The sequence below is a fragment of the Parasteatoda tepidariorum genome, chromosome 8 (genome assembly GCF_043381705.1).
Source record: "Parasteatoda tepidariorum isolate YZ-2023 chromosome 8, CAS_Ptep_4.0, whole genome shotgun sequence".
Lineage (NCBI taxonomy): Eukaryota > Metazoa > Arthropoda > Arachnida > Araneae > Theridiidae > Parasteatoda > Parasteatoda tepidariorum.
The window spans coordinates 48339859-48407947 of NC_092211.1; the positions used below are offsets into that span (position 1 = coordinate 48339859).

Here is a 68089-nt window from a genome sequence, read left to right on the forward strand (position 1 = left end):
TAGTAGCCTATAAAGTTCAGAGATATCAGCAATTCAACTTGCCGAAAAATTATATATATGGACAGATAAAAACCAGGTGGTGTATCAATTTAAAAATAAAGTCGAATCACAGAATTACTTATATGATGTTAAAAATAATTACTGTAAAGTGAGAGCAAGTATAGAAAATGTAAAAGGATTTGATAAAAGATTAGAGTGAATAACAGAGAAGAACTGTTTTGTGAAAAACAAGTTTAAACCATCAAATATACGAAGAAAGTCTGTAAAAAGTAAATAAATAAATAAGCGGGAAATTACTGCAGAGTGCGTGACCGTTAAAAACAAAAAAAATCTGTATTTATCTTTAAGTAATTTGCTTCTGTGAAAAATATGTTCTTTTCTTGTTGAATTTACAGTTATTTTTACAGTGTGAGTAATTTTGAAAATTATGATGAACATACCGACAAAAATAACGGTTAAAAAGGAATTTGCGACATCCGTCCTTTGTGAGATGGTCTTATTTTCGGTTCTTCTTTTAGAACACTTAGAATAATGACGAAGACTTATTTATTTTATTTCATTATTTATTATTTTATAATTTTAATTTATATTAATTATTTATTTTATTTCATTATTTATTATTTTATACTTTTAATTTATATTATTTACTTATTTTATTTACTTATTTATTTTAGATTCTAGATCATTGATGCTAAAAATTAGTCACAAAATTTACGTATGGTAAATAAATAAAAAACCAAGTCCAGCTTTTATTTCTATGGTCCTATTGCTCCCTTCTTCATCTATACTCTATCCGCATCCAGTCTGCTATAAATCCTTTCTCACGAAAGAGTCCTTCGCATCTCACTATTTCTTTCCCCACTGCAGGGGAACGGCACTTCCCGCGGCCCTCTCTCTCTCTCTCTGACCCTCAGGTTAGGGGTCATTCAGATACGTGGGAGTGGAATCAGAATTCCTTTTCTTTTGAAAAACATTCTCATGCGCCTCTTGAACATGTAAGAATAGATAGTTCGCTGGCTTTAATCATTTTGAACAAATCAGGAAAGAGCTTCGAAATAAAGAATTTTGTATTACGTAGCAAATACGTAATGGCTGCATAACTATTTCTATCCTATGTCTCTATATATGGTGGTGTCACATGTAATTCTGACTGCGCAAGAATTCGTGGGATCCATCCCGCCGGCCGAAGACTCCCCGAGCAATAAATGGTGACTGATGCATGTTAAATCTGTCAAGTCGCAAAGGGATCCATGTTCCCATAAGAAATCAAAACCTCTGGGGGTACTGATCCAGGAGTTTCCTCGTCTTCTGGATTGGTTCAAAATTACAAGGCTACGGAGTTGAACATTAGTATCCGTAAGCCCAAAATTGGGTCTGCGGCTCAACGACGGATATAAAATAAAATTTATTCACATCAGATTTTTAAATAAAGTAATATGAACATTCCTCCTTAAAAATAACATTTATTACATTAAAATATACATAATATTTCGAACAAAGTTTTCAATCGAAAAGTTACAAGCGAATTGTTTTCTTAAATGTAACTACTAATTTTCCCACAATAGCAAATCTGAAAGACCTATGCCCAACTATCCAAAACATATCTTTGAGTACGCAATCATTTTGGAGTTACACATTAGTGAGTTTTTCCCAATATATATAACCTAAAACCAAAAATTCCGCTTTGTACAGTGACATGGACAAATGGACTCCACAAGTTCGAAACCACTGAGTCATTTCTCTTAAGTCTTTTAACATGAAAAATAAAGTATGAGTGATGAAATATACTTTATCCCTTTTCAACAAAATGACCGTTTTCCGGATTTGGAACTAAAAAAGAACATTACTATTTTAATTGTTGTTGGTTATACTATTGTCATTTCAAATCAAAAATTCTAATAACGTAAAGGGAATATTACATGACGCAACACCTTCTTAAAGGTAGCATTAATTAGATAGAACATGCACAAATATTTAAAACAAATTTTTCAAAAGAAAAGTTACAAAGAATAGTTTTGCTGCAAACAATTTCCAATTTTCTCCCAACAGCAATTCTGAAAGATCTATGTCCAACTATCCAAAACATATCTTTGAGTGAGCAATCATTTATGAGTTACACATTGGTGAGCTTTTCCCAATACTATATGTAGCCTAAAGATAAAAATTCCGTTTTGGACAGTGACATTGACAAATGGACTCTAAATTCTCAAAGTCTATCTGGAAATCACTGAGTCATTTCTCTTAAGCCTCTTAACAAGAAAAATAAAGCATGAGCGATGAAATATACTATTTCACTTTTCTCAAAAAAGACCGTTTTCCGGATTTGAAATAAGGGAGAATTTTACTATTTTCTTCTAGAAAAATATTCTTTTCCTGACATATTATGATTGATTCTTCTATCCTCACTTCAGAAGTTAAGTACAATTCAAAGAATGACAATAAATCAAAAATGTTTGTGATTAATTGATGTCTAAAATCGTTAACATATTTTCAAACCTTTGAAACCTAAGAATATTTTCTCCTATAGTAAATAGAAATATATTGAATGAAAACTTTCCTAAGCTTAATACAATGTATTATATAAATATTTTTTAAATAACATCATTATTATTGAAATATTTCATTGAAAAGCTCTTTAGGGTAATTTTGCAGTGAATCACTACTGTCACTGTATATTCCACACAAAAAATTTGAACAGAAAATATTATTACATCTATTCATGTAGAAGCTTTATCTTATTGTTAAAAGTTATTCTCTTTAAGATATTTTAAGTTACGACAGTGGGTAACAAACCACGAGTTACCGCAGTACTAACAAATAGGGGTATCTTTCCATTTTGGAGGTTTTGGAAGCCCCCTCCAATAATTTAAACTCAATTTTCAATCGTGCGTTTATTAAGTCAATAATCCAAAATTATTGCTGCTTAATAATTTCAGAAATCGAAGATTTTGTAAACAATTTCTGACTAAATGAGTTTAACACACAATAATTCAAAACAACAATTCATTGGTGAATGTATCCCGGTTGATAATTTGGCAGCTTTTAACAACTCGCTCTCTCTTTTGGAGACTTTCTTCTTGGCTGTAGTTTCCTCTACTCGCAATTATAATGCATGCTTTTATTTATTTTAGAATTTGCTACCTGAATTAAAAGAAAAAGTCAAGAATCTTTTTTTTTTCTCAGCGGATAGTGCGCTTGCCTCCCAATGAGGTGACCCGGTTTCGAGTCCCACCAATAGCTGGTCGATACGAAATCTGCACCCGGCTAGCACAGATCATACTTCTGAAGAAAAATATCCTCAGTGGCAGACGAATGAGTAGCATGCTATTTTCCTTTCATGATCTAGTACAGTTGCAAGCTATTCTTCTTCTAGATCATGTGACAAAGCCCCCTTGCCGTCCGTCTGGCTAACCGTGGGAGGTTTTCGTAGTTTACTTCTCCGTGTAACACAAATGCAGGTTAGTTCCATCAAAAGGTCCTCCACAAAGGCAAACTTCACCCAATATTTGGTCCAAGAGTTCTTCTGAATCGGGTTCAAAATTGCATGATTACGGAGTTGAATATTAGCTGTCGTAAGCTCAAAATTGGGTCGGCTGTTCAACAATAACAGTTTAAAAAGAAAAGGAGAGCAGGTTACTAAAGGCCGCTTGGATTTGAAAATTGCATTCTGTCAAAGAATATTACTGAAGAATATTTTTATTTAAATGAAATATATGAGTGTGCTAAAAAATATTTAACATGAATTACCACGCAAAACATCTTTCGTTAAATTACAATTTAATTCTTATGTAATCATATCATCATAACCTAAACTCACGGTTATAAACCAATTAAAAATTATACTGTAACCTGAAATATCATCTCTCTATCTACATATCTCCAATTGTTTTAATGAAGATGGTTGTTAAAGTAAATATTTGCGCAACTCATTCCGTAATTATTTATGTGGTCTTATAATTCTATAATTATTTCTATGATTATTTACAATTATAAAATTTAAATGAATGAATTCTGGCCTAACCAAGCCAAGAATAAAATAAACACAATATCTTTAGGAGATAATCGAAATTTCCTTTTTTGTTCCATCTTGAAAAATCATTTGAAGAAATAATTAGGGTAAAAGGTCATAGAAGCATGTTACATAAACTGGTTTCGAATAAAGGTAACATTAATAATAAAATGTAATCAGATAATAGTAAATAAATTTATACTAGAAGAAAAATGGCATTCTTCGAAGCTTACAATAAACACAAAATTCTAAAATTATTGCATCAAAGCAATCACAATTAGAACAGAAAAAACAACAATAAATTCAGCATTAAAACTCACTCCCAAAATAAAATTAATTGCTAATACACATGTTAATTGCATGTTGTAGTTTTAAAAAATTTAAATAGTTGCGTTTTACTTTAGTAAAACCAGGAGTGTGGTGTGAGTATGGAGACGAAGTACCTCCCAGAGTTTCTTAGGAAATCCTGCTTTTTTAGACAATTTTACAGCTTTTTTATTAATTGAGCATTTTGTTTGTTTATAGTACAAATTCTTTAGTTCTGTAATTTTTTATCGCATTATAAAATTATTTTGCTCTTTTCTTATTGGCTGAAATGTTAAAAGTTCAAGGAGCAGGAAATTTCGTGTTTTCATGTTCTCATGTTTATGATGTTTTTTTACTTGTTTAGCATTGACTCAGATTTTTAATTTAAAGGAAAATGGAAAAAAACCTAACTTTGGACAACATAATTTAGAGAATTTTAAACTAAATTCAGTTGAAAAAATAATTGCGTGTTATTTTGAAATAAAAGTACTGCAGAAAATATTCCAGCGTCGCCTTACTATAAAATTTGTCTCTACAGCGTTGAGGAAAATAATATTTTATTCCTGCCACAGCAATTTTATGCTCTCTTTAAAATTTTGGAATTTAATAACAGATTTTTTTTCCTTACCTAATGCTTGAAAAACTCTCTCTTCACGTTCAATCACTTCCCTTCAATCTCTAATTTATTCCCAAAAAAAAGTACCAGTGAAGTTTCTCCGCTATCTTAAGTAAAGAAAATCGAAGCAAATAATCATTTGTTTGTTTTCCCGAATAGTTCTTTGGATTTCTCTTTAAAAGAAAACAATTTATACAATCACCTTGAAAAATATGTGCTTTGGCTTAAATTCTATGTGATTTAAACTCCAGTGATTTAACCTTATTTTCTTCAATTTCAAAAAATTATCATTTTTTATTGCATCATGATTTTTTTTATAACTTCAGAAATTTATTGCAAAAAAATTGTTTTTATAAAAATATTTATTACCTTGTTTCGTCCTGAATTTTGTTTTACATAAATATATTGTCAATTATTTTTAAACAAGTACTTCAGTGGAATGAAAAGTCATGTTGTATTTAATATATATGTTACCGGCAAAGTATGAAATCTGGCATTATATATAATGCCTAGACAATATATAATGCCTAAAACTAGCCGGCAAAGTATGAAATGGTTTATATTTCACACATTGCCTAGGCATTCTATATAATGCCGGATATTATTTAGGCAAAGTATGAAATAAACGTCCTGATGAGGTTATTATGTAAATGATGTGCATGTTACTGTGAATGACCGAAGTCGGTAGTTGTTGACTTTCACCGGTGAATGCTGACAATCACATAGTCGCTTTGGTGAATGTCCGAAGTATTTATTACATCCGATTTGATATTAATTTATTCGTGGATATAATTACATTTATTCGATATTTTAATACTTACTGACGATAGATTAGAAGAAACATCAATGTTTAGAGTATCGGGAAAATGTTACACCGGTCAGTGGCACTGAACCTTAAAAAGACACCAGTGTAGGGTATACCGGGTAAATGTATACCGAGCAGTGGCACTGAACCTTAAAGAAACATCAGTGTAGGATATACTGGGCAAATATATACTGGGAAATGGCACTTGATCTTAAAAAAAACATCAGTGTAGGGTATACCGGGCAAATGTATACCGGGCAGTGGCACTGAACCTTAAAAAAACATCAGTATAGGATATACCGGGCAAATATATACCGGGCAATGGCACTTAACTAGACCTAGTATATACTTCGGATATTTACCAAAGGTCTAGTCATGCCATTGCCCGATATATATATGCCCGGTATATCCTACACTGATGATTTTTTATGTTCAAGTGCCACTACCCGGTATACATTTCTCCGGCATACCCTACACTGATGTTCTAAAGTCAAGTGCCACTGCCCGGTATACATTTGCCTGATACTCCAAACACTAATGTTTATTCTAATCTATCGTCAGTAAGTATTAAAATATCGAATAAATGTAATTATATCCACGAATAAATTAATATCAAAGCGGATGCAATAAATATTTCGGACATTCATCAAAGCGACTATGTGATTGTCAACATTCACCGGTGAAAGTCAACAACCTCCGATTTCGGTCATTCGCAGTAACATGCACATCATTTACATAATAACCTCATCAGGTCATTTATTTCATACTTTACCTAAATAGCATCCGTTAATATATAGAATGTCTAGGCATTATATGAAATGCCTAGGGAAAGTATGTAATACTTCTCATGTTTCATACTTTGTCTAAAAATGCAGGTATTATATATAATGAAGGCGTTTCATATTTTGCCGGTAATATATGCAATGGAGAAGAGAAAAATATTTTGATATGGGTTCCTCTTCCTAGGATGTAAGAGTTAGAATATTATATGTGTTATACATAATTTATGTTTACGAAATTGTAAAATGAGTTTGTTGAAAATAAGTTGTAAAATTTTATTAATTCACAAATATTTTACAACTTAGTTTTCTTTCACAAACATTTTAATTATATCAATGCTGGGCACCATTTGTTCGACACCATGAAATTTAGTCAGACAGATACTTTTATTAAATTTGCAATCATGATTAATAATTTATTAAAAATATTGACTAAGCATTTAGGAAATCTATGTGTTTTTTTTCGTTAATTTAATTTCATATATATTTAGAAATTTTAAATTTTTAAATGTGACATACAAAACTACTAAAATTCTAATAAATGTCTGCGTGGCTGCATTGTATTTTGAAAAATGAAATATCTTTAATTATTATTTTATCCCTGACTGTTAATAAATTAATTTTTAATCGCTTTTAGATCAAAAATAAATTATCTTATAGAAATAAAATAGTCTTATACAGTATTTTTAACACTTCAGACTTTCTTTTTTAAGAAATACTTATATTTATATATATATTTAATTTAAATTTATAATCTCCAAGTTTTTCAGTTTTTACTTTGTAATAATTACTATTTGCTATTTAATACAAGCTCCAAACTGTAGTAACTCATGTTTTAAAAATGAAGATACAATGCTCTATTTTTAAGACGGTCAATCGATACATCTTCTATTTGACTTTCCTCCATACTTATCAAGAAAAGGCCAAACATAATTAAGTTAAGGCACTACAGAAAATAAGATAATGATAAATTCTGTAATAAATTCACTATACCGCGTTTTTTACGAGTACTTGTAACAAAACCTTTCAATAAATCTCATTTTATGGACATTTATTTGAGAACTACTTTAAAACTTCTTTTAGTGGAATAGATTATACTTTAAAATAGAATATAAATCTAAAAAACCTTGTTTTTTTCCGCATTTTGCCTCACAATAAAATTTCAATGTATTTTATTTTTACTTATTTGAAAAGTCGCATAATATCTGAGACGAAATTCTTTAATTACGTTCTTTACTGTTTTTCGTGCAATTTTGATTACTTATTACACTTTCAAAAAATACAATACAGCTTTGAATCATGATATCACTGGTACTTTGAACACACTAACCCCAATGCTGACACAAAATATCCCCAGAGAGTAATAAATCGTGGGTCAAAATCCCTCTGACATCGAACTAAATGAGGGAAGCTCTTGTTGTTTTACAAAGAATGCTTTCCAAATAAATGACTAACATGGGAAACTACTCAGTACAGAATACAATACAAGAAAAACAACATAAAAATAGAAAAATATGCTCAAATTAGCTTTATTTCCAATTTCAAGAAAGACAATTCAACTTAGAAGCATTATTTCACTGATAGTTTGAGCACACCAACCATAGGACTGTCGTAAAATATATCCAGTTGTAAGAGAATCATAGAAAAAAAATCCCTCTGACGTCGATCTACTTATCGTAGTTTTACCGAAGAATGCTTTCCAAATAAGTAACTAAGGCTGAGAACAACTCAGTACATGCTGCTATATCAGAAGTACAACTTAAAATGAGATCTATATGCTCAGATTAACTTTATTTACATTTAAAAAAAAAGACAATTCAACTCTGTACATCGTTGGTATTTTGAATACACCAATCCCAAGGCAGACATAAAATATCCCCAGTGTGAAAGGATCATGGGTCCAAATCCCCCTGACGTTGAGTTAGCAGTGGGGGAGGCTCTCGTAGTCATACCAAATAATACTTTTTAAATACGTAACTTCCAAATAAGTAACAGGGAACTAGTCAGGACAGGATACTGTATCAGAAATACAACTTAAACGGAAAACGATATTCTCAGATTTAGCAGAACATACATCTGTACTAAGATTAAACTTAGAACCGAAGTCAGGAGCTATAACATCTGAACCGTTAATTGGTTGGATGACCAGCATCCTGCCTACCGCTATTTTATTCTTTAATTCTATCTCAAAGAGCAAAATAGCAGATATAACCAATATGGATGATATAAATGAATTCTCAAAGAATATCATAATAAATAGTACAGTACTGTTAATAAATAGTGCGAAAATGCAGCAGCAAACCAACCAAGTCTTAAAAAAAAGAAATCATCCTTTGTCCTCCCCTACCCCAGCACTGGTTGGGAGAAAAGGTAGGGGCAACAAGTTCCTCTGCTGCTGTGCCCCTAAATGTCATTTTTTCATGTATATAAACGGTGATTATACGAGCCCTTAGAGAACCGGTTTACATTATGTCTATAGAAGCTAGCCTTCTTCTACTATGATATCAACGTTACACAGATTCACAATAAAAGTTTTCTTAAGTGCTTAATCCAAGAGTTATCTGGTTTTCTTGATTGAATTCAAAATCACTAATTTAGGGAGATGAACATTGATAACAGCTAACACAAAATGGCTCGACACTTCAAAGCTGGTTACAAAAAATTTAGAAATAAAAATTACTAAACGTCTAGAGAATTTGCTTATTTAATTTAGATGACAAAACAGTTGATTCGACATAAAATAAAAAATACTATATTCCTTAATTTTGTAAACGTAATATTTTCAGAATTGCATGTTTAAAAAAGAATTCTTTTTTTTTCAAATTTTTTCATTAATTTAAATTTTCTAAGATTCTTATATAATTAAAAAGTTTTTTTCTCCTTCTGGATAAATCAGAAAAGAAGAATTTTATTCCCACTATACACATTTTCTTACAATGAAAACTCTTTTTATTCGTTATCGTTATTGATTGCAATAAAAATTCAAATATGAAAGAAAATACTTGAGCTGGTATCTTAATGGCAGTTTTATTTTAACTTAATTTAGCTATTTTAAGATGAAGGATAAATACTTCTAAGGGGAATTTTATGTTTGTTTTTTTTTTCTTTTAAAAACTAGAATAAACATATTAAGTTTACAAATAATATTGCAGCTACATGTATTAAGCTTAAACGAATTACAATGATCACCATAAAAGAAAAAAAATTTCCTTTCAAGATAGAACGTTTCTAATATCTTATACTTAAAAACAATAAAATTAAATCAAGCTATTTTTTTCTTCAAAATTCTCAAATGCATTGTTTTCATTGTTGTAGCTAAATATTGTTTGAAATAAATTTTAAATGCGATTAGCATTTTTTATCTTCAGCATCAGTGTTTCTTTATTGGATAACTTCAACAACAGCTAAACCAAGGTTTTTATATGTGTTTATTTTTAGAACAAAAGCATTTTATTGTTTCGTTTTACCATTAAAAAATCCTATTCTTTTAACAAGTTTTTAACATTTCCTTTTATATATAAGATTAGAGAAAAAGATATTTGTCGTTTTTTAATAAATTTCTATTAAAAAATAATTCCTTATTTTAAGTCAATTATTACTGTATTATTCAACAGAATCCTTTTGCCGGTTTCGAATTTGTTTTTTATTGTTTATTATTATTTCTGTTTGCTTATTGTCGAATAAAACATACAATCTAATCTTACTCCAAGGAATAAGAAAGTTTAATACTACAATAGGCCTGCGTCTTCTGTCTTATTGCACTTGCCAGTCTTTCCCAGGTTCTTTCATATAGCATCTCTTTCTCTCTCATTTGATTATTTCAGTCTAACTATAGATCTAACTATATTTAACTATTCACTCTGATTATATTTAAAATAATATTCTAAAAAGCAATTTTAACATCCTTCGAAATATTTGAATTAAACATGTTTCAGGCAAAATCATACTTCGTTTTTAACAAAATTAATTAATTACGTGTATAGTAAGCCAGAAAAACGACCACCCTCAATAACTTTTGATCTAATGATCGATCTTCACTTTCTAAATCTTCAATCCTTGTGGCTTGAGGGGATGACGTAAAATATGCTAATTAAATTGAGCAGACGATATTTTAAGTTAAGAAATCAGACAAAGAAATGTCTAACAATTGTCGAAAAAAAAATTGTATTATAAAGTATACAACTTTTGACATCAGTTTAAAGAATGCAATTTTACATGGCTAAATATAAAATTTAAGCGAAATCGGTCGAATATCGGTCGAATCAAAGCGAAATCGAAATTTAAAAATACAACTTTTTTACAGTTTGCTTTAAAATTAATTAATAATTAAAGATTTATTCGATCGATTTTGCTCAAACTTAGTATTTATCCATGTTAAGTTGCATAATTACATAAACCATTAGAGTGAGTTCTAAAATGGGAAGATCCAACTATTAGATCAAAAGTCATTCTGCGTGGCCAGGCTTGGTGGCTTATATACACAATTCTTAGTTACAATGTTAATGCGCTCAACAGTTTTAATTTTTCCATTCCATTAAGAACGATTAAAATGTGTAAAAACAAAAGAAAAAGGTAAAAAGCAGAGTAACGAAGCACCTAAAAAAATAAAGGCAATATTCCTGGAACAATACAAAACTTTAGGTAGCATCAACAAGCAACGTAGTTTCGCATAAAACTGGACAATGTGTGAAATGTATGAAGTTCCCTATTTATATAGTTAGAAGGCTCTCCAGAATGATAGAATTAAAAAACCTACTCCCCTTCCAGAAAAACTACATATAACTGACATTGAACCACAGTGACTGAGAAAATAGAGTGTTCGAGTCCATATGATGACCCTTGCTCAAATCCCAACTATAGCAAACCAACACGAATTCTGCTCCTGGCTCATACCAACTACAGTGTTAATGTTAAATATTCTCAGTGATAGACGGATTATGATTCAATGTCCAGTTGCCATTGGGTTAACCAATGGAAGGTTTTCGTGGTTTTCCTTTTCGGGTAACGTAATTCTATTTATTCTATAGAAAAATTCATTCTATAGAAAAATTCACTAGTAAGGATAGTTTGTGCTTCTTCACTGTACTTTATTTGTGGTCATTGAAAAGACTCTTTTATGAGGAAATTGTTTAGGCTTATATTTGCTGTTTACGCAGATGTTTTTCCTTGCTTAGGAGTGTAAATTCGCTTTAATATGCAAATAATTTTAATGTTTAAAAAAAAATTTCTCTCAACTGTCACATGACGCCTTTTTTTTTCTCCCTAAAATCGCCAAAAGAAAGAGGGAGCAATTGATAGGAGGGAGTCTGCTGTTTGGGACGAAGAACGATGAGAAATATGTAACAACGTGTTTGCCGAATACCTCCTAGAAGAGAGAAGGCCTCCCCACAATAAACCGTAACAAAACCATAACAACAATAAACAAAAAACGTTGATCCTTGGGTAGACCGAACGTAGTAGCATCTTTTGTATTTTCTCCCACTGAGACACTTGGTAGCCCGAATGAATCTTACTTGTTTTCCGCCACTGCGTAGTGTATATTTGCTACGTCGGTCTACTGAATTGATCCGTGCTGAGGCCTTCTCTCTTCTAGAAAGTGTTGTCTTGCTCTACTTCTATTCCAATAAAATGATAATTTTGAAAACCAAAATGTCCGGTAAACTTTTACGATAATGAACGAAAAGAATCAAAGCTCAATATTTTAACAATTTTCAAACAACATAAAGAAACAATTTTTTACCTAAATTTTAGGTATATAATGAGATTTTACGAATAAAAATACATTTTTCCAGACACATAAAATTCCAGTTCTATTTGAGATTTTTTTTTCTTTCTTAAAAAAAATTTAAACAAAATAATGTTTATTTTGCATATAAAAAAATTTTCTCCACACATTTCAAGATAAAAATTACATTTTCTGTTCTATACAACAGTTTAATTATGACAGTTTATTTCTTGAATATATTTTCAGACCGTAAAAGAATTAGCCGTAAAATGCTATAAACAAAGCACTTTTATCCAAATTAGAATAAAACTAAATAGAGTAACACTTTATTTTCACTTCAAAAGAAAATAGTTAAAAATTTTAAGAATTTGTAAATAATAACGCTTTTTTAACTCGTCTTTAACCTCTTAAGGAATGTTTATAATCTTACGAAATTCAAGCTTAATAACTAAAAAAACATTCTTTAACAAATAATTATAGTTACATTTCTAAACCCCTGACATGAAAAGAAAATAACAATTAAACATTTATCAACAATCATACTTCAAATTACTTTATGATTATTATTCAAGTTAATCTTGCACTTAGCAAATAACTTAAGATAAATCTTGAACTTTAATCATGGAAATTTATTCGAGCCTAATTACCATTCCAAAAATATTAAGCACGCTCAAAAACATTGGAATCTAGTATTTCTCATTTAGCTTTTAATGAGAATATATGTATCAATTGATTTTTATTTTATTATTCCGATTCTACAAAAGACATTTCTACTTCAAACATTTCGCTTAATTAGCCGGCCGATTAATTATTCTGAAAGACAAAACCAAAAAAAAAAAGTTGTATTTATGAGGAGTGTTTTATTCGAACAAGTACCTTCAATTATTAACTCAGTTAATGGTCTCGAAAATCTAAAAGACTATCTTAAGAAATTTGGGCAGTTAATTTTAATGACCGATATTTGTGGAAGAAAATATTCCATTTTGTTTTTATAGAAGCTACCGAGGATTTTTTTTTAATTCCATTTTAAAAGGAAAGAAATTAAGAATGTATTAAGCTTACGTTTCATAATACTTTACATGGCGTAATGATTCACATTGCGCAATATAACAAGTAGCTTGTTCAATGTAGCGTACATTGTATATAATGCATTATAATGTAGAGTAATACGCTATATATGTTGCATAAAGTTGAGCAAGACGCTACATTAAAAGTCATAATGGGAAATGCATGTAAAGGATTATAAATTACTTTATGTAAATCACTATAAGTTACGTTACGAAGCACGCCATATAACAGATTACGTTACGCTTCACGGTAATTTATATCTTATGTAACTAAATACTAAATACCTTAAGTTAAAAGTAAATTTACGTTATATACTATATTACAAGTGTCGTTTTGATTGCATCATAACTGTAATGATAATTTTAAAAATTACTAACTATTAACATCTGGTGAAAATTTATTTTCAAATTAAATCTATGTGGAAAAAAATAGCTTTGAATCATGTTAAATATTTTCTCTCTGTATTAAAAAATCGTCAGGGCCACCGACGCCACCACCATTGTTTTGAATATTCAATTTAACATTTTGTTTCAAACGCAAAAACTGTAAGACTTAGATATATTTGAAATTATGAGAGTACGTGGAAAAATTTACAGGAGTGTAGTGAAATAAACAAACTATCATTCGATGCTTAGTACAAAAAATTATTAGCTCTTAAACTTGTAGGAACAAATGTCATTAGGGCTGTTCTACTGGCCGCAAGAATGAACAGAGTTGAATTGGAGTTCCTAAACAAGACAAAATTGATTATAAGCTTAACACAAATGTCGCATTTACACTTTGCAAAATGTAACAATTTACACCATTATTTAAATCTTTACTAAATCTTAATTACTTTATTTCCCTTCTTTAAAACATTTTATACAAAATAAATTTAAACCTTGGTAGGAAATAACTATTTAAAAAAAATTAAAAGATTAGATTTAGATAAAGGAGTAAATAGTTACATTACGCAAAATGTAAATGAGACAACAGATTATATATTATTTTCGAAATTTCAGTTTGTTTGAAAATTATATCAATTTTAAATGAACAAGCTAATAAGCCAAAAATTAAAATGATGAGAAAAAATTAATATTTTGAAAATATTAATTTTTCATCTATGTTTGTCATTACAATAAGCAGGTTACCTTTTTCTTCAGCTCAGCATTGTTTTCAAATATACAACGAAAAATAACCAAAACAATTACGTGACAATTTTTTTAAATTGTTTAGTTTTGAAAAAGTGGTATTTCTGTTTTAAGGAAACTTATTAAACATTTTATTAAAAAAAGCTTTGCCTTATTAAATTTCCTTCATGGTCTAAATTTTTTTCAAAAAAAAAACCTTTTGGTAGATTAAAATTAAACATCTTCAAAATAATTTAACTTAGAGAAAGTTTTAAAGAGAAAAAAATAATCTTAAACTTACTGAAAACATCTTGTAAACATCTGGAATTTTAAAAAGCTTTAGAAATGCAATAGCTTTAGTTCTTGAAAGTAATTTGATTTAATTTTAAAAAAATTTCTAAATTAATTATATTCAAGTACAGTATGGTGCGTAAACTGAAAATTAAATTAAATTCATGTTCACGTTTTCAAATCTGATTTTTAAAAAACACTCGCTTTTTATTCTGTAAAACTTTTCATCTTTATTTCCAGTCTCAAAAACTTTTAATTTTTTAAGAGAAAAGTATTTTTTAAGTCTCGCAAGTTTTTTTTTTGTTATTTGAAAAAATTAATTTACATAGCTTTCAAGCATATAAAATTAGGTTAAAAAATTAAATAGAATTAGAAATTTTAAAAGAAAATTAACAATGCGCACTTTTCAAATAATTTATATTCATAATATAACATCTAAAATAATTTCTCTTACACTACATGAAACTCATTGCTTTTTTTAAAAAAAAAACAATTTATGACTTCAATGTAGAAAAAATTAGCTAGGACCAATACGGTTCACCCTCGGTCCCTTCGCTTCGCAGGCTGATCAAAGTGGTCACCTATAAGCTCACTAACCGCAGCCAGTGATGCTTGACTTTGATTAACTACTGGTAACCGTGCCTTACGGTCATTCTACTATGGGACCATAAATATTTGAGAAAAGAGAATTGCTTGCAGTTTTACTTCAATAAAGTAAAACTGCAAGCATCAACGACTACAGTTTTACATCAATGACTAGTTCTAGTTTATTTACTACTGAAAAAATTCCAGTTTTCAAAAGTCTCTCCTGCACAGTATAATTTAAATTTTTGAACAATTTTTAAGATTGTAGGGGGAAATTGTATCTTGCAGTCGATGTCCAAATTTCACGTTGATAGAACAAAAGTTCTCAGAAGACACACATACCCTTGCACAAACTTTTCATTTTATTTTTATAGATAATCACAAACCAAATTTTTAAATATTTGAAAACATCTCGTAATATAAAAATTTGGTATACATTCGGTATTCAACTAACACTAAAATGTGTCACATTTTCAAACATTCGGTATTTTAATCGTTTAACTTGGTTATCCTTCTGGTTTCTTATTAAATCTTATTTACTTTTGGAAACTGTGACCTTTGTCTATCACTCAGGAGATAGAATGTCCTTCCTGTTGGATTCAAAAATTATGCTTAGATTCTTTGTGCTTTTGCATTTAAGCTGCACCTGACTTGATTTTTTTTTCTTATTTTTTCATTAAGGGGTATTTGTGCTCTTAGATTTATTTTTGAACTGACTGCAAGGGAAAAGTAACAGCAATTATACAGACAGCCATCATCGAAAAAGTTCTCATTCTTAGACACTAAAAATATTTTTTCCATTTATGAAAAACATTTGGGAAATTTGTAAAAATTAAAAAAAATCCTGTCGAAGTAAATAATTTTTGTTAATGCTCCAAAATTGCAATATTTACAGACATTGGTGATGACCGGCAAATTATACAAATCCATCCGTTTATTACATTTACCTCAGCGTATATTTATAATGTTATTTTATAATCGATATTTATTTGTCCAGAAACGTTACAAACAGAATTATGAGTCTCAAAGTGTAAAACATTTTCAATTTTTTTTCTGCTCAAAATCACGTTGAATGGAATTCAATGCCTTTATTTTCATTGCTGTTTTTCATATTAAAACTGTCCAAACAACAACCAATGTTTTAGCAGGCCTATGGTGTTAAGCAACTTGTGTTCCAATGGAACAAGTGCCTTAAACTTAATAAGTCACTAATGATATATCCAGAATGAAAATTACAATGAGAAACTGTAAACTATAAAACTTCATTTTTCAATGTATACAAAACTATTCAAAGATGAATTGTGTAAATCACTTATTCACTTGTTTTTATCCCAAAGTTAACTAGAAATCTGTTTCGCAAAATGATGCTATCGTATTAGACACTATAACATTTACGTCTGAAATAGGTCTTATGGCATCTACTTGATAGCTTAATATGTTCAGTTGACTAGACAGTTAATTTTGTGATAGTTAGCGTCTGGCTCTTGGTGGAATCATTTGTTAGAAAAGTTTATATGTCTCCTACTTTAAGCTTTCATAGTTTAAACCATTAGTCGTAATTAATTCAAAAAGAGACTTGTTTTCTACTGTTAGTTAAGCAGACTAGCTATCTTTAAGCTATGTTTTCTTCAGTGTACTATAATAATAAATAATTTTGCTAAAAAATTTATTTTTTAATATTTTAAATTATAGTTGACTGTTCGAAGGAGATAGCTTATAGAAATTTCCCCATGCATCTCATTTGAAAAACTAGCTAAACTTAAATGTAGAGATTATATATAATTTTTGTACTTTGCAATCTATTATATTTTATAATATCTAAGTATAATTGCTAATCTATTATGCTTTATTTTTACCTTTACTTGTGACTTTATTATTATCATTTAAAAGTTAAAAACTTTGCAACAAAATATTTTTTGTTCGATATAGTCTTACAAACTTTTATATATGATGTTAAAAGTTATTATTTCATGCAGATGTTAATTGCTTAACATTTTTTAGTTTTAAATGCTGAATCATATGCATTCAACGTGATATTATCTGTCATGGAAACAGAGTTTCAAGAATTAAAAAGGACTTACTTTATAAAGGGCAATAAAATAATTAAAATCATATTTTTATCCTCATTTAAAAGAATGTTTTTATGTTTAACTCTATTAATATTAATTAAAGAAAATCTGATAATATATAATCTAAAATCTGAGCTTAACTATTGATAAAAATTTAGCTTCATAAAAGAAATATTACCATTACACAAATTATTGTATAAAGTACCGGCAGTTTGGGTGCCGGTATTTACATTTTGACCATTTAATGTTTTCACGTTTTAACCATAAAATATACAGTTTTTTTAGTATTATTAATGTAATTAGAGTGATTTAGTGATTTTACAGTAACTATTACTGTAGGAAATTGTGGTTTATCAAATGTTTTGTTCCTTAACATGTTCCCGGGAGAATGAACTGAAACTGGAACTTTTTACTTGAATTTTTACTGAGTGCTTAAAGGCTTCATTAAGTCATATTATTTTGTATTACTCTTTTATATAAGTAGTTTAAAGAATTTTATTTTATGCTTAAATATTATTATCATAAATAACATAAAATATGTCACGGATTGTGAAGTAGTCTGCTTTGACCACAGTTGTAATTTTTTTTTTTTTTTACAAACTATTCACGTTTGGTGACGTCACGTTTTTTGGTCACGTTAAGAAAGTATATAGGAAGAGGTAGGCACTAAACGCTATTTTAGAAACTGAAACTAATCGATTTCCGCAGTTTGATTTAAAAGAGGAATTAGTGAATGTCCACAAGCGATGGGTTTCTGGGTTCATGAAATTGTGATAGTTTGTTATTAGAAGAAGGAGGGGGTAACAAGAATTGAGAAAACACACATTTTGGATAAAATAAAATATCAAAAATCTACAAAATAAATATTTTTACATCACTTACTTTTATATATTTCTCATCTTTTTCATCAAAATAATAAGTGCACAAGTTACTATTATTATTATTGCGCATAAATGTCCTTAAGACACAGATGTAAATATTTAAAAATAAAGCTTGAAATATTTAACACATACGTTTTGTTTTTAAAATGCTAGTATATCTTTAAATTAACGGGAAAAAAATGTTAAAGATATGCTAAAATGAGGCGTATAATGACAAAAAGGAGAAGGGGTTCAAAAAATTAAAAAAATATGTGACATAATTACTTTTTAACAACTTTAGAGTCTTAACTAGATGTGTATCAGAATATTTTGAGTGATTTGGTACTAAAACTAACCAAATTATCCTGTTATTAATTTTATTTTCCTATTTCGCATTTTTGGCTGTAAGACTTTTAATATTTTATATTAATTCATATAAATCAGAAAAAATTGTAATTTAGATTTTTGTAACAGAATTCTTTCTAAATCATTTTGCTAGTAATGCAGTAAAGTTTAAAAATATTTACATAGTCAGAAATAGCAGAATGTATATTTATTAAAATTAAAAAAACATATATTAATAATGTATTCCAGAACTACAATCAAATATTTAAACTAAATTACAAAATAATTTCTTATAAACCGAACTTTATCAAAAATTTATACAAAATGCCTGCTGCGTAGAAATAACTATAACAAAGAGATCCTCTATACATACAATGATGGATGAAAAACAATACCATTATATAATATTAAAGTAAACTTTTAACACACCAAAAAGTCTGGTAATTTAATTTGCATACTTTGTGAACAGAGAGAAAGAACTTCAAAGATTACGATAAGAACAAATTACCTACTTTTTCTTCTTCTTTTTTTTTAATATAAAAAGTACGAAAAGCTTATTAAGTTTGTAGATCACGTTATATCTTTATGCATGAATAGTTATTATAAATAAAAAGATCTACAACAGAATCTCGAACTGAGGCAAAAAAAATTTTGAAGAGCTGAAAAATAAAAGTATTTTATAAGATTTTATTCTTAAAATAATGGAAAATGCGTAAAAAGAAATTCCTATTTTTTTTCACAAAAGCTATTACAGTTGCTTTCTTTTACATTATTTCGATAGAAATAACTCTTTTATAATCAAATTTCAAAGAAGTTTGGACTTTTTTCTCAAAAATTTCGAAGTATTATCTAAGACCATTCATGTTGAATTAACATTAGAAAAAAGCTTATTTTATGCAAATAAAATAACGTATAAGTTCTTTTTATATAAACTAATATGAAAACATAAACTATATAAATCTATTATCTTTGACTAGACATCAAATCATTAAATATGTTAATCTTGACTGTCGTACGTATTTATATATTAATGGAAGTGAAACTTTAACAATCCAATTTTAAATATGATGCGCAGTGCGCAAAATAAAAAACGGAATACCCTGAATTCCAGAAAAATATTAAAAAGTCATACAAAAATTATTGATTACGAATCCTAGAACGAAAAGATCCAGTCATTAGATCAATAGTTTTTCAGGGTGGTCCTTTTTTGGCGCACTGTACATTATTTTTGTTTAGCTCTTTATTTGAATTTTTTTCGAAATTATTTCATCACACTCAATTGTTGAGAACCCTAATTAAACGAAAAACAGAAAAGGTGAAGGTCATACTTAAATTATTTATAATATAGAAAATTAAAACATTATATCCTGATCGTGCATTGCTTTGTTTTAATAATTTCGGTCAACTCGAATGCAAAGGAAAGAAATACATATATATTCAATAGATTCAACACTGTGAAAAAAAAATGGTCAAAACTACCAGAATATAAAAAACTTTCCGGCACTTTGAGAACACCAAAAACTCGGTAATTTTTACCGAAACGCTTTCGTAATGATTTTGGTAAAACTAACAATAAAATATGGTTTTATAATCTGTGAAATAAAAATTGGTAAATGTAAAAAAATTTCTAATTTTTAATGATACCTTAGAGCAGAGGTCGCCAAAGTGGTCTATATAGACCCCCAGGGGTCTATTTAACAAAAGCAGGGGTCGATCTGAGACAGGGGGGCGAATGGGGGTCGATACGAATCGGAACGGTCAATTGTGGGTCGAAAAAAGAAACAGTTCTCAATACGCAAATCACACATACCTAATTAAGTATGTAAAATTTGTGAATTTTTTTTATAATTGACTCAATATCAGTTTCTTTATAAAACATAAATTAATAAACGTATATTTATTGGGGTGAAACAAGTATGTACGTACCACCGCGCAGTGGCACGAACTCAGCGCAGTTTATAAGTCATATGCATATGTGCGCTTGTCCAAATGTCACGTGTGACGAGCATTGACGTTACAAATGCAAATATCATACGCAGTTTCAGCTATCTTTGCAAACTGTGTTGAATATTTGCAGTGTCATTATTAAAACTTTTATAGTTTTGGATAATTAGTTATTGTTTCGATAAAACCATTCGTTTGGTTTAGATATCAATTTTAATTATCAATGCACAAAAAAGAAGGTAAGCATTAATGATATGGATTAGTACAGCCCGCGACAAAACTATAGCACACTTTGTATTTTTTTACGAAAATTACAAAATTGACCAATTTTGACGAAAATTAAAATTGACCAATTTTGAACCCAATATAGCGAACCTTGCAAAAAAACACCAGGCCCACCCATCTTATTGATCAAGAAGCAGTAAATCTTTAGTTACTTTACTTATTATATCTACTTATGCATAATTACTTATTATTTAATAATAAGGTATTTAAATTTCAATATTAATATATTTTTCATAAAACTATTGTTACACAATGTACTATTACTTTAATAAATGTTTAAAATCATAAAATAAATGTACAAACACAGTATCTAATAGAGTTTTATTTTAATTAACAGAAAATTACTTTTGCGGGGGTCGATGGAGATTTCGAAAAATTATATAGGGGTCGATAATCAAAAAAGTTTGGCGACCCCTGCCTTAGAGCATGGCATAAAAACCATTTATTGGGCACAACTAACTTTTCAGTGTAGTATTTTTTCCTAAATAAGAGGCAATAATTTTTTAAAAAAAAAACAATTTTTGCCAAACGTTTCCATATACGAATGAAAAGATTATCAAATGAATGGTTTAAATACTACAAATTTTGATTTTATTAACCAAATTACGTTAGGTTCTTTTTTTTTGGCCAGAAAATAATTACTATACAGTACGGTGATTTTTCCAGAAATATTTCCTTTGATAAGTTGAATAAATTTAATGATTGCATTAATAGTTAAAATGCAAATTTCACTAAATTTGATAGAGCACTCAAAAGTTACTAATGCTAGCAGAAAAAAAATTTAGTACAAACTGTCATTGCTTTAATTTCTTATTGCTTGTTTCATAACCATTGCTTACAGATCTAAGCTTACTCAAAAAAATACAACAGGCGTAACAACGTTAATCATGAAGAAATATTTGAGATTCATTTCCTTGCAAAAATGCCTGAACTTGAACAAAAAGAAACAAAATGTTTGAATAAAAAGGAATAATCCTAAACGAAATTATTCTAAAAGATTTTATTTAATTAACCAGATTCGTGTCTGAACTCGAAGCAGAAAATATTTTCCACATAATTATTCTTGATCAAGAGAGATAAAACAGTTTTTAATTTGAATTGTTATATGATATAGTAGGAAATGCAGACTCAAAGGAGATTAATGAAACGGGATTATTAACTAAAACTGACGTTTTCTAATTTTTTAATCATCAATTTTTTAATCATAATTTTGAAACATGCATATTTTATAACACTTTTTTATTTTGTTATCTTGAGTTAATAAAATCAAACTTCTATTTGAACAAAAATAAAAACGTTTAAGAAACGTTAAAAGAAATCAATGGAACCACCATTGGTTCTGAGATTTGCTCATTCCCAGAACACTCGTGAAGCTGATCACCCCTCAGAATAGCTCGAGAATAAACCCTGAATCAGAAATAGTAATAAAAAAAAGAAATTAGTGTTAATTGAAAGAAGTTTTATGAACTTATATATGTGAACTTATATTATGAACTTATGTACAGGGTTATTCATAAATACTCCGCCTATAAGCGCCATTTTTTTACTACAACTGACTTTAGTGGTACATGTTACTGCCATCTGCCGGCAACTACTTAAATTAAAACTTGAATACTTTCGGAATAATTTCACATGTTCTTTTTTGCCATATTCGTCTTAGCTTTTTTACTATAACGCTACGAAACCCCGGAGGAAATTATGAATAACCCTGTATATATAGTGGATTTATAATATCACCAATACTCAGATTACATCTCAGCCGGCGCCTAACATTATACTCCATTCACTTATACGGATTGACTGCGCATACTGGAAAAATTGAGACTGCGAAATGAAACAGGAAAAACCAGTTCACTTACTTGATTTTTAAACAACATTGCTAACAAAAGTAGCATCTGTAATGTAATCCAAGGATCATTATGAAACTCATTTCAATTTTAATTCGTTACAGAGTGAAAGATCTCTTAAAGAAGAAAGGCACATGTTCCTTTCCCCTAAGAAATCGAACTTAATTTTAACAAATAAACAATTTTGTTTTTTGATAGAAACAATTTATGGCCCACTTTAGGCTTTCCTTGTGACGTAATTTTTTTATAAGAAAAACAATCACTGAACCTGAAATCCACAACTTTTTTTATCTGGAATAGCTTTTTTGAGCTAGCAGGCCGGATTTTATGGTGGACAAGGTCCTGTTCACATGTTAGAAAGGTCTCGAGTTCTAATCCCGCTTCGGGCATGGAAGTACTTTCTCACTCTGTCTGTTCTATACGTTCTTTTCATGTTGTTGGGATGACGTTAATCCACCTGTACGACTCTCACGAAGATGAGGTCAACAATACTGTCTGTTAAGTATCACCATGTCACACGTGCCAAATGTGACGGGCATTGGAAAAGGAAGGTTTTCTGATCCAAATAAGGTGTTAATAATCTACGAAGTTTTGCTTTATAACTACATTTATAGCTGTCAATGATAAATCATTAGTGAATACACTGTGAAATAGTGACAAAACTCATTTTTGATGTTTTCATATTATTCTTAAAATCAAAATATACATGATTTAAGGACAAAATTTCTTTGTTTCGTTCAGATCAAAAATATGTGGAATTAAATAAATAAAATTTAGTTTTGAGATTAATAATATGATTGCTTCGTCCAATCCGTCTGGATCGAAAACGTTTTATTTAAATTTTATATAAGAAATAAAAAACAATCGGTACCTCCTTCATAAAATACCTATTTGTAATTTCGTAGTATAATACTTTGGCACATGCCCCTTAAAAACTTTAAAAACTCTTATAAAGTTAAAACATTTTTTAGTGTCACTTCTAAATTTTCTGGTACGTTTTTCAAAGCATTTTTATTTTCCTCCCAGCAAAATTTTGATTTCATTTATTCAAGTTAGCAAAATTAAAAATACTTTTTTTTTACTTTTTAATTTAATTCTACTAAAAGGAAATTTATAAAAAGTTTATCTTTCAAGATTACAAAAAAAGGTTTTAGTTGATTGACATGCTTAAAGGCAGCGTTTCCAATTCCAGGCCTTTATCCATTACAATCATTCGATCAATACATCCAATCAATTAAATTAATTATAAGCATTCTTAATATACAATACCAGAAGGATCTGCCCCCATGTGGATGCTTCACATTCATCACAGTTTTTTTTCTTAAAATCAAGAGAGAGAACATCATTTTGTTAATGAAATACATAAAAAAGTTCACTTAAACTTAGGAATACAGAATGTGTGACATAATAAGAAGAAATAAATGAGATCTCGCTTTGATATTTCTCTACATTAATACATTCGAAAGCCCCGTCGCTGTTTAGGTGATTCAACATTACTTTACATTTTGTTTTGTTGAGCAAAAAACTATTAGACTTAGAATCTTTGAATTTCGAAGAACTTATTATTGAAATTGTGAAAAAAATTTAACATTCTCTAATTAATTGGAGGATTATTAGTAGTTTAACTTTTAGTAAAAAATACCATGCGGGCCTCTCTACAAGCTGAATAAATGCAACTTATTATTTGGAGGATTATTAGTAGTTTAACTTTTAGTGAAAAATACCATACGGGCCTCTCTGCAAGCAGAGTAAATGCAACTACAGAATTGAAATTTTACGTGCTGAACAAAATTAACAATTTTGTTTATAAACTTAGCGTGAGCTCTAGATTGTTTGAAAGCTATTGCAATTTTACGTGGGGTTTTTTTCTACTAATTTTTCTCACATTTTTTTGCTTTACGCTTTATTGGTTTTTGCTGTACAAAGAGTAAAAGACTTATAAACTTGAAGTTAAGAAGGTACGTAGACAAGTGTATAAGAAATACTATAGAACAAAAAATATTATATTTAATCATTAATTATTTATTAATTAATTATTTACTATGAAATTTGACACTTTTCCTTTAGAAACCTATCTTGAGTTTTTTTTTTCAAATTCTAATTTGTTTGAAAGTTATTAAGATTTTAAGTGCTTTTCTTCACGACTTTTTAGCTTTAAATAATGGCTCTTTATCCACTATTGAAGAAAAATATATTTCTCTCGTGTTGGTTATTTTATAAATTCGCAACCGAATAATGTCAAAATAACAAAATATTGTTAAATATAATAAATAAAATTAAGAAGGATTATATGGTCCTGTACATAAATCTTAATATTTATATCGAAATTTTTCAAAATGTATAACATTTAAGGAAGATAAAAGCTGTTTCCAAATAGAATTTTTAATAAATAATATAAGTCTTATGAACGAGTAAAACTACTTTTTATTTAATTCTCGTTGAGCCACACATTTCGATTTCCTTAGTTTATCTTTTTTAAGTACATTTAATTATTTATATTGTTACGATTAACATATTAACAAAATGTTATTAATAAAGAGTTACAATAAGTTACATAAGTTACAAATGAATATATATTTTATCGCGAAAATATTCTTAGTTTTTGAGGAAAATGTCAACATCTAGAGAAAAAAACAATGATTGATGAGAAGTTTTTGCGGAGGTTTTGCTAACTAGCTTTCAAAAATGTCAATATAATTAATTGTTAAGATTTATGTCTGGAAACATCTAATCACTAAATTTATTATTTCTTTTTTTTTCTTTAAACTATTCTTTTGTGTTTACTTAGTATTGTCCTTGTCTCAGAACACTTACTTTTCCGAATCTCTTGAAACTCCAGAACTGTTGGTGATGCGTCTCAGAAATTTGGACATCAACTACAAAGAGAGTTTTACACCCCGATCCTTAAAATCATTAAAAAGTTTCTATTAGTCCATGCTGGTATGACGTCACAAACTTACTGAATGGCCTAACCTCGCGAGGTACAGGGCTTTCGGAAATCACAGCCCTTAATATGCATGCTTAAAATCTATATAAAACAGAAAGCTAGTAAAATAATACAGTTTTTGACACTAATTAATGTCACTAATTAACCAATGTCAAAATCTTATGATTTGAAATGACAAAAGGTAAAAAATGAAAACCGTCTTGATTACCGGCTGTTAATAAGAGGGTTTCTAATAGTCGCTTTTCAGTTCCTATCAATTTTCCCAGCTAATTATTAATTTTTTTTTTAATTTCGCTATTTTTTAATGATTTGTCAGGTTTGGATAATTTTTTTTTGTTTATACATCCTTATATTTTACCTCAATTCTTATAAATATTATTAAAATGTTTGTTCATGATGGTGATTATAGAACACCCTGTGTACTGTTATAAACTACTGTTCATAATACACTATAAACGCATAAGTAACACACGAGTTTTTTTTAATATTTTTCAAATTATGTTTGCATTTTAACTTTTAAATACTCATCCCCATGCAGTGCGGGGAATAGGATTTTTTTCGCCGTTTATACGAGTAACATTTACCATTCCTCATCAAATTAATAATTTTTCAATATATTAAAATGTTTAAATTTATTCTGATACAATAATATCAGAAGAATTAAACTTCCAAGAAGTATATTTTTGAAAAATGTACATTATAACAAACTTTAAATTATAACAAACTGTGCAGATTGCAATTTTGATGTTTACTTAATGTGGGTGGCATATCGAGAATTGAATTATCCGTAAGTTTCAAAATAATATTGATATTTTCGCAGACTAAAAATAAATTTAAATAATAAAAGCAAGTAGTAAATAAATAATGATTATAAATAATAATGATAAATAATATTTTTACAGGAACATGGTACATTGGGAACTATTCGCGAAAATTCTTTTTTTAATCATTAATCAAAAGTACATGTTATTTCCAAAATAGCATGACTTTTTTTTTCAGTGTAAATAGGAACAAAAATCGCTTATCTGCTATGTTGAGTTTTGAATAAGTCAACGATGTACTATATAACTACAAACGTATATTTTTTGGAACGTACTTACAGTGACTCAGGTCTAGATCTGAATCACGGCTACATTAAAAATAACTATATTGCAAAATAATGACATTATATTGTTTTCAGAAACACAAAAATCTCATAAAGAATGAAATAATGTTATCACACATAATAAAATTTAATCAGTGACTGTTCTATGTTATTAAAAATAACGAAAGTCTAGCAAAAAATGTATATGATACACCCTAAAGTTAAGCATGCACTCGAAAGTTTAAATGAATAAGAAGAAAAAAAGAAGGAGAAAAAATCTGTATTAGATGTAACAAAGAAGCTCATAATCGCTTCTGTCCTGGAATTGAAGAGCTTCCACATGGTCTTACACGGAGCTTAACAGTTGAATAAAAAGATAAAAAGCTTTAAAGATTACAAGCGGGTGCTGGTGATGGCTAATCAACTGACAAGCCAATCAACTGACGAACTAAAGGCGGGTTGACACGATCAAAGTAACTTGATCAAAGTAGGCGAGCGCATTCAAATTACATCATAAGAGTAAATAAAACAAAAATGGGTTTTGTAAAATGGTAGGGAAAAGTGGAAATGTAAAAGGAAAAAATTTGCTCTCTGTTGTTTAGGGTATGATAAATAAAATGAATAATCTCTTCTTCTGTATTTTTAAGTTCATTGTAATTTAAAATCACTTAATATAGTTTTACAAATAAAATCATATTTTATTACACATTTATACAAGCACTTTAATTAAATCTATGATTTTATTAAGGAGAAAAAGAGGAATTGCTGTTTTTAAAATTAAATAAATTTATAAAAAGTTCCCCGTATTTGTAATTGGGTAATTGCAACTCAAGAAGAAGTAAAGTGATTATGCCTAAACATGTGATTTAAATCATTAAATCAGATTTAATTGGATACTTGCAAGTGATGCCAAGCGTGTGTGTCGAATCTGATTAGCTTTTGAATCGAAAAATTTCACGATTTACCTACTAAGACCATACTTGCAGGCACCCAATCTTGCAGACACTCTTAGTTTGATGTGATGTAATCTACATTGAACAATGTTCATGTTTCAGGCCTACTTTGTTTCAAAATTCGATAAATGTGGAAATTATGGGTGTCGTTATTTTGTTCCCTAAATGTTCATTTAGGTTATTAATACACTGACTTTTATATCAAAAAAAGTATTTATTTCTATAAATATTGCACATTGAAACCTCTTATCAGGATCAGATTTATATATAATATAGAACATGTACCATATACTCAATTCATTAGTAAACTTCATTGAAATTATTTTTTTTTTTGTAAAATACTATTTCTTATTTTAAATGTTTAAATGTTTAAAATAATTTTGAACCCACCATCAATTGAATAACAAACTACCACAACATTTTGAGAAAATAAAGCTTTATTTCGAATACAACATTCTGCCAGGACATTTTTCCTCAAACCATATTCATTGTTGAACATATACCAGCATATACAGTTTATCAAACTGTAAACAGAAGCATCGCCCACCCGAAAATGTTTCGTTAAGTGTTCGAATTTACTTAAAATCTGAGCACGTGTATATAGACTAATAAGGCCCTTAACACGCAGGACATCTCACAGCGAACGTGCTGTATTATGTTTCATTATGGTCCAAAATAGTATAGGAATCAAAATTCCTGTTAAACAAGTGTTGATAAGTTTAAGACAAGTCTCATACTCACTTGAAGATATGTTGCATTAACGTAGAGTTTAGTTGGACTTTAAAATCATGCAAAAAAATAATGATAAAAAAATATGTACAAAATTATGAAGACTGTAAAAAACTGTATATTATTTCGAAAATAAAACAACAATTCTCCATTTCCTTCCAGATAAATCAGAGACTACTTTCGAAGTGTGAAAGATAGTTGTATTAAATTAAAAAAATAGTTTTTATGGTAAATTAAATATTTCATTCTATGCAAATAACTTAAATGGAATTCGCTGAAACTAACAATAAATATGGCCTCAGCTATTAAAAATTTTAACTAACTTCCAATTTTCTCATTTAAAAAGAATAGAATGCGAAAAAATAATTGAGGAGAAATATACCAATCCATATATATTATTTACGAAATAATCATGCATTATACAGTATAAACATTAAAACTATGCATTATAAAACAACTAGATGATGTTTAAATTTAAGGAACAATCCTGAGCAGTATAATTACAAAATATAATTAAAGTTCTAGCCTACAAAGAATATATATCATAAAATTTTCAGTTAAGTGCTATAAAAATATTTTTAAAAAATTTAAAAGTTTTGCATGTTTAATAGTAAAAAGCTTATTAATCGAATAAAAGACACCGTACCAAAAAATAGATGCTTATAGATCTGCTTCAATGATAATCCTAAAGAATTGTAACTACAAAAATAACTTATAACTGTTTAAGAAAGTAACTGCCACGAAAGTCAAAAAAAATTTTAAACACTCTCACTACAACTTTATCCGCTTCCTTTTAAGTTATGGTCTTTACATAATGCATGTTAATCACACCTAGTGAGAATCTGTAATTAATTCAGGTTGTGATACAATACAGATTTTATATTAAAGAAGACACTATATGCATAAATTCTATCACCCTCTTGAAGATGAAAATTCATTATTCATTATAAAATTCAGTATTTAGATTAAAAAAACACGTATAAAAGCTCTTGACTCATTTTTTAATAATTAATTTAACATTTTAATATGTTACATAACTTTTCCTTCGACTAATATTTTCCTTCTGATGTCCATAAAATTAGCGATCATTTACCAAACATCAGATTTTTTTTTTTTTTACAAAAATAAATTTAACCTTTTTATTAGTAATTAAGAAACCAATAACTTTCCCCAGAAATTTACAATTTCAATTATTAAAAACTGCTTAATGCTTAAAGATATTTCAGGGAAATTAATTATTTTAAGCTAATGTAATGTTTCGTAAAAGACTACACGTAAAATTAAATTATATGCATCAATAAAATCCTTTAGAAAAAAAGAATAAACAAATTCAAGCTATGCTCAAAATACACAAAAAAAATTACGGTTTTATAAATTTAAATTTACCCATATATTTTAGTAGAAACTGACACTGAATTTACCGAATTTCAGTCATTTTTTAATTATTTAGACAGTTCAAACTCAATTGGAGTGCTGTATTGTATGACAATACAAGTTCAATAATTTTATGGTTGATGCAAGAATAATTTATTTCGCTGTTTTACCGCCTAATATAAATTATTTACCGTCAATTAAAATTTAAACTACGTAGATTTGAACTAGAGCTCTTCGTTTAAAACCGTCGTTGAACAATCGACCCAATTTTTGATTTTACGACTACTAATATACAGTTCCGTAATCTCGTAATTTTAACTCAATTCAGAAGACAAGAGAACACCTGGAACAAGTATTGGGTGAATTTTGCCTTCAAGGAGGATTTTTTGATGGAACTAACCCGCATCAGCATTACATGAAAAGGAAAACCATGAACCATGAGCACGCTTTATCTCCTGAGCCACCACGACTCGAAGCTCCATGTTTGATGCCAATGTTAATCAAATATCGTTTTCGAAATGGTGCTAATGAAATTTACTGCTGTTTTATTATCCGCCAAGATGCTGAACCGCTTTCTGTCATAAGCTACGATATTCTAAACAGAAAAAAAGAAAAATAATTACAAGAACTATAAAAACTAAGCTTTTCAAACAGAAAAGTAATCTTATTTTTGTCCGATGATTTATTTAAACCAATTCTAACATCACTGAAAATTCTTCCATCTCCTTTTTTTTTTATTTTAGATTAAATTATAATTTTTTTTCGTTTTTAATCTGCATGATAAATGTAATTTTGAGAAATTTAGTTTCAACTTAGAAAAAATTAAATTGTGTGGTAGTTTAAAGAATAACTTTTTTTTTATCTATACAGTATGAAAACTATGTATTAACATTATAGTAAAGGGAAGTGTGAGAATAGGATCAAAACTGATGTAATCATATCTACATAATATATTTATATTTTTCTTTTATGTGGCACCATAAACTTTGGTATTTCTCTATCAATTTACATCACTATAGTTATTATCCATTTTGTTTGATGGTTTTAAGTAATAATTTAGAAGTAGTGTTGAAAAATTAATTATACAATAAGTGTTTATTTAAATTCATTTTGTATTTCTATTAAAAAACTTAGCTACGAAGTAATTATTTAGATTTTTAATCCAATCTAAAATGGCCGTAGAAATTATGAAACATGAATGGTGCCGCACACTATCATACCAATTATTGGTTATGGAACTTGAATTTTTCAAGCAGATATATATATATTGTACTATACTCAAGTTGTGGCTCAAGAGTAGCGTTAGGAAGCAGTACATCATGTAATAGAACATAGGAAAAAGTTGCTGATCTCATCTAATAAGAGAGAGAAAACAGTTTTAATACTTCTGCTGCCTACTATGCAGAAATGTCTTGTCTAATGAACTCATACTTCCGGTGGCTTGTGAGTTGTGAAATTATATCACTTCCGGACATATTTTAAATTATTACTGAATTACAATACATGAAGAGCCGGCCAGGTTGCCGAGCGGTTAGCGCGCCTGACTGCGAAGCCAATGGCTGCGGGTTCGAATCCCGCTCTGGGCATGGATGTTTCTCTCTCTTGTGTTGTCCTCTGTTGTGTGTGATGTATGAATGTGGCCCACCCTATAAACGGGTTTGTGGCAGTGTCGCGTGGGCAATGTTACTCGCCTCCGTGACTTAGGTTCTGTCATCTTCTAAGGCGAAACGAATGAAGTTCAGTGCCTGCTATTGAAAGAAAAAAAAAGCAATACATAAGGAATTTTGACACTATTGATTGCATCTCTTGAAAAAAGCTAAAATTGAAATCAAAGAGCTTTCGCACTGGCAGAGCCACAGCAACATCTAAACGGTGAAAAATTTGATTAATAGACTAATTAAGGTGTTAGGACTGGAGAAGGGATTGAAGAATTTAAATATTTAAATAAAGATGTGCTCTGCTTTCGGCTTGGTTAGCATTAAATTTATATATGATACAAAATAGTTTTGTAAAGTGACCAAGCTGGTTGTCAAAGACGGCTAGTAATAAAAAAAAATTTGAATGATCCGAAAGAAATATCCTTAATACATACTTCTGGAATGTTAATCAAAAATGTAGTAGAAATGCACAATTGAGAGGTATTAAAACAATTTTTTATTGAAACTTGACGAGATTTAAAACATTATAAACTCGAAAAAGCGATATTCTAAGCATCGGAACCTACTTGATTGCTGAAGAAACAAGAAATGATACATCAAGTTTTATCAGGAAATCAAACTGATCTTAATATTTTTAATATCTTCTTCCTCAATAGTAGTTTGTCAGATTTTAAAAATATTTTTGTTTGTTTTCTATTTGTATATTCATTTATGACAGTAGAGAATCTATTTGCTTTAATTTGAAAAAAAATCTTTTTATTTTTCATTTTTGAAAAGAATTTTGAAATTGTAAATCGAAAGTGGTGATTTCGGAATAACATATACAACAGTAAACGGAGCTCGAGTATGAAATAATCAGAAATATTTTGTAAGCAAGTAATCAAGAAAATAATAAAAGCAGATTTCTTAAACGTGCATTTTCCGAAACAAGTATTTTTCTATTCTTTAAAGCTGCTTGTAAAAACTAAAACTTTAAAAACACAAGATATATTTTCGAAATATTGTTTTCTTTTCGTTGTCTGTATTAAAAACACAAGATATATTTTCTAAATATTTTTTTTCTTTTCATTGTCTGTATATCTTTCATGAATTTCTAGACAGTAGTAATAATTACAAAATAATTTTGAAGTGTCTGCAATAAAAAAAAAGAATCGAAATATAAGCTCTCTAATTCTAATTTAAAACAGTACTTAGAAAAGTAGTTTTATGATTAATTAAAGAGATGCATATTTTCATATCTTTGAAACTTTGTGCGTATTTAAAAAAGCGATTGTTTATTTTTCTGTCTGTTAATTGTTAGTTTTGGGCCGAATAATATTTTGAAACTCAGTTCTAGTTAAGCTTTTTATTATTTTTAATTTGCTTCGTATTACATTGCGAAGATGATGTAATTAAATATTTTTAATTAATAGTAATTCCAAGAGATTTTTTATTTCTCTATTTTAATAATTGGATCTAGTAAATCCTTAAAAATTTCCTTCTTCATCTGTGTTTTGTTATTTTTTTTAAATATTTTAAATAAAAATTAAAAGGAACAAAGTTTTCCCCAGACGACTATAAACAATTCAGGTTTTCTTGAAAAAAATGAAACGTTTGTGCATTGAAAATTTAGATTTTAATTAAAAAGTAGCTTAGTGAATGTAACCTTAACAGTAACGTGAAAAAAATATTTAAAAATGCATAATTTTCCTTTGTTTAAATATTAATAAATTTAACTATTTAGTTACAATAAAAAAATGAAACTATGTAATTACAATAAAACCTGATTAATAATTTTGTATCACTCTTCTCTGTTTAATAAAATGTTATAAGAATTTCAAAGTATTTTAATTGAAAGAAATTTTTTTAAATTTTATGTGTGTTTTAAAATCGAAAAATTTCATTTTTTATACAAAAAACAAATTTTCCATTAAGAAAATTTAATTTTTTGACACTTATTTAGAATACATTCATATTTTGTTTTACATAATTATTAAGAGAAAATATAATAAAGAAAATTGGTAAAAAATAATTTCTTAAGCTAAGTTAAAATTAGTCTTCAAACTAAAGTTTGACTCAAGGTTCAAGCAAAATCTTTTTTTTTTTTTTAGTTTCCGAAACTAAATCATAAGTGGGGTTATAAGATCAATGCGAGGAATAGAGTAATAGAAAAATCAAGAAAAATATCAAACGTATGAACTTTCACCAGTAGTTATTAATTGAATCATTCAAATAACAAAAGCATTGAAGTTCAAATTACTTATTCAATCTATTTTCTAATTAAACATTAATGCTGTTTGGAACATTGGTTGGAAATGAGCACTTTGATTACTTTTTTTAAAATTTTTCATTCTGAAAAAATAACTAATCTTGTGCTAAGATTAGTATTATTAAGTAAATTTGAAAATGCAATTTCATACAATTACAATTAGATTCTCCTACCTTTTCTAAACATCTGTAAGCAACTCTGTGACGAATTTTCGGGTATCTGAGCACCAAAAGTGGTGGCTACTTCTTAACACCAAAGTTGTGTTCACTAAGCATTCCTCTACACCAAAATCAAGAGTAGTTAATGGTGTAGTATAATACCTAGATTATTCTTTACACTACTAAGTGTAAAGTAGCTGCCACCATTTTTGTTATTTAGTAACACTAAACTTTATAATTACAATCAGATATAATACACATAAAAATATGTATAGTCGCGTTTATGACACCATAAGAAGCAAAGAATCATTAATTTGGGATGCATGCGTACAATATTTCTTAAAATAAAATTAGTTTACTTACCAAACATGCACACAGCACAGAGGGAATTTTATTATGAATTCGAACTAGGCTTAACAAAACCGAAGTGAATAAAAGTCATTAAATAATATTATACAATTTAGAGATTTGTGTAAGTCTTCTTGCAAAAACATAAATACTTTTATAATACAACTGAAAGCATACATGCTATTTATAATAGTTCACATAACCAGTTTGCCATATCAATCCGACAAGAAAGTAGAATTTACTTGGAAAAAAATCGACCACAATGTCGACCTCATTAAATCAGTAAGGAAGATTAAAAGTTACTTGGTATTAAATAGGCTATGATCAGTTCGTCAAATCAATCAGAAAGAAGATTGAAATTGCTTGGCAAATAATCGACCATAAACTTGCTCATAAGTTCTGAGGCTAAAATTAAGCCCAGTTAGGCTTTGATCTTCGTTATCATACATCAAAATTAAAGAAAATCATATCTTAAGAAATAGTGTTGATAATTAAGTAAAATCGCTCTCTAATTGTAAGTGTAGCTGGAGTCTTCTGTCATCAATTTTTTCACTTCTAATAAAAAAGAAAATCACATTTAATTCCAAAATTTGCGGATCATTCAAAAACTACCACAACACATTTTCCAGTTTTTTTGCCAACCAGGTTTGCCATGGATTAAATGCATGTGGTATGCTGTAAACTTTATTAATTACTGGTATTTTAATTCAACTATACCTTTTAAAGAGTGTGTGCAAACTCAATTCAGTTTTAACTTGAAGTAATACACAATTTTTTTCAAAAAATTTAGATAGGTACAACGCCACAATATATTTTGCGAAGTATTTAAAAAAATTGCTTTAAGTTACGTTGGCATATTTAATGGGGAAAACATCCAAAGTGAGCAGCCCAAAGTTAGTTTAATAAGAAAAAAAAATTTTAAGGCATTTATAGAAAACTTTTGCTATATTATGTTGATTCCAGACTTAATTAATAATTTACCTTAAGAAATTTACTGAGCTCGGAATTCTACTGTTATGAGATCATACTTACTATGCCTCCACTTTTGTAGAACTGTAAGAAAATCAGAAATAAAAAATAAGGTTGTCAGAGAAAGCTGTGTTGTATATTTGTTGGCGCTGAAAACGAAAGTTTCAAAACTTAGGAATTTCGTTGCTATTCGTTAGCTACGAACACGAGCTTTATGTTCTTTGACTTTTGCTTAAGCTCAAGTCATATAAGCTTTTGAATAATATTTTTATTCCCACAATTACAATAAGGAAGGAACAAATTAAACTGAAAAATAAAAAAGAATAAACTTTATACCTCGAAATTTTGCAAGGAAAAAGCGATTGATTTACTAACAGAGACTTAACATTAAGAAAAAATTAAATTCGCCAGGCCTGTTAGATTATTTTTTTATAAAACGTTAAAGAAAATTGGTAGCAAACCATATTAACTTATCCTTTCAAAAATGTATGTAATGATTTACTGAAAAATTCAGAAAAATAGCGTGATGTTTTAGTTGATTATACATCCAATTTTTTAATGCAGTTAACTATTTTTTCATGAAAAATACAGTTAGTCTATTTTGCATCTGAGCTACTTAGATAAAAGCCTATGAAATATCTTGATTAAAAAATCTTTTAATAATTTAACGAACACTTTTAATAATTTAATTAGTTAAAGAATATATAGAAGCATTCCTTTGTGCACATATAATACTTTTTGCTTCCTTCTTGATCAAAAGTTCTGTTTAATTTAAAATTAAGTTTTTAACTTATGTTTTTATTACTTTTAATTAAAGAGAAAAAAAAATACTGATATTAACTTAATTATTCTTTGGAAATTCTTTCAACCGAAATTAACAAAATACGTGACTTTTAGCTAAATTATTCCTCTAGAATCTAAAAAAGAAAAACATAAAAAATTAAATATTCTTTTATTTTAAAATTAGCAAGTAATTTACTTAAAGTGTTACTTCCTTTTCAGAAATAATTAAAAGTAAAGAATACCTATGTTATTACAGGCAGTTTGGTGATTTTATCATAAAAAAATAGTCTACGTTTTGAATTGAAAAATAAAATAAAACTTAATAAAATAAAATTAAATAAATTTAATTTATTTAAAAGTACTGTGAATTATATATCTGATAAATTCAGACAAAAGCTTATTTTAATATCTTAAAAATGTGAAATACTTACTTTCATATCTAAAACTTTCTTTTAATTTTTTACACCAATTGAAATATGGAAATGTTTGTAAAAAATGACAAGAGCCAAAGAATTAAGATGATATAAAAATTATAAATATGTGATATTTTTCAAAATTTAAGCAATTTTTGACTATTTATTCAATAGTTTTTAGTATGAATTCAAACATGGGAAGTTTTTAATGTTTTAATACAGTTATTTTTTTTTTTTTTCAATTACTAAGTATAAAAATAACAGTCTATTTCGCATTGGATGCGGTGATAAAAATTATTGAAAGCTTAAGATAGGGCAACAAAAAAAAATTTTTAATAATTGCAGAAGTTTTGTCAAATGCTCGATGAATTACACAGATAAAAGAATCACGTCACGTTTAAGATAATTTTCAAACACGTTTCATTTAATTTATCATTAAGAACTCCTATTTAAGAAAATAAATTGTGACTATAAAAGTGCTTGTTAAACGCACAGTTTTGCGAGATCTTTCAGTTTCAACATTTTAAAACACAAATATTTAAGTTTCTGATTAAAGAGAAAAATATGAAATTAAACCAACCTTATATAGTCAACACTGTTTTTTGTTTGCTTGAACTGCTAGAGACGTATTGAAGATACATATTACAGATTTTAATAATTTATAACTTAATAATTAATTCGAAGTAAACAAAATATATTCGATGCATGATTTTTAAACTTAAAAAGAAATGTTTGAAAAAGAACATCAGTCTGATTGGTAAATACACTTCAGACAGCTTCTTTATAATAGAATATTTAAAGAAAATTCAAGGATTCTGAAAAGAGAAGAACACTATTAACACAAATCTATAGCGGTTGTATAAATATCTTTTACAAACAAAATTACTTTTAATTGGAATTACTTACATTTTCAAAATTTATTTTACTTACTTATCTTAAATCATGCAATGAAAACTGTTTTTGTATGGATACGTAAGCTATTGAATTTCAAACATTTATTAGATTTTAATCTAACTGTTGCTTAAATAAATAATGTTTTAAGTTCAGAAAACACCAATTTAGCACAGTTGTGAAACTAAAAATATTAACAGTTGAAAAAATAAGCTTAAAAATTTATTATTACTTAAGCATTAATATTTTAGTAACAAAGGTAAAATCGTATCATAAACTATTTTAAATTGTTGTATTTTAAGCCAATAAAAGGAAGAGAAGTTAAAAACTTTAAAAAGTAATATTTTTGACACAGAAAAACCAACTTAGATGTAGATGATCAATATGTATGATTTTATTTTAATTTGCAAAAAGACTAGATACGATGAAAAAAGGTTGAATACGTAGAAAAAATCAGAATAATTAAGCAAATCTTAGTAACGTTTATTCAAAAGTCTATGAAAAAATTATTAAAATAGCATCTGAGAAATCCAATAAAGTTCTCATTAAATGTTTAGAACAAATATTGTAATTTTTTTTATTTTATTGAGGCATGTCATGTGACAAATTATGTTTCTTAAACCTACTTTGTACGAGAATATTAAGTATTCCCTAGTATGTAGAAAATTTAAATAGTTAAGATTTTAAAGTAGTAAAATTAATGTAAGCAAATAAAACGAATGACAAGAATAAACTGTAGACATTTTTTTAAAAATGCATTTATCGTAAAAAATTTTTATTCGTATTTTTAGTTACAGATAACAAGCACATTAATAAGTATTTCTTGCGTAAAAGTCACATTATTATTAAAAAGTGATGCATTTTGGGCTGCTTGATAATTTTAATAGCAAAATAAATATTATTATTATTTTAATTTTTCTTAGTTTTTTAATTTAGAAAAATGATAAACAAAACTTGGAAAAAATCTCATAAATTGATATTAAAATATTTTATTTATTCTAAAAAATATATTTATTGAGACGTAATCATTGGGTATAAAAAAATTCATCTAAATAAAATCTAATTGCTTTATATTTTAGTTAGAAACTTGATATAATTATATAACTTTCCTATCAATTTATGCTTATACATAATTAAGAAAAATTAATATTTTAATATTGAAGAAAAATTTAAATATGTCAAATTATAGATACTAAATTAAAATTTGTAGAAGAAAATGTAAATTCTAAACTAAGTCAAAATTCTATCCCAATTAATTACAAAATAGACTACACCCTAGATGGAAAAAAGGGGTAACTACAGCATTGATAAAGTGAAAAATGTCCCTCCATATTTCTACACTGTAAGAAATTTCAAGAATAAAATGGAAAATCACAATTTATTTAAATGTTATCAACAAAACAGTCAAATAACCATACATAAGATGGTATTCAAACTGCTAACTGCGAGAAATATCGTTTATTAACTGCTTTCACTTAATACGGTTGAACAACCAGAACTTTATCGCACCAACTAGGCTTACCAAACGAAGCCACTTAGTCAAAGAATATACATAAGAGAAGAAGTCTAGCTTTCATTGACATAATGTAAACCAGTTCCCCAAGGTTAGGTGTGGTCCCTGTGTATAGAGAGAAAAAACTACATTTAGAGGCAAAACAGCAGAAACGGGTATGCACCCCCCCCCCTCTTCTTCTGACCAATACTAGGGAAGGGGATTCATTCGGGTGAAAGTAGTAATAGCCGCGGTTGGTGCGGCGGAAGTGACGTCATCATGGAAAGTCAACCGGAGCTTATTTCTGCCCCAACCGGAAGTTGCTTATTTCTGCCCGTTTATAACCGGAAGTTGATTATTTCTGTCCGCCTACATCCGGAAGTTGCTTATTTCTGCCCGTATACTTATTTCTGCCCGCCTGTAGTTTCGATTTTAGTTTCGGTTTCTGTTTATTATTTAATTTATTAGTTTTTTGAGGGTGGCAACACTTATTAATTTTAATATTAGTTTCTAAGGATGGCAACACTTAGAAACTGTTATTTGGGGTGAGATATTGTATATTATGAAGTAATGACGTCATCTTTTATTACATAACACATAAATGATATCATGCTTTTGATCTAGTGGCGCCATCTATGTGGGAATAAAATAACTTTAAATCTATTTTAATATTTAAATCTGTTTTATTATTATTTATTAAATATAATTAAGGCTGAGGATCGAACTCGCGCCAATCAAAAAGCCTTCGTGGGTCAGTAGTTGGATATCATAACCACTGACCCACGAATGCTTGGTTAGATATGTGTTAATAAGTTTAACTTTTGTATTTTGAACACGTGTATAAATCACAAGGGTTTGATAACGATATCATCCTACAGTTTCATCGATATATTTTTCACTTAACCTTTTGACAGTTATTAAATAATTATTTCTGCCCCTCTTAATGTTATTATAACTTTCTCTGGTTGGCAACGGTACTGATCATACACCTGTTTTGTGTGACGTGTTTTGTGTGATAACACAACTACTGATTACAGAGCGAGTCATTCTGATAAGGTATAACAAGTTGGATCTTGGTCTATGACGTGTGTGTTGAATTCAGTTCCTTTCACTTGCGCTGGTAAGTAGTTAAGCATGTGACAGTTTCATATTTTTCTGATTGGCTGTTAGAGTTATATTTCCTTTGTTGGCAACGATTAATACTGTGTTGATTATAATTTCCCTATCGTATATAACAAGTTCCTTTGCTCTGGCGTATGTAGTTACTTCGTGAAAATTGTTAATATTTATTTCTTAAGTGGAGTTTTACAGTCTTTAGATAGTTATGGAAGCCAACTCTTCATTAAAAAGAAAACACGATGAAATTCAAGTAAGTACTTCTATATTTTTTTACCCTTATTTTATCTTCATGTGTAATAATATTTTTATTTAATGTTAATAGATTTTCCAGGCTAAACATAATTTTTAACTTCTTTTACTAAATGTTTTTAACACTCCTATTCGAAACTTATCCTTATATTTTACTTTTAAACTTTACATTAAATATTAATATACAATTTGCTTAGAAATTATATTTTACTCTTAAACTTTACATTGTATATTAATATACAATTTACTTAGAAATAGTAGTTCGAAATAATGTAGTTAATGTCTAAACAGTAATTAGGTTTTGCTTGTTTGTTGTTCTTGGTGACTCAAAAAAGTGTTTCTTTTTATTTTATTAGGATGAACCAAAGAGGAAAGGTTTGTTCCAGGAGGGAAACTTTCCAGAGTATTGCTATCCAATTGGTGAGGACTTATTCGTTTTGGCCAGCACGTATAACAAGAAATCAGCCATTCATATACGAAGGTTTAACAGATATGGAGACTCATACTATCCTTCAGGATATGGTATAACTCTACAGCCTGAACAGTATAATACTTGCTTCTGTCATGGTCCACCGACATGTATCTTCGGCATTGCAGACATCAACATGGCTTTGGAAGAGATCCCTCCAGCTAATCCCCGTGAAAAATTTTATGTGCTGATGAATGACGAGGGAAAGTATCTGCTAGTGGACGAATATACCTGCAGAAGTGGCCGCGTATACAAGCACGAGACGGAAATCAGTTTCAAACAGTGGAGAGAACTACAGAAGTGTCGAGATAGTGTGACATTCGGCTATATTAATTTAAAATACAGGTCCGTGGACTTTTTGAACATTTTTCAAGAATCCACCCATCAACAGTGTCCAGTGGTGCCAAAGAATTCAGACATCAACGAAGCGGGTCCTGTTATGAAAGATTGCCTGAAAATTGTGTTGTATAAACATATTGGACTGAAGAAAGGTCTGAAGCCAGTAGACAGATCTGCTGACTTTCTAGACCAGGTTGTGTGCAGTGTTCACGATTTCAATGAATCTTGTTTGGACTTACATGTGGAGAATATTGCTCTGGATTTTAATAATGAACTAAGTGAACGAAGGTTGTTTAGACAACCCCTTAAAGACTTTTTGTGTGAAGGTTTTTTAAAAGAAATCAAATTAGATACTTTATTAACTGCTGCTAAAAATGATTTTTGCAAATAAAATAACTTAAGTTTTAAAATATTTTGTTGTTATTTTTATATTTTGTAAAAATTACTGTGAACTTTTGTTTTCAGAGGAAACGAGATTTCTTTTTTTCAGCAGGCATGAATTTTCTTTTTCAAAATAATACTTTTTTCAGGTTCTTAAAATAGAAGAAGAAAAAATTATTGCTGCAATACAATAAGGAAAACTATTTTATACTTAAATAGGTATTATTATTTAATTTTATTGAAATTATTGTATACCGTTATTTTTTAAGAATGTTTATGAGAGTTAATTTTAACTGTTAGAAATAAAACTGTTATTAGAGAAAAAATATTTTTGAAATAGGTTATGGATCATTTACTTTCATCAGTTTATACGAAACCTGAACATCCAGGAAGTTTTGGAGGTGTAAATGCTATTTATAATTCTGTGAAAGGTAAAGTGAAGAAAAGTGACGTTAAGAAATGGTTAGAGACTAAAGATTCTTATACTTTGCATAAACCTGTGAGGCATAAATTTAAACGTAATAGAGTGATTGTTGGAGGTATAGATGAACAATTTCAAATTGATTTAGTTGACATGCAATCTTTAGCGAAATTTAATAATGGCTTCAAATATTTGTTAACTTGTATAGATTGTTTCTCAAAGTATGCGTGGGCTATTCCTATTAAAGACAAATCAGCCAAAAATGTATTGCCAGCTTTAAAAACTATTTTTAGAGAAAGAAAACCTGAGAAACTGCAATCAGATAAAGGAACAGAATTTACTAATAAACTTATACAGCAGTATCTTAAAAATTTAGGAGTTCATTTCTTTACAACGAATAATGAAACTAAATCAAGTATTGTTGAGAGGTTTAACCGTACTTTAAAAATGAAGATGTGGAAATACTTTACAGAATATAATACGAAAAAATATATTGACGTCATTTCTAAATTAATCGATAGTTATAATCATACCAAACACAGAAGTATAAAAATGGAACCAGCCTCAGTGAATATCGATAATCAAAAAGAAGTATGGAATAATTTATATAGTGATAAGGTGAATAATGATAAGCCTGTCTTTCAAATAGGTGACACTGTTCGCATTAGTAAGTCCAAACGTCATTTTGAAAAAGGATATGAAAATAATTGGACACGAGAATTATTTGTTATAGATAAAATAATTCCACGAAATCCTATAGTTTATAAATTGAAAGATTTAATGAATGAATCAATCGAAGGTACCTTTTATGCAGAAGAATTACAAAAAGTAGTCGATTCTGGATTTTATCCAGTTGAAAAAATAATTAAGAAGAAAAAAATAAATGGAAAGATGCAATATTTTGTTAAATTTCTAGGTTATTCCGATAAATTTAATGATTGGGTGACGGATGTTCATAAAGTATAAATAGCGAAACGTTTTCGTTAAAGGTTCATTTTTAAAAATGTCTTTCTACGTGACGTTACCTTCTGACAGCTCAACGCGATTCTTTCCTGATAATAAAATCTCTCATTTCAAAACTCAATTACCTATACCAGTGGATTTAAGAGGTGAATGGGAAGTAGGCCTATCTGAAATCATCTATCCGCATTCTTGGCTGAACGTAAATGAAAATAATAATTATTTTCGATACACGACTAGCAATGGTAATATCGCATCGACTGTTAAGCAAACAATTGATGTGGGGTGTTATGAATCAATGTTCGATATTGTATCAGCTATACAACTTGCTTTACCTAAAAATCCAAGTCGGTTTACAATAAATTACAATAAAGCTACGAAACGAGTAAAAATTAACGCCGTTCAAGGTAGTAGTCTTCATTTAGAGAAGTTAGGTGAATTGTTAGGATTTCAACGAGATGCAGTCATTACGGGTAACCAGAAAAGCGACTTTGTGGCTGACGCATGGTCTAATTTTTCAGTTTTCTATGTGTACACAGATCTTATTTCACCCCAAATTGTCGGAGATACACAAGCTCCTTTACTGCGGATCGTCCGAATAAAAGGACATGATGGTGAAACTATCAGTCAGTATTATGATAGACCTCAATACTTACCCTTAACGAGACATTCATTTCAAACAATTCAAATCGAACTCAGACTGAATTCAGGAGATTTTGTTCCGTTTGAAAGAGGTAAAGTGATGGCTGTGCTGCATTTCCGAATGCGACAAATACTATAAATATTGAGTGTTTTTTTAAAAAGGCTTCATTTCAAGATAAGTAGTCAAGATGAAAGTACCTTATGTTTGCTGTTCCAAGAAGTTGGAGGACCATTATGCTTCCCAAGCGGGAAACGGTTTACCTTATTATCGTGGTGTGTCGTATCAAAAAGGTTATGGTCTGGGCGGCATATTTAGACGTCTATTTAGAGCAGCCCTACCATACATTGTTCGCGGGTCAAAAACTGTTGGAAAAGAAGCATTAGTCACAGGATCACGTGTTATGTCCGATGTACTAGCAGGCCAAGATTTGAAAACATCAGCCAAAAATAGAGCAAAAGAGTCGGGTAAAAATCTGGCCAATAAAGCTCTTGGGAAAATACAGTCAATGATTGGCAGTGGACGCTATAAAAGAAAACGCAAGACTAAGAAAAAGATCATTTCATCAAAGAAACAGAAAGTGAGAGGACGTGATATTTTCGACTCATCATGACGTTTCTTTTAAAAGGTTCCCCGGAATGTGTGAAGTCTGAACTGGAATTGTTTCAAATGCCCGGCACGCAAACAGTTATACAAAGTGGACAGTGGGTTGAATTTCACCCGTTATCGAATGTGTTTGATGGCGGACCCGTTGAATTTCATATATCAGGTTCTGGTGATGAATTTATTGATCTAAGCCAAACTCAGCTTCACGTACAAGCAAAAATTTTAAAAAACGATAATACCAATTTAACAGCTGATGATAAAATTGGTCCAGTAAATTTATTTCTGCATTCTTTGTTTTCTCAAGTGGATGTTTCTTTAAACGACCGCATTATATCTAATTCCAGCAATACTTATCCTTATCGATCTTACATTGAAACACTTTTAAACCATGGTTATGACAGTAAAACCTCCCAATTGACGGCCGAACTTTATTATAAAGATTCAAACGATGGTCTTAAAAAAAGATCAGATTATTTCAAGTTAAGTGCAACTGTGGATATGATTGGTTGTATTCATAGTGATTTGTTTCATCAAAACAGGTTATTATTAAACATGGTGGATATAAAAATTAAACCAACTACTGACCCACGAAGGCTTGGTTAGATATGTGTTAATAAGTTTAACTTTTGTATTTTGAACACGTGTATAAATAAAAACTGTTTGATATCGATTAAACTGTTTTTTAAGTGGGTATAGCCTCCACTGCTTTTTTCTAAGTGGGTATAGCCTCCACTGCTTTTTTCCAAGTGGGTATAGCCTCCACTGCTTTTTTTTCAAGTGGGTCGCCTCCACTAGCCAGTCCTATTCTATAAATTTAAAAGCCGTAAGGAAGGGTAGAAAAATCAGATGGGTCAATTACCCTTTTATCATATACCATCCTGTAATTTTTTGTCTCTGCAACATTGACCACTTTTCTCTTCTTCGGTTGTCGTGTAATCTTTGAGGGGTTGTGAATAGGAATAGTAGCATCTTGATCTAATGAGCATACCAGATGTTTCACAGACTCAAAATTCAATATAGCAGAGTTTCTAGCATTTAATGAGAAGCCTCTCACTTTACAACAGGTTTTACCAGCCCTAGTGGTGTAGGCGTAGTTCTTTGCTCCGCCTGAAAAATATACACTAATAATAAAAGAACTCATAAAAAGAAATACAAATTAATAATATTTTTACTAAATATATATTTACCAGACACGAATGTAGTGATTACGTCACCATCCAGCTCATCTGTAAATTCTCTCAAGAAGTTACCCAAAGGTGGATCATTATCACCATTAGTAGCGTAGATAATTGAGTCTGTATCGTGATATAACACGTTCTCTCCTAATTTATCCATTTCTTCGTACAACTTAAGGCGTGCCCAGGCTGTGGTAAATGTTGCAATAAAGATGTTAGTGGAGGTGTCTTGCTCTATAAATTCCGTGTGGGATTGCCACTGCAAAGCGGCAACCTCGGGGGTAGGGAAATAAACATCTTTAACCTATAATTGAAGCAAAAAAATAAATTAAAATTTTTTAAAGAAACTATGAAACTTATCTCTTTTCATTTAAAATACAATATACCTTTTTGGTAGAATCCGACAATATCTTATTGAATTCGGGAAGATCGTGGACATAGGTCAAATGAGTTTTGGAGAGGTTCATTCCCCATCTAAAATATAATAATTATAAGATATACATTACGTAAAAATAATATCAAAGTACAAAAAAACGAGCTATTACACACCTTCCCCAAAAACTATTCAAAAGCAATTTGGAAATTTGTCTGAGACCAGGATTCATCATAATTTTGTCGGGATCCAATAAAATTCCTTCCTTCTCTTCGTAATCTTTAATATATTGCTCTCTTTCTTCTGCTGTATCACACCCTCTTGGCCAACCGCTACTCTCTTGCTTAATTTTTAAAAAGAGATCAATATAAGAGCGGAAAAGTTTATCCGAGCTCTCATTGAAGTGATAGACCTCGTAAATCTGCAATAAAAATAGAGAATTGCAAAATATAAAAAAAATTTAGCTTATTAAAATGAACAACAAAAATGTATCATGAAACTTACTTTTTCAACTCTGTAACCTTTATCTACAGCTAATTTCACTTCTTCAGATACCCATGTACCGATTAGAGAGCGTTCCTCGTCTTCGTGGTTGCAACGCAACTGTGTCATACTCTCCACACAAGTCCTACACAGAGGAAACATTAACTTTCCATTACATCTGTAGGGAAGCACAGGTAAAAAGAGACCTCGTGGGGGAACAACTTTGCACTTTATTATTCCGAAATAATTGGATATATCCTGGAAACTAGATGTAATGATTTCAGGGTGACCGGTTGGGTATCTGCAGTATTTGTTGACCTGTAAAAATAGTATGTTAAAATATAATAACATTAATAGAATTTTTAATCTATAATTGAAAAAAATAACAAAAGTTTATTACCCATGGATATAATGATGTGAAATCCACATATTTTGCTTCACCTTCAAAAAATAATTTTAAGGCATTCGTCCTTCCACCGAAAAAGGAATCCCGAGGGTTGAGTCTTTCCTGAATTTCATGATTATCTGCGAATATCCTCAATTCTACATTTTCTTTCATCATGGCTTTAAATCGGTGCTCCCATAACTCAATTACCTCATATCCTGATGATCGAAATTTATCAGAAGTTTCCTTAGTTTTGGCCAGTAAAGTTGACATGGGGCATTTCTTGAAAGGGTGAATTGTATCTCCCTCATAACAGTCTGGACATCCATGATAAAAACAGCCCTGTTAAAAATAAAAAAAATCATAAATATTTAATCAGACAATCATTTTATACAATGAAAGTAATCATACATTAAAATAAACTCACGTGAAACTGGTATATGGTATTTGTTTGTCTGCAAAATCCATCAACAGACACACCTCCAATCTTTATTTCCCCACTTCCATTCAAAGCGTGTTCAATCGTGATGTCTTGATCAGAAGCAACAAAATCTAACCATCTGATCGCATCAGAGCTGTAGTTGGTACAGTTGATGTATCCATTTACAGGAACCATCGCTATTGTACCTGATTGCAAATGTCTACTCCTGTAGACAGCCATGCAGGTTGACGCAATAGTGATATAACTGAAGGGGGAAAAAAAGTGAGAATCACTCGTTTGAGCTAAATTACAGTATAGATTAAATGAAGTAATAGAAACCTACCAGAATGGGTCTACACCAGATATTCTGATCATCTCTTCTCTAAATATAGAACAACTTCTCCTCAAAATATCTACATCAGATCTAAACATAAAACAAAAGGCATTTTTTTTTCGATGCATTAAGAAACACACACACAAAAGAAGTAATAAGTAATCGGTAAATATTAAAACAACTAATTACCTACAATACTCCAACATTTCTTTTTGAAAATCAAACTCTTTATCTTTATTTTGTTCATACCAGACAAAAAACTCGGACTTGGCTTTACTAGACATCGTGTCTGGACAAAAGAAAGACGATTCAGGAAAAGGACCCACATATGCCTGATTTTCCCTTCTATTAAATAAGTGTGGAAAATATCCTTTTTTCAGCTCAGTGAGGCCAAAGCAAGATGGTAATTTTGACAGACTCATCGGGAGGAAATTGATCGAATCGATGACACTGATGCTCAAAGTCGAGTGTCGAATGCTCATAACTTTAGCTCCATTTGGAATAACATCGGGTGTTAATCCTTGCTCTAGTAGCCACGCCATAATAAACTGACCATCAAACCTAGAAAAAATATAAATATATAAGCTTTCTTTTTTGAAATGCATAAAAAAAATTTTTAATTTTCATAAGAAATCATCTTACCCTTTCATATTGTGAGCAATGGCTGTAAACTGTTTGTGAGTAGGGGAGAACAGCCATGAACAAAACTCCTGTAGCGCTGAGTACCCTTTAAAAACTCTCTCGTCACCGTTAAAGTATTGTGCAACAGCATAATTAACTATATGCTCTCCTGAGCTCTGGTCAGTCTCGAAATCAAAATAAATTATTTTCTCCGATGGCCTCTTCACATCAATTTTGCGCAGGTGACATAAATGTGTATCTGTAACAAATTCGCCACACGATACACACTTCGATGTTCCACATCGATGGAGCTCGCGAGGGCATGTCTTCCTCAGAATTACTTTTGAACACTGAGGGCATTGGTAAAGCTAAAATAAAATTGAATAAAATATAAACGAAATATCATAAGCATTTAAAACCAAATTAAAAATAATAAAACATAAAATATATACATTAGGGCATTGGTATAGCTGAAATAAAATTAAATAAAATTTGAAACAAAATATTAAAGGCATTTAAAACCAAATTAAAAATAATAAAACATAAAAAATACATACTTTATCACAAATTGAAAACTTTTGCAGGTTCTCTTTCGCTTTATGATACATAAAACATTCTTCGGATCTACATAAACGATCGCAATCATTACATCTTCTAGGGTTGTCAGATGGAGAACACTCCGTTTTTCTGCAAATGGGACAGATGGTGTCACAATAGTGATTCTCTTCGTGGTCATAGGGTTTTTCACACCCTTTGCAGTAAAAGTTTGATGCATAAAACCCCTTGAGGGAAGTGATAATATCATAGTGGCCGTCATGTAACCATAAATTGATACGTTTCCTGCGTGGATTCTCACTTTTATATGACATCTAAAAATTAACAAAAAATATACTAAAAATAATACTAAGATATGAAAAAAACGTGAATACCAAAAATAAAATAATTCAATCAAATGAAAATTACGTTCACGTGATAATTTGTAACGAAAAAAATTTATACATATGTAATACATTTTTAAAATGATTTGAATTCTTACTGTTTAAATAAAAATTATCCTCTGGAATTAAGATTTAGCAATTTAAAAAAAAATAAAAAATAAATAAAAGAAACATTATTCATAATTTATATGATTAAAAGACGTAAATATACAAATGATAAATGAATTAGATTGCTAGTTAAAACTATCTTGTTTAATTAGAGATACAAGTTAACATGATTTAGAAGACATGTGAATAAAGTATTGATTAATCTTAGATAAATAAAATAAAAACTTACCCTGTTTGAATTTGTTGTTGAGAACACCACAATTTGCGTATCCAGGTAGTTTTCAAAAACTGCAATCTCTCGATACGTGCACGGTCCTATGGACACTCCAGCGTCTTCGTGCAACTTCCTCGCACGATTCAAGAGGGCAGGACGTCGCTTGTCGCGTAAGGTATTTATTGCCTTCTTATCTTGGTCGACATGAGCTATAGCTCTAAGTATCGCCTTAGCGCAACAAAGTCCTTCATTATCAAAATCTATGGTGATTATTGAGCTTTTCCTAAGTCTGTCAACATCTGCATTAATTACTTTCAAGTGACGCCCAGCTCCAACATCCCTCCTTACCGTGATGACATCCACTAAGAATCCGCTATCTAGCTTTATCTTGTCCTTACTCTGCAGGACTTTCAATACTACGGACAAGAGCTTCTCCAACGTAAATTCGGAAACAGGCATCAGGGTGGTCGAAATCGGTTTATCTAGTCCGTCAGCTTGAATGCAAAAACGGACTAAGTCGGTGGGTTTCAAATTGTTAAAAGTCCTGTCCATTAATAATCTAAACAGATCTCTCACTGCTTCCTTGGCTGTAATTAAAGGACGATCTATCAAATCACTAGGCAATTTATCGACATCTATGCGAGCCCGATATATTCTCTCACTGGCTTGATATCTGTGATTTTCCCTTTGGTGCAATGGTTCCAGTATAATAGCATCATTCAACTAAAAAAGAAAAAAAAATTAACGTTAGACTTTAAATTAAAAACATTTTTTAAAGTTTCTCCAGGATTATTCTAAAAAGAAATGTGTAATTAATACATGTTTTATAACTTAATATTTCATAATTTATTATATATTTAAAATATTATTCACCTGCAAACCGGACCCATGTTGATGCACAACGGAAGGCTCTTGAAGAATTTCAGAAGCATCAATTCTCTGAATTTCCTGTGAGGCATCCAAGAAACTTTGAGTTAGAGTATCCCTGAACTAATATAAAAAATATTAATAATTTGCTTTTAAACTAACTAGGAAAAATTAAATAAGAAATAAAATCAACTTTTTAAAAAATACACACCAAATAATCATCGCTATCACTTAGCGCAATATTTTCATCTGCGAACAGCGTTCTAGATGACCAGTCGTCAGTTTCGACAAACAACTATAAAAGTAAATAACGATACACTCATTTCTAATTAAAATAAATAAATTAAACATCTAATAATTTTTAAAAAATTACCTCATCATCTGATTCATTAAAATTAAAACCTGATTCATTGAAATTAAAATCAGTTCCATCATCACACTATAAAAATAAGATAAAAAATAGCTTCAAAATCTTTAAAATTAAATTAACAAATGGAAGTAATCAGAAAAAAATTAACTCGTTAATGTTAAAAATAAAATTAATAAGTAAACGCAAATAAATTATTAATTCAAATATGTAGTTGTATCATAAATAAAAACAATTTTTCCTTCAAATATACAGTTAAACCATTAAAATTAAATTCAATAAATAAATCAAAACTTAAAGATAAAACTCAAATAACTAAACTTAATGGTATAGGTTCAGAACCGACATACAGAAAAAATATTTAATAGTAAGTAAAATTAAATAAACTTTAAGATAAACTACAAATAATTGTATTTAAGATGCTTCACATAATTTTGACAATATAGAAAAATATAATTTAAATAAAAATTGTTTAGTAAAATAATGAAAGAAATATTTCTTACTTTTTCAGAGTCTCTTGACCGCTTTGACATAGTTTATCCTATATAAGACGAATACACCGAAAAGAATAATACTCTGAAAAAATAAACTAACTCCAACAAAACCACTACACATGGAATAATATTTCCAACATAATTACTATCCGTGAAGCTGCTCTATATATACTGATTGTTATCATCACTATTGCTCATAGATAAGCTCTAACTATGTCCTTCCCATACCCTCGTGTATATAGATAAACTATATCCTTACAGTTGTGATTAACTAATAAAATACAGATTAAACTCAAAGGATAAGTAAATCTATCATGTTAAATTTTGTGAGAAATTGTTATAATCCCACGCTCAATAATCAGTGATAAAAATGTACCACACCGGATAAAACTCAAATGTCGCATAGTAAAATTTATCTTCTAAAATTTCATGAGAAATCTTCGCTCTGTAATCAGTATGAAGCACTATGTTATACTTTATATTATGACTAATTGATAAAACGTGGATAAACCCCCAAACGTCCCGGACAGAAATTATCGGTGTAAAATTTTGTGAGAAATTGATCTGTTCAAGTTCCGTAATCAGTATCCGTTAAAGATACTTTTTAAATGTACTCTCAATTTGAAAATAAAGCATGTTAATTGAATTATTATAATATTGAATAATAATAAAATGAATATGTTTTTGAATATAAATGAAATTAAAGCGGCAAAAATTCCCATGACATGTTTCTTAGATTTAAATTAATTCATTTGTAATTTTAAGGAAATTTGATATATAATATAATGTAAATATGTCGTTATTCATTTTCTAATAGAAAATAAAATAAATTCAAATATTTTTGCATGAGATTAAAAAAAATAAATATTTAAATATAATAATTAAATTATATCAGTTGATAAATTATAAGTTTAAAGATGAAACAAGTTTATTATTGTATTTTAAAATATGAATGAATAAACACTGTAGATATATATTAGTTTTTTAATTAGATAATAATTTTTTTCATAAAAATAAATATAAAATTAATGAAATTTATATTTCTTAAATATCTATATTAATATGTGTTGGAGCTCTTGCAAAACTAAAAATTGAGTGCTATCAAAACCATCTGTACAGTTTTCACGACCCCTACTTGTCATTGCACTAAGCGTAGGAAGTTTTTCGTGGTTTTCCTCTTCATATAACGTGAGCACTCACAAAGTCCTCTTCGAAGACATGTATTATCTAAAGATCTAGGAGTTCCCTTGTCTTCTGGGTTATGACAAGATTACATTGATAGCCGTAAATCCAAACGAAGGTGATAAAATAAAATCTGCAATTGTATACTTAATTGATAAATATCTAATCTTATAAAAATAACATTCATTGATTTAAAATTAATATGCCTTTCAGTCTAATACTTTTAATATTCAAATATGTTTTATTATTATTATTTATTATGTAATAATTAACACGTGTATGGTCACAACCGTTGCCATCCAGAGAAAGTTATAATAACATTAAGAGGGGCAGAAATAATTATTTAATAACTATCAAAGGTTAAGTGAAACTATATCGATTAAACTGTATTAAGATATCGATATCAAACCCTTTTTATTTATACACGTGTTCAAAATACAAAAGTTAAACTTATTAACACATATCTAACCAAGCATTCGTGGGTCAGTGGTTATGATATCCAACTACTGACCCACGAAGGCTTTTTGATTGGCGCGAGTTCGATCCTCAGCCTTAATTATATTTAATAAATAATAATAAAACAGATTTAAATATTAAAATAGATTTAAAGTTATTTTATTCCCACATAGATGGCGCCACTAGATCAAAAGCATGATATCATTTATGTGTTATGTAATAAAAGATGACGTCATTACTTCATAATATACAATATCTCACCCCAAATAACAAAGTTTCTAAGTGTTGCCATCCTTAGAAACTAATATTAAAATTAATAAGTGTTGCCACCCTCAAAAAACTAATAAATTAAATAATAAACAGAAACCGAAACTAAAATCGAAACTACAGGCGGGCAGAAATAAGTATACGGGCAGAAATAAGCAACTTCCGGATTTAGGCGGGCAGAAATAAGCAACTTCCGGTTATAAACGGGCAGAAATAAGCAACTTCCGGTTGGGGCAGAAATAAGCTCCGGTTGACTTTCCATGATGACGTCACTTCCGCCGCACCAACCGCGGCTATTACTACTGGTGAAGAAGAATTTTTTTTTTCCTTTTTTTATCACTGGTATATTTGTACACTATTGATGTACAGTACTGTACTATTAAGATCCTGAATGATGCTACCCAAGGGGCAACATTTGAAACAACAAACGGGAGAAGCTGGATAGATCTTACCCTGATCAAGGGTAACCTATCAAGCAACATCCAAAGCTGAAGATTAATAACAGACACGGCTAGCGATCACAACTACCTATTGATCAGCATAGGCAATATTGAGACCCAAACCAACAGCAGTGCATACCACCTAAGCACAAAGGGTCTCAAAAAGGTAGCTAGAAAAGTAAAGAATAAAAGAGAGGAGATCATGGCAGAGATCAACAAATGCAGGAGTGCTCAAGACATCTATCACGCGGTTGAAGTCGCCACCGACGTTATAAAGGAAGTATGCAACACGCATCTTCTAAGAGTCCCAACTAAACGGGCACCTTGGTGGGACATGGAACTAGCCATTATGCGAAAGAAAAAAAGGGCACTAAGGAAAAGATACCTCAAAGCAGATACACCAGATGCAGCTCAAATGTTTAAGATACAATTTAAGAAATGCTCAGCAGAATACAAGAGTAAGATAAGAAAGAAGAAACTTGAGAGTTGGGAAAGATATTGCACTGAAGTTAGCAAAAAGAACCTGTGGGCCCTACCATACAAACTTGCTCGAGGCAAAACGAATAAGAGAGTGAAGATTAGTGAAGTGGATAGAGGCGATGGCTCAAGGACGAGACAGCGTCAACACCATTCTCCAGGTGTTGTTCCCTGGAGATAATAGTGCTAACGAAGGAGCAGTACATAGGGGAAAGCGAATAGAATCAGAGAAGGCAGAAGGCGGGTCAGACGATCTGCCATTCAAATCCGAAACGTCATTAAGAGCCTGTGCCATAAAAAGGCACCAGGACATGACGGAATAAAAATGGAAATCTTAAGGGAAATACACATAGTATTTCCTGGACTAATGACGTCGCTTTTAAGCAAGTGCCTTCTCTTTCAGCACTTTCCGAAACAATGGAAAGAAGCAAAGTTAGTACTGTTTAATAAACCAGGAAAAGATAACACAGATCCGAGAGCGTATCGTCCATTCTGTCTTCTGCCTGCAATGGGTAAGGTTTTGGACAAGTTAATGACTCAGAGGATGTACTATTGCTTCAGCAGTAAGAGCTTCCTAAACCCAAATCAACATGGGTTCAGAGCCGGTAAGTCATGCGACACGGCACAACATGGCCTATTGCAAACGATCAAAGAGTACCAGAATAAAGGCTTGCAAGTGAATGTTGTAGCACTAGATGTGCAAGGGGCATTCGATACAGTTTGGCCCAGGTATTATAAACGAAGCGGCAAGAAAGTCCTATCCGGATAACATCCTTAAGCTTGTTTGATCATATTTTCAGGACAGAGTCATCCTCTACCACCTTCCATCGGAAAGTATTAGAATCGAATCGGACAGAGGTTGTCCGCAGGGATCTTGCAGCAGACCGCTCTTCTGGAATCTAGTTGCAGATAGCTGTCTGGAACTGGAGCTACCGGAGAATGCGAGACTGCAAGCCTTCGCGGATGACATAGTTTTAGTCATAGCAGGCACAAGTATAAAAAGCATGCAAGTACTGGGAAATGCAGTGCGTCAGAAGATATTCGAATGGAGCAAGTTCTTTAAACTGGTCTTTAGCCCGTCAAAGATGACTAGCATGCCGGTAAATAGAAGGACATATAGAGAAGAAAAATGCTGACGAGACATCCGCAACTAAGTTGGGACGGAAAGAGAATTCCCGTAGTAGAAAGCTTTGTGTACCTAGGAGTTAGATGGGACAGGCAGGTGAACTTCATCCCCCATTTTAAGGAGATGAATATCAGAACGGACAGCCTAACTCTGCAGCTAAGAAGAACTGCCAAAGTTCTATACGGGAGACAGCCTGGTCTCCTAAAGCGCATCTATGCAGGCAGCATAGAAAGAATGGCTCTGTATGGCGTGGGTGCTTGGGGTAGTAGATTAGACCGTAAAGGTGTCTGTGGCATTATGGGAAGGATCCAAAGGACCTTCCTCATAAGTATGACCAGAGCTTACTGCACGGTGGCCACAACCACGGCGCAAACACTTAGCGGTGTCATGCCTCTCGACCTGAGAGCAAAATGCGAATATCTCAGATTCATGCTGAGAAACTCAAAGGGAACCCTGATCAATCAGGAACTACCGTGTGATGTCGATCAATATGAAACACCAATTGACATATGGGCGTACCACCCGGCCCAAAGACCTAGTGTCCCCTACGACAGTGAGAGACCAACTGGCAGAGGAATTGAAATATTTACTGACGGTTCAGGGATGGATGACAGGAAAGGTGCAGGAGTGGTAATTCTGGAAAATACGGAGTTAAAAGATGCAATTATCGAGAGGCTCGATAATGAGAACTCAGTCTTTCAGTCAGAAATGGCCGCAATTCTGAAGGCTCTTCAATGGTTCAACAACAACGAAGCGAAGTTCAGCAACATCTACACAGACTCCCTTTCATCACTTCAAGCCCTGAACGATGTTAATAACAAAAGTAAGCTTGTAAACAAAGCAAAGAGAGAATATAATAAGCTCACGAGCAAGCATTGTCACGTGAGATTGCACTACGTAAGGGCACACATAGGCATAGAAGGTAACAAGTTAGCCGACTATGCGGCAAAACTCACCCTCAAACTACCCCACCGCACTCTTGCCTTGCGAAAGCCGTTCTCACTCCTTAAAAAACAACTAAGGAACAGAGCTATAGAGGAATGGCAAGAAAGATGGAGCAACCAGAAGACGAAAGGTAGAACTGCAGAGAATATTATCAAAAAGGTGTCCACTAAGACCTGCATTGGTAATGAGTTTTGCGTCCAACTCATTACAGGACACGGAAGGTTTCCATCATACCTTCATAAAAGAGGCTTTCCCATCAGTGAAAACTGCAACCTATGCGACGTAGAAGGTACAGTAGAGCACTACATAAGGGAATGCTCTCTAACAGAACAGCTTAGGAGGAAACTTGCAAAAGGTGATAACACCTTAAGTGGAATCCTCTTAAAGGAAAGTAACAAAAAGGTGCTGATTGACCTCATGAGACAAGTGGCTGACCATGTTGAGCAGGTAGCTAAGTAAGGTAGGGATAACCGCTATAGGGCACACGGCAGTTTCTGTTACCCGTGCCTCGAGCACATCCAGGTGGAACGTGTCCGCTTAAAGCTTCACGCCACCTGTCTGCGGGAATTAAGAACCATTCTACCTTCTTGGACCACAGCAGGAATGAAGGCATGGACCGGTTCAGTCAGGGGGGTCAACAAAAATAATATAAAAACAAAACAAAAACCCCTGATGAATCGAAGTCCAACCCGACACAGGGTGGGTGGGATCGCAGTGGTTAAAAGCGAACGTTGATTGTTCCAAGTCCCCCGTGGGGGGAGCTAGAGAGAAGCTGAAGGTCTCTCCAGAAAACGTGCCTGCGGCTACTACACCGGCGTTAGGGCGAAAACCCATGCGGGGGTCGCAGCACGGAGTAAGAATGTACTATTAAGATATTTTTTCGAGAATACATTTATAGAATATCGAGAATTTTTATCGAGAATACATATAATCAATGTCAATAAAATCTGCTAACACATTTTGACATAGAAGGAAAAAAATGGTGGTAGGTGGGAAGTAGCATGCCCAACCATGCAACCATGAGTTGTCCATTACCGGCTTACAATTGACGTACTTCCTGACTGCCACTTTGCTTTGATCTTAGTTCAAACGACACTCTTCTAAATCTGAGTATGCTGCTTACACTTTAAGTTTTTTTATTCTGGTATAACGTACAGAGCTGTTCCCCTCGTTACTGACTTATTCGAAGAGCTGGACTTTCTATATTCTTTGACTTATCTGAGATTGTTATCTGTCAATCACATGACTAACAAATCGGGGAATCGAGTCGAAACCAGGATAATTCCTCCATTTCCTTCAACACATGAAGTGTTTCAAAGGTCCTGCACTCCCCTATTTGTGAGCCTGGACTATTAAAATACAATTCACTCAATCATGGATTGATTGCGGCACCATAAAGCTGCTTACCACATAAAGGTTCAATAGGTTAAAATACCGTTTAGTTTTGTATTGATGGTTTTTTAACCATACTAGTTGTAAACGGTTTCACAACCGTAAAGATAAGAAAAAAATTACCCTATTTTACTGTAAATGTAGAATGAATATTCCAACAGCATAATGGTTCTTGGGCAAAATTTCATGCGCGAATTCTATCATGAACAAAATATCACCTGATCAAAATATCGATGCTAAAGTTTAAGTAATTAAAAGCAATAAAAATAATAGCTAAAGATATTGAACAAATGATGCAAAAAAAGTTTAATTAAGAATACATATATCCTTCACAACCTGCAGATCTGCAGATTTTGAAGAAGTAAAAGAATTTCGAGCTTAACTTTATTTTGAACACTTCTATTCAATATGCACACACTCAAATATAATATACACGCCGCCTCAACCGGATTTTCATCGTGAGAGAAAAAAAGTATTTTTCAAATTAGCATTTTTCTACATAATTATTTATAAATAATTAAATAATAGGGAGATTTTATTATCAGTCAATGACTATGTCTTAAAATAAATTAGCTTAATATCAGTAATTATGAGTAAATTATTTAGAATCAGGTAATTAAATCTTTTCACATTTAGTAACCTTAATAACTTTTAACCTAATGATCAGATTATCACGTACCAGGATTCAATTTTAACGGTTCAAACACCTGACCTCAAATATGATAATTAATTAGTCGAAACTATATTTAAATTTATGAAGTCAGGCACAAAAAGTGCTTCCCTTAAAGGTGCTTAATTTCTTACAAGGATTCGGATTTCAGTCAAAATATGGGGTGCAGTCACAATCTGGAAAATATGTCCCCACTAATTTTTTTCTGGACAGCTATCGAGAGCTCGTAAACCTTGATGTTATTTTTACTTTTTTGTGTGTCTGGCTTCCTCTAGATATTTTTAAGCGATTAGAAAAAAAAATTTCGCCCAATTATGTAATCCGCTTATCTAAAAATACTTCCATGCAAAATATAATGTTTAATAACTATTCGATTCTCTTCAGTTTCCGTGATATGGCGAAATACGTTACAAGTGAAAATAACATTAAATATTTTAAACTCTCGACAGTTCTCCTGACCAAAATATTCAGAATCTATTTTTACTATTTCGGCTACCCGCCATATTTTGATAGTCCATATAAAAAGGTATGTTTAATCAGAAAAAGTATGGTTTTTGGTTTGATTTCAAAACTTGAAATATCGTCTGCACTAAAGAATTATCAAACGTGAGGTTGAGCCCTCGATACATTAAGATTGAATCATGGTGCGTGAAAATACGATAATGAGCTTAATACGAAAATACGAATAATGAAAATACGATCCGCTTTTAATTTTGCAAACTGTATATTGTATCATTCAATGCATTTCTGTTAGATCTGTAAATCAACATATTTTGTTTTTGTTTTGTTTTTTTAACTTACGTATCACGATACAAAATACCTAAATTACCGACTAACTTTTTATGGTACTGATTATCAAACTTTTATTATTTTCCTCTGCAAAATAGATTTTTTTTCAGATCCTAAATCTAAAACTACATCATTAAACAATTCGATTTTTCCAATAAAAGAACTAGCACATACCAATTGTGAGTGTATTTATACAAAAGATGTAATTATTACTTTCTAACTGTACCCGATATCACTAAGCATGCTGATATAAGAGGAGCTTGGAGCAATGTAAACCACATTTTCAAATTGTTCAAGATTTTTCAAGAAAAACAATTTTTCAATTGTTTTTTCTGGAGAAAAAATACGATTTATATATAGGCAATAAGATGTATCTGTTGATAGTGTTATTATCTAGTGTAGACTATAGAAACTTGTAAATCACCTATTTGGAAACAAGAAAAGATATGTTTTAAAAATGCTTCTATGGAAAATATCTGTTTTATGATTATATTGTCTCAAGCCTTTCATATCTAACTCTACTACGACTGAAAAACCTTTTGAATAGAAACTATTAATTAAATATTCACTTTTTTTCAAAGAACGAATCTTTAAGACACATTTCAGCTTCTCTTCTCTTTACGTTAAGTTAATTAGTTAATATTATGCATACTAACGGTATTCATGCTATATTTAAAAGATTCAGACGCTATAAAATAGTACATTTCAAAACAATTAAATAATTAAATGTTAAAAATGAATCTGTATTTATGGAATATTTAGTCCAATAAATAAAAAAAGCAGAACACACTTTTATTGATTATTTAACAAATTTTTATAGGGTTTACTCAAATATCTTACTTTTCCAGAGTCAATAATTTAATTACCTAGTGAAGAGAAAACAAATACGTATTTCAAACTGAGATATTAAATTACTCCCTAAAATTACCTGAAGTTAATATGCATTCTCTTAATATGCATCATTCTTGAATTCCTTGGATAAGAGAATAAAGTACTCAAGCTTACTAAATTTCATTTTCGCATTACTTCAACTACTGTACTTAATACTCAGTTTTAAATAAAGGAGATAAAGAGTTTCCTAATTCACTTAAAAAGAAATCAATGCAAATTAATATTTTTTTAAAGAAATAATATTTATGTAACTGTTACTTATCTTTTTTTTTTATATACCACATGGGCATTTCTTGATGGAAGATTTATTTAATAAATTCTATTGATAACTTTTATCAACTGATGTGTAATTATATTTTTATGTAAATAAAAGCAGAAGTCTATGTTTAAAGGCTTATTGTATATAAATATATTTTTGAACTTAAACCCCAGATTCTGAAAAATATTTAATCAAATTTATATATGTTAGACTTTAGGAAAAAATGGCAGGTGATGTTTTGAGATTATATTCCGTTTGAAAACGTTAGAGGCCCCATAAAGTTGTAATTCAATCACTGTGATAACGATATACAATAGAAGATAGCAATTTTCCCTCAATGAAACTTGCACATTTCGAAAAAAGTAGCAAATGAATAACGAACTGTGTTTTTTGCGAGCAAACGGAAGTAACTGTGTCTGTAAGCTGACTTTTAGCCATTCTTAGAATCGCTACCAAACTTTAAATTCTACTTCGAACAAATAAAAATCAAGAAATCGATTATCATATAACCTTTTTATATTATTAATACTTTGTCCTAGAAAGAATAAATACCCTGATAGTATAATTATTGTTTCTTTCTTTTTAGCTTCATGTTTGCAAATAAATGTACAGTATATTTCCACCATTCACTTGTTTACAATTTGCACGTTAAATATTCACAAGACAAACGGGTATTGACAGAGAACAAAAATTTGTAAAATAGTTTCAATAAAAAAAAATATGCTTTTACACCATCATTAATTTTGCTAATTGAGTAGTACTCATTTTTGAGCTGAACTTTTTTAATTTTTCAAAACTTTTAGAAAACGTGTATATTAAATTATCAGTAACCACCTCAATGAACATAAATACACAAAACATGTATGACAAAACATGCATCCGAGACAACTTATCATTTTTTTTTCTGTAGTAAAGGGTAATTACATTAGAAAATAAGCTGTTCGTTTATTTAAAATACATATTTGTATTATTCTAAAACTAGTTAAAATTAAATTCTTTTAAAACATGTCCAACAAAAAGCCTAAAAAAATTTCGCTAACAAGAATTTTAAGAAAAATGAGGTAAATGTCATCTGCTTTCAAGCAAAACGTGAACAATCAAATCTCTTGAGACTACAAGAATAATTAAAATTTGATTTAAAATAGTAAGAAGAACAATACTAGCTAAACTTCCGTTTACAATAAAAAATTTCTCAAGTGAAAAAAAAATAATTTACCCTCAAAGCCATAAAGACCATAAAAATACAATCTGTCCACAGTTTTTTTTTTCTCTTAAAATATGTGGCCTCTGATCGCAAATTAATATTGTGCTTGTAAAAATAATTTTCATTCCGAACCATCACGTAGTTTGTTGATTCAAGGCGAACAGTGGAACGAGGCGAAGAAGTATAGTGCTACCTTCTATTATAGAATAAGAAAATTGCATATTCCAATGTAAGGGAATGCTGATAAAGAAATTCTTTGCACCCGAACAGGATAAACTCGGAATTTTTGTAACAGTAATCTGATACTGTAACCGCCATAGAATGCGATGCGTGCACCTCCGATATGACGTCAGCTTTAATCAGTTGACCGTTTAATTCGCTGTCTACTCTACTAATTTTTCTGGAGGTTACAATTACGGGCGCTGAGCTTTTTCTCAAAGAAGAGAGCTGGCTGTAGAAATTAACAAACAAATCTTCGGGTGTAAAGAAAATTCCTAAGTTATCTTATAACTTACTTTCAGATTAAATAACATTTAATACAAATATAAAACAAAATTTTATATAAATACAACAGCAAACAGATATAATTCAGATATAATTTATAATTTCCCTCTAAAATTAATAACTTCACTAAGAATTTGAGCAAACTTAAGTATTCAGTACGAAAAAGTATATATTTCGTACGATCACGAAGTAATTTTTCTAATAGATTTAATATATATATTGATTAAAATATTAACAAAATGTAACTACAAATTTTTTTTTGTATTATATGTCTGCACAGTGAAATAGTTTATATCGAAATCGTTTTAAAAGTATTTTATTTTATATTTTATTTTATAACCGTCGTTTGTGAATAAAAAAGTATCTAAAATGTAATTTATTTTCACATATTTTCTAAACAGCATGAATTACAAAATTTGATGAGTCAAAACCAGCCTAAGAACAGCAGGATCCGAAATAGGATTAGGCAAAGCAATCTTTTTCTCGAAGCTGTTAATTAAGACGTTGAAAACAGATGAGGAAAAGCAATAGTCCTTTCAAAATTGTTAATGAAGCTTATAAATATTTTGCATCACTGCCAATAATAATTAAAAGTAAAGTAATATTTATAATTCTTTTTCAGTGATCACATTTTTTATAGCGATTATCACATTCACATCACAGAAATAAACAAATAGTCTATTTTACACGCAATCAATATCATGCAAATTTATATTGAAATCAGTTTGATAAGCATCGTCAAAAGCCTAATAATTATTTTAAACATAATTTCGTTATCCTTTATTCACAATATGTATAACGAAATTTTGTAAACAGAAAAACTATTTTTTTCACATTTTTATTATTAAGAAGAAAAAAAACATTAAAAGGCTATATAAATTAATTATATTTAATTCGAATGTATACTGGTGACCAAAAATAAAATATATATGCTTGATCGATTTTTTTCCAGAACTGAGAGCTATTTAAAGAAATTTGGTTTATGCATAGGTTAATATAACTCAAAAAATAATAATAATATATTAGTAATAGTAGTAATACTAATAATAATATTTATAATAACCTTAATAATAATAATAATAGTAATAGTAGTAATACTAATAATAATATTTATAATAACCTTAATAATAATAATAATAGTAATAGTAGTAATACTAATAATAATATTTATAATAACCTTAATAATAATAATAATAGTAATAGTAGTAATACTAATAATAATATTTATAATAACCTTAATAATAATAATAATAGTAATAGTAGTAATACTAATAATAATATTTATAATAACCTTAATAATAATAATAATAGTAATAGTAGNGGGAAGAATGAGGGTAAGAATAATCACGCGAGCGTAAAACTTAAATAAAATAACAAAATTGAGTGATACATAAGAAAATAATTAATAATAATAATTATAAAAATAATAATAATAAAATAATAATAATTATTATTAATAATAATAATTATTATTATTATTAATAATTATTATTATTATTAATAATTATTATTATTATTACCTTTCAGAATTTCTTTCAGATCACGTGTAGCACTAATCGGAAAGTATGAAACAGTTATAATTGAATCAATTAAAAAATACGGTTTAATAGGGGGCAAAGCACATAAAACCATTCTTATCAGACGAGTGACGGAGAGTGATTGCTGCCCTTAAGTGTGAATTGCCGTAGTGTAGTGCGCATCCATGCCAGTACTGTCTTCAGGTCCTCATTAAGGATAAATGCTAAACAGTCGCCATTAGCCCATTAGTGTAGCTGTAAAGCTTCTATTAACAAAGCAGCGTAGCTGTAAAGCTGTAAAGCCCCATTAGTGTAGCTGTAAAGTGGTTTCATTACTAAACCAAAGAATGCGTGCGCCTCTCCCTTTTACAGACTTATTGACTTACACAGAAATTTCATATTATACTTAAGACAAATTTGAAAATTCAGCGGAAATTAGTACGCAATGGTATTATACTGCTGGTATTATACCGTAATAGTATACGTAATTAGTACTGCTGTAAAAAATTTCAAACATAAAACTCCTTAAATTCTGTCTATAACTTTTGGAGATAATCAACCAAATCTTAAATTTTTCCTAATTTTAAACACCCATATAACAGAATAACAAAGAGCGCTTCTCTTCCACTATAAATATAACAATAATACGCGTTAGACCACTCTGATGCTTTATTCCTACAAAATAAATGTAAATTGCAACTCTTTTTCAACAAAAAAAAGTCGAAAATTAGGAACTTTACTTCTTAGGTCAATTTCATTAATAAAAAACGATCATACCCTTCTTTAAAAGATTTTCCTTTAAACTCTTCATTCCTCAAATCGGAGTTGCTAATTTAAATAATCTTTTTTTTTAAATATTTTAATCTAGCATTTAAAAAAATTTTAATTATTTAAGTTACATAAATATTGAAAATAGTTCAGTTGAGAAAAAAATGCAAAACAAAAATTTCGAATGAAGCAAAATATTCTCGTTTATTATCCTAGCATTTTTTTATTTGGTATTAATTAACTACCCTATACTGGATTAAATATTCTAGCATCTATTTTCTTTACAGTAAAAATTTTAGTTCTTTTTTTTTTAATATTTCAGGTATAATGCAACTTTTTTCCTTGGAATTCAACATTTTTATGTTCCACAAATTTAATATATCTTTTTCTAAACATTATTTTATTCTCATAAATGCATGAATTATTTTTTACTCTGAAAAGGAGATGAAAGTTTTTTTTTAAAAAAAGGTTTTATACATAATTTTTTCATGTTTCTACGAATTTTTTTAATTTTCGAGCCAAATTATTTTTTTTTTAAAAAAAACTACAAAGAATAATTTACGGTTTGTTTCTTTGCCTGCCATGAATTTAAATTAGCCAGAGAATTTTAGGCATAAAAAATATTAAAATGAATTATATGAAATAAAATAAACAAAACCGGTGTAGAAAGGTTCAAATAGATTTTTTTTCCTCTTTTAATAATAAAAAGTAAATACATTCGAAAAAGATTAAAATAATTTTCAATGAAAAATACTTTTTTGTGAAATTGAATTCTTTTTTGTTTGAATATTTAATCGAAGAAAATCGCAATCACATTCATTACAAAAAAAATATACTTTTTTAATTAATTTAAATAATGGAAAATTAAGTAAAAAGTGCTCTTGCTTCAAGACATTTCAGTAATTAATTTTTTATTCATTTTACCAAATAATTCAAAGCTTATAAATAAAAAATAATCATTAGGTCGATTCTTTCCTTAAAAGTTATTTGTAGAAATAACTTTATTAATTATTTGAAATTGCAAACCGACCAGAAATTCAATTCTACAAAATTGAATGACATTTTATGCAGATTATTTCATAAATAATGAAATTCGGAAAAAAGAACTTCAAAGCAAAATAACATAATTAAGGTAATATAAAAAAATTATAATTACATACTAAAAAATTTTTACTGATTTTTCAACAATATTCATTGCTATGGGCATGCCTTTGCCTCCTGTTCGTTATCATTCTCCGACTCAGTTTATTGACGTTTGTTCGATCGAAATTAGACCTTTTCGATTAAATTATAAAGCTCAAAAATTTTATTGCTTTCAAACAGATTTGGTTCAATAGATTTAATGCCTGATTCTATAATTTAAATCCAGTAATTGTGTTCAGTTACCATTGCAATTTCATCCACTAACTGGTTTCTTACCACAAAGAATATTCGCAGTTTCGGTTGACGATGAATAATACAGAAAAACTTTTGCAAGTCGTATTTTTAGCACTAGTATTTAATCTATTTAGAAATGGATGAAAGTTTACGATAGATAGTTTCATTGATGAATTCGCTTAGAATCGGTCTAGAAAATAATTACAACTTGTGTAGCAAAAAGTTGTGAATGAAATTTGGTTATAAGGAGAGGTATAAAAATTTTGATTGGAAATGAATCCTGTTAATGTAGAATGCACGTAGTGATCAAGAAACGATTGAAAATTAAATTTTCTGCAAACACGGAACTCTCAGAAATATTTAAGTACTCTAGTTAGTCAGAAAAAGGTCAAAATTTCCATTGCTGAATTTCATCGTTAAAAACACAAAAGTAGGTAGATAAAAATGTCTTAGTAAAAATTAGCCCAATTTACTTTTTTTATTTTCATTTTTGGATGTTAATGAAAACCAAACTTTCTAATATTTATTAATCTTCAGCGTAAATTAAACATAGTATCATATTATCTGTATTTTTTTCTTTTGTTTTTTTTTTTTTTAATTTAAAAAATATGTTAGTACCACCTTTACCCCAATATTTAAAATAACTTCTATTTCAGAAAAATAAATCTGAAAGAAATTAGTTTTAAAGCATTTGAAAACTCAATTCTTTATACTCAAGAAAGATAGTGTTGTACAAATAGTTTAAATTAATGATATATTATTATAAATTAGATAATTCTCCTTTCGTACTATTATTATTGTAAAATAGATAATTCTCCTTATTATTGTAAAATAGATAATTCTCCTTTCGTACATCATAGTAAAGTTTATTGTTTCTGAATAAAATTGTTGGTTAACTAAATCAAAAGAAACTCCAATTCAAGTTTGATATTCTAATAACATTTATTTTATAACAAAAATAAGAAATTCAACATAAATATAAATCATTCAAAAGTCAATTAACATGATGAACGAAAAAATATATTATGAATGCTGTTATAAGAATTTTATTTCTTCTACTTATTGTTATTATTATATTATTATAATAATAAAATTATATAATAAAATATGCTCCAATATTTAAGGCTATGTCCTGAGAAAATGAACTTAAAGTATGAAAATCTTTTATAATGTATTCACAATTTTTGTAAAGAGTTTTGATGAAAAATATTTACTTTTTTAATATTTATAATTGATTTTATGATATTAATTATCTAATAAAGTCTTTTGATGACATTGGTTATGTAATAAAACTATTTCATTAACTTTCAGAATAAAATTTTTAAAAAAAAATCAATTCTAATAAAAAATCTCGATTTAATTAGTATTTTTTTCCTAACTATCCTAAAAAAATGTACCATCTACTATTTTGTCAAAAAAAAAAAATTGCCAACGAAGTGCTGAACACGTCAGCAAGTAATTCTTGCAAAGAAAAAGATGTTATCGGGGCTCGTATCACAAAAATAAAATAAAAATTTAAAAAAAGGATTGTTCTAATTTCTATCAGGAAAAGAATACCTAACTCCTCGTGGAAAATTGTAGTCGATTGTTTTGGATCGCGCATCTATGAATTTCTTTTGAACGAAAGTGGGTAAAGGTTATTCCAGAATTTAATTAAAATTTACTAAAAACTGAACAAGAAAGTTAGGAATACTCAAAATGTGTCTAAACTTTTGGATCAATAAATCTTAAAATAAAAATTTCAATAAGTCGTACATACGTTTTTATTCATATGCAATCCATCATGCAATTCCTAATGTACCTTACCTTAAAAAAATTTTAAAAACGAAGTAAATTATAAGGTTTTCCTCAGACAGAAATTGAATACGAATATAATTGAAAAATGAATAAAAAAGAAGAATATAAACGAATAATTCAAAATGAAGTAAAAATGAATGATATAAATATCATTCAAGAATAATATTAACTCTTGAAAGTTAGAGAATGGGAATATAGTAATGAATGAGAGGAAAATAAAGAATTTGCTAAATATATAAGTTTCTATTCATCATGAAATCCATAAATTTACTTAAATAAAACGTTAAAAGACAGAGAGAGAGAAATCAAGTACATATTATTTGTCGCAATACTTTTTTATGAAGATGTAAATTTAGCCTTAAATTTTAAATGATCAATTTTATAATATTTAAGTGATAAAATAAAGCTTGAAATTTTTCCAAGAAATATTGTTTTTTAACCTTAATTACTAACTTATTTTTTGATCCTAATTGTCAAAATTGAGATTTATTTACTTACTTATTTTAAAAAGAACACCCTTTAGTGAAATATGTAGAAAGCAAGAGATATTTCACTAGTTTTCATTACTAAGTCTAATATATATAGCTCTTCATATAAAAGTCAAGTGTCCTGTTTCAAAAGCTGCTAATAGATGGCACCACCTCTTTTTCCGCAATTCAAAAATCTAAAAAGAACTATAATAAGAACAACTACGAGAATTATTTGTTCTGATACTCACTGTTCTAAATAGCAAAAGTAATCGAAAATAAATGAAATAATCTTCCATTTAAATAAATAACACTTTATTGATAATTTTTAAAGAAATTAAATGAAATCTCTTTTTTTTATACATAACTTCATTTATTATGCAGTAACCTTCAAGGTTACTATATGATCGTTATTTTTTGAACCACATAAACTGATTTTACATCAAAACCAAATATTATTAAATTAAAATATAACAGAAACTTTTTTTTTGTATCGACGCAGATTTAGTTTCCTAGATAAAGTTTCCGTTTTTATTCTTTCTATAAGCAAAAAATGAAACCTAATCATTTTGCTCGGTTAGCATTCCAGTTTCATTCACAACCTGTTTTTATAAAACTCGGATTTATTTTTATTTTTGTTAAAAAAAATAAGAAAATAACTAACTCTGTATTTATTTTTTTGAAAAGAAATTATTTTTCAACAGTGCAAGGAGTTAATTCTAATTTGTGCTTTATAATTTTGTATTCATTATAACTTAACACGTTGATGGGGCATGGGCTTACCCAGAACTTTTAGTATTAGTAAACGTAACTTATTTATTATTTAATAATGTAAAATGGTTAATAAGTTTTAAAACTGATTTACATTTGGTTTTATATATATATATATTATTTCATAAATAATGAA

General features: G+C 29.4%; 5 protein-coding genes across 8 annotated transcripts; 2 read left to right on the forward strand and 3 right to left on the reverse strand.

The window, feature by feature from the left end:
* Nucleotides 1-39489: 39489 nt before the first annotated feature.
* On the forward strand, nucleotides 39490-44441 carry LOC122269881 (putative uncharacterized transposon-derived protein F54H12.3). 2 transcript variants are annotated; one of them, XM_043045022.2, is made up of 2 exons: nucleotides 39490-40059; nucleotides 40415-44441. In XM_043045022.2, exon 2 carries the CDS (start codon nucleotides 41591-41593, stop codon nucleotides 42632-42634), a length of 1044 nt encoding a protein of 347 aa, XP_042900956.2. In that variant the 5' UTR covers nucleotides 39490-40059; nucleotides 40415-41590; the 3' UTR covers nucleotides 42635-44441. The 2 variants fall into 2 exon arrangements, with proteins under 2 accessions (XP_042900956.2, XP_071039949.1); XM_071183848.1 differs by having other exon boundaries at nucleotides 39496-40059.
* On the forward strand, nucleotides 43878-44477 carry LOC139426132 (uncharacterized protein F54H12.2-like). The gene has a single exon (XM_071183889.1). It carries the CDS (start codon nucleotides 43878-43880, stop codon nucleotides 44475-44477), a length of 600 nt encoding a protein of 199 aa, XP_071039990.1.
* A 93-nt stretch (nucleotides 44478-44570) lies between these two features.
* Nucleotides 44571-47268, reverse strand: LOC110282806 (uncharacterized). The gene is made up of 3 exons (XM_071183849.1): nucleotides 45436-47268; nucleotides 45062-45353; nucleotides 44571-44981 (listed from the first exon to the last, which is right to left on the reverse strand). The coding sequence occupies exons 1-3, from the start codon at nucleotides 45514-45516 to the stop codon at nucleotides 44689-44691; spliced, it is 666 nt and encodes a 221-aa protein (XP_071039950.1). The 5' UTR covers nucleotides 45517-47268; the 3' UTR covers nucleotides 44571-44688.
* On the reverse strand, nucleotides 45568-47587 carry LOC122269882 (uncharacterized). Its single transcript, XM_071183890.1, has 6 exons — nucleotides 47235-47587; nucleotides 47055-47135; nucleotides 46718-46976; nucleotides 46306-46632; nucleotides 45927-46223; nucleotides 45568-45843 (listed from the first exon to the last, which is right to left on the reverse strand). Exons 1-6 carry the CDS (start codon nucleotides 47585-47587, stop codon nucleotides 45568-45570), a joined length of 1593 nt encoding a protein of 530 aa, XP_071039991.1.
* A 45-nt stretch (nucleotides 47588-47632) lies between these two features.
* Nucleotides 47633-51017, reverse strand: LOC107452960 (uncharacterized). Of its 3 annotated transcripts, none has more exons than XM_043045023.2 (7): nucleotides 50664-51017; nucleotides 50167-50232; nucleotides 50005-50088; nucleotides 49800-49874; nucleotides 48942-49649; nucleotides 48224-48535; nucleotides 47633-48034 (listed from the first exon to the last, which is right to left on the reverse strand). In XM_043045023.2, exons 1-7 carry the CDS (start codon nucleotides 50691-50693, stop codon nucleotides 47684-47686), a joined length of 1626 nt encoding a protein of 541 aa, XP_042900957.1. In that variant the 5' UTR covers nucleotides 50694-51017; the 3' UTR covers nucleotides 47633-47683. The 3 variants fall into 3 exon arrangements, with proteins under 3 accessions (XP_042900957.1, XP_015925081.2, XP_042900958.1); XM_016069595.3 differs by having other exon boundaries at nucleotides 49800-49916; nucleotides 50664-51012; XM_043045024.2 differs by lacking the exon at nucleotides 50167-50232 and having other exon boundaries at nucleotides 49800-49916; nucleotides 50664-51013.
* Nucleotides 51018-68089: the final 17072 nt, after the last annotated feature.

Coding starts and splice junctions, on each gene's coding strand:
- LOC122269882 (XM_071183890.1), bottom strand. CDS start 47,587: ATGGCGTGGCTACTAGAGCAAGGATTAACACCCGATGTTATTCCAAAT. Junction 46,224..46,305: donor TCACATCATTATATCCATGG/GTAATAAACTTT, acceptor CTATTTTTACAG/GTCAACAAATACTGCAGATA. Junction 45,844..45,926: donor AAGGTTACAGAGTTGAAAAA/GTAAGTTTCATG, acceptor TTTTTATTGCAG/ATTTACGAGGTCTATCACTT.
- LOC122269881 (XM_043045022.2), top strand. CDS start 41,591: ATGGATCATTTACTTTCATCAGTTTATACGAAACCTGAACATCCAGGA.
- LOC107452960 (XM_016069595.3), bottom strand. CDS start 50,693: ATGTCAAAGCGGTCAAGAGACTCTGAAAAA. Junction 49,917..50,004: donor GTGATAGCGATGATTATTTG/GTGTGTATTTTT, acceptor TTTTTATATTAG/TTCAGGGATACTCTAACTCA. Junction 48,536..48,941: donor CAACAACAAATTCAAACAGG/GTAAGTTTTTAT, acceptor GTTAATTTTTAG/ATGTCATATAAAAGTGAGAA.
- LOC110282806 (XM_071183849.1), bottom strand. CDS start 45,516: ATGAACCTCTCCAAAACTCATTTGACCTATGTCCACGATCTTCCCGAA. Junction 45,354..45,435: donor TGTCGGATTCTACCAAAAAG/GTATATTGTATT, acceptor CTTCAATTATAG/GTTAAAGATGTTTATTTCCC. Junction 44,982..45,061: donor AATCACTACATTCGTGTCTG/GTAAATATATAT, acceptor TATATTTTTCAG/GCGGAGCAAAGAACTACGCC.
- LOC139426132 (XM_071183889.1), top strand. CDS start 43,878: ATGACGTTTCTTTTAAAAGGTTCCCCGGAATGTGTGAAGTCTGAACTG.